Source organism: Helianthus annuus, chromosome 13, assembly GCF_002127325.2.
Source record: "Helianthus annuus cultivar XRQ/B chromosome 13, HanXRQr2.0-SUNRISE, whole genome shotgun sequence".
NCBI classification, from domain to species: Eukaryota; Viridiplantae; Streptophyta; class Magnoliopsida; order Asterales; family Asteraceae; genus Helianthus; species Helianthus annuus.
In genome coordinates, this window is record NC_035445.2 from 44,668,378 (window position 1) to 44,740,466 (window position 72,089).

The 72,089-nt window shown below is 38.0% G+C and overlaps 2 protein-coding genes and 2 long non-coding RNA genes across 4 annotated transcripts in view; 2 read left to right on the plus strand and 2 right to left on the minus strand.

The window, feature by feature from the left end:
• Nucleotides 1–15,695: 15,695 nt before the first annotated feature.
• Nucleotides 15,696–17,507, plus strand: LOC110897706 (probable membrane-associated kinase regulator 6). Its single transcript, XM_022144436.2, has 2 exons — nt 15,696–16,452; nt 17,054–17,507. The coding sequence occupies exons 1-2, from the start codon at nt 15,765–15,767 to the stop codon at nt 17,062–17,064; spliced, it is 699 nt and encodes a 232-aa protein (XP_022000128.1). The 5' UTR covers nt 15,696–15,764; the 3' UTR covers nt 17,065–17,507.
• Nucleotides 17,508–22,620: 5,113 nt separating this feature from the next.
• Nucleotides 22,621–23,439, minus strand: LOC118485448. Its single transcript, XR_004876148.1, has 3 exons — nt 23,333–23,439; nt 23,065–23,198; nt 22,621–22,996 (listed from the first exon to the last, which is right to left on the minus strand). It is a non-coding gene; the product is annotated as an uncharacterized LOC118485448 (long non-coding RNA).
• A 4,745-nt stretch (nt 23,440–28,184) lies between these two features.
• LOC110902577 lies at nt 28,185–29,327 on the plus strand. Its single transcript, XR_002571226.2, has 2 exons — nt 28,185–28,588; nt 29,105–29,327. It is a non-coding gene; the product is annotated as an uncharacterized LOC110902577 (long non-coding RNA).
• A 40,441-nt stretch (nt 29,328–69,768) lies between these two features.
• Nucleotides 69,769–72,089, minus strand: part of LOC110900718 — a 3,061-nt gene continuing 740 nt past the window's right edge. Inside the window, exons 3-4 of the mRNA XM_022147588.1 lie at nt 70,887–72,073; nt 69,769–69,781 (exon numbers count right to left, since the gene is read on the minus strand). Coding sequence (XP_022003280.1) covers nt 69,769–69,781; nt 70,887–72,073 — 1,200 coding nt within the window. The remainder of the gene's footprint in view (nt 69,782–70,886; nt 72,074–72,089) is intronic.

Genomic DNA, 72,089 nt, shown 5'->3' on the forward strand with positions numbered 1-72,089 from the left:
ATTCTCCACACAAGGATTCCAAGAAGGATAGTCCCCTGAAAAGCCAAGGGATCATTAAGGATTCTCCTTCGGAGAGATGTTGCTTTACCGATGCTCATGTAGATAGGATTCGTCATTGCTTTCCGGCGGATGCCGTTTTCAAATCCTTCACATCCACTGCCTTGAGTGATTTTACTTCAGATACCTGGGTGATCTTTCCTGCAACTCCATTTATCATAGGATATTCGTATCCTTTTCCGGCCTTCACCCAATCTTTCTTTTCTCTGACCGGCATATCTTATATCCAAGCTATGCCGATGATCTGGAGGGTTTTGTATACCTTCGAGAGGATCATCGAGCAGGAGGGGATTGATTTAGGGATGGCAGAGCTGGCCGCACTTTATGATCTTACCACATTTGGTTCTCATCGATATTTGTTGAAACGGAAGGCCGGGGAGGATCATCCTGTTTTGAAAGTTACCAAAAATGACACAAATTGGAAGCGTCGTTTTTTCTTTGTTAAGAGGGATTCCATCCCGGATGGGAAGGATCTGCCCAAGGAATGGGCCACACATGGTAGGGTAGAGGATCCTCGAAGGATCACTGTCAGTCCTATCTCATATGATGAGGATCACTAATGTCTTTTTTCTTTGTCTTTTATGCAGCTATTTCCGTTGCTCATCTCAAGTTAACCCCTGCTGCAAGAGAAAGAGTTTTAGCTTTTAAAAGGCTAAACCCTGAGGCCAGAAGTTTTCGAGTCACCATCCGAGATTCACAAGAAGTATCTTCCGCGTCTGTCACAATGTCAAGTAAGTATCCTTACAAAAAAGTAAGATATTAAATTAGTTAGGAGACTTATCTTATTTTGATTGTGTAGGTGCTGGGAAATCCGCTAAGTCTGCCAAATCTGCCTCCTTGTTTGGGATTGATGATCTTGCCAAGGTCACGTCTTCGAAGAAGAAGACTTCGGTTGCTAGTCCTTCTGCTTCAGCCCCCAAATTACCCATTAGGGGTAAAGGAAAGAAGAGGAAAGTTTCTGAGGACCTTCAAGGATTCCCCCTTCTCCGTCAGCAATTTCTTGATTCTGTCAACGAGGTCAGGATCACTGCCCCTGTTGGTTATCCTGATGGTTTTTGAGGATCACCCATGTCTGACGTTATATCCTGTTGTTTTTGCAGAAACTTACTGAAATAGAATCTTATGTCAGCCACGTTGAAGATCAGGATCGCCGGATTGCCGACCTTCATCAAATGGGTGTGCTGAAGGATCTCAAGATCACTGATCTTGAGAAGAAGATCCGGGCTGTTAAGGATGAGGCTGTCAAAGCATTGATCAAGTTCGATTATGAGAAGCATGACATTACTCAGGACGCTAAAGTCTCTGCCGCGATAGCTATGTACAAGATACAACTGCAGATGGCCACGGAGGCTCAGGATCCTTCCTTTGATAAGAGCACATGGGATATTGAAGGCTGGAAGGCAAGGCTAGCAGAGTTGGAGGACGACGATGATGTTGAGGATATCCCTATGCTTGAAGGTGGAGATGCTGGTAAGGATCAGGGTGAAGCGAGTGGAGCTGGTGGTGATGGTGCGGCGAAGGTTTGAGCTGCAAGATTGGGCAATGATGGAAACTTCTAGACATAGCCGGAGCCCAATTTTTTTAAATTTTGATAGTAGTTTGTGGTGTTTGAAACAATTATGGTCTGTAATCTTCGAACAATAGTTTCTTAGGGTTAAGGATCCTGGATCCTTTGAACAATAGGCAGGATTACAAAAGGTGGAGGGATCCTCTGTTTGGGGGATGAAGCCTTTGTGATCCTGCCGCCTTTATTTCCTGCAAAATGCTAAGACCGCATAGACAATGGACACCCTTTGCCAACCCATGTGGACGGGCCACGTTTTGCTGGTAGAAATGTGGGTTGGCAATTTTGACAACTTTTTGAAAGGGTTAATGATCCTTTTGTTTAATAATATAACTTAACTTTTCTGGCTTATCTTGTGTTGTTATCCTTCAATAATCCTCTTATTTCTCAATTGCTATATTTGTTAAAATAACAAGAGTTGACAAAGTGTTTAATAAACTTAGGATATGATCCTGGATCAAATATCCTTATATTGAAAGTTCTCAAAGTGTTTTAGTTCAAGGATCATAGGTTAGGTTGTCAAAGTATAAGGGTTGGTTAGGATAAAGAGTATAATCAAAAATAGTCAAGGATCATACCTGAGGATCCACGTTAGGATCCTAACCTTCAATCAAGACAATCATAGATAAGACTTTGATAGTTAATAAGGATTAAGGACCCTTATATGTTTAGACTTCCAAAACCTGAAAAGTGAGATATAACTTGGGACTAAGCCAATGTAAAAGATAAATTAGTAACTGGGGACATGCCCAAAGTATGACTGAGAATGATCCCAGAGGATCACTGGGGACAAGCCCATAGGATAACTGGGGACAAGCCCAAAGGATAACTGAGAATGATCCCAGAGGATCACTGGGGACAAGCCCATAGGATAACTGGGGACAAGCCCAAAGGATCGTATGTAAACTGGAGTATGGCCCTTTCTGGCAACTATCCAAACTTAGTGACATGAAAATGTCAAAACCTTAGCTAACGTGAAAACGTTAGAAACCTTAGGAACGGATGTATGGTGCGTCCACCATTATACGTAGGATCCTAAATATAGCCAGTACGATGAGGTTGTCAGCCCCGAAAGTGGGTACTGGTCCCAAAGACGTGAACTATACCAGGATCATCGTGCGCTGCTGGCGGAAACTGGGGATAATCCCAAGGATAACTGGGGTTGTACCCAAGGATCTGTGGTGCTTTTGGAGATCTTTGACGATTTGCTGAAGATACCTGAACTATCATAACTCAAATGGTTTGTGAGTAGAGGATGAAGGATACATGATCCTTATCCTTAGGCAAAAAGTAAGAAAATGCAATAGTTTTAGGATAAGCATATTACCAGAATAAGGATCACCGATATCTCCAGGATCCTTCAAGGATACTTCAATGTAAGGATCACATGCAGGAAGGATCATGTTCACATGAAATATTTCTTTAAGTGAACAGCATTCCAGGCTCTTGGTAACAAGTTTCCTTCCATGGTTAGCAACCTGTATGCCCCCTTTCCTGCTTCAGCTTCAATCAAGTAGGGACCTTCCCATTTTGGTGCTAGCTTCCCGTCAGCAGGATTGATAGTATTTTGAAATGCTTTTCTCAACACCATATCTCCGACTTGGAACTTCCTTATCCTGACATTCTTGTTGTAGGCACCAGCCATCCTTTGTTGGTAGCTTGCCATCCTTATCCTAGCTAGATCCCTGTTTTCCTCAATAGTATCCAAATCCTGAGCTAGGATTGTAGCATTTTCTTCAGGATCACGAGCACTTGTTCTAGCAGTTGGGATCACCATCTCTGTTGGGATCACTGCTTCTGCCCCAAATACTAAAGAGAAGGGTGTTTGACCGGTGGCATTCTTGGGAGTTGTCCTATCAGCCCATAGCACATAAGGTAACTCTTCTGCCCATTTCCCTTTCTTGGATCCTAGCTTCTTCTTCAGATTGTTGATGATGATCTTGTTGGATGATTCTGCTTGACCATTGGCTTGTGGGTGAACTGGTGTTGATGTGATCATCTTGATTCCCCAACTGTCACAAAAGTTAGTGGTTCTGCTTCCAATGAATTGGGAGCCATTATCACATACAATTTCAGAGGGAATGCCAAATCTAGTTATAATGTTTCTTTTAATGAAGGATATGACTTCCTTTTCTCTGACTTGAGCGAAGGCTTCAGCTTCTATCCACTTGGAAAAATAGTCAGTCATGGCAAGCATAAATACTTTTCCACCAGGTGCTTTAGGGAGCTTGCCAACTATATCCATTCCCCATCTCATGAATGGCCAAGAGGATGGTATGGGGTGTAGTAATTCAGCTGGTTGGTGAAGGATATTGCTATGTCTTTGGCAAGGATCACATTTCTTAGCATACTCTATAGCATCCCTTTTCATGGTTGGCCAGTAGTATCCTGTTCTAAGGATCCTTGAGAATAATGCCCTGCCCCCAGTGTGGTTTCCACAATCTCCTTCATGGAAGTCTCTCAACACTTCTTCAATTTCAGGATCCTCAATACATCTTAAATATGGTCCTGCAAGGGATCGTTTATATAGCATATTATTTAAGATTGTAAATTGAGATACCTTGATCCTGAAAGCTCTAGGATTTTCTCCCATTGGGATCTCTCCGTTTTGCAAGTATTTCATGATTGGTGGGATCCATGATCCTGAATAAGATCGAGCTTCTTCACTAGGGATTACTGCAGTATCCTCTTCTATTTCCATGGCTACTTGATTTTCAATAGCAGGAGCCAGGATATGGATGATAGGGATACTTATATCTTCTGGAATTTTTAAGGATGATCCTAGGTTGGCCAATGCATCAGCTTCCGTGTTATCCTCCCTTGGTACCTGTGTTAAGCTAAAAGAAACAAAAGAGAGTGCCAATTCTTTGACTATCTCTAAATATTTGGTTAGTTTTTCACCTTTAACAGCATAGGATCCATTAAAGTGATTGGTGATCAATAATGAATCTACATATACTTCGAGATATCTTACCCCCATATCCTTAGCAATCTGTAAGCCAGCAATTAAGGCTTCATATTCAGCCTCATTGTTAGTTGCTTGGAACTCACAGGCTATGGAGTGGGGTATTATGTCCCCCTGTGGCGATTTTAGTAGGATCCCTAGCCCTGTGCCTTTGATATTTGAGGATCCGTCAGTGTGTAGGATCCAAGGATCCTTGGTCTCATCCAGCTGCTGGACCTCCAATTCTGCTTCCTTTTGTAGATCACTACTGAAATCAGCCACAAAGTCAGCTAATGCTTGAGATTTAATGGCTGTTCTTGGTTCGTATCTTATATCATGGGCACTAAGCTTTACTGCCCACTTAGCCATTCTCCCTGACATATCTGGTTTCCTGAGGACATTCTTAATTGGAAAATTAGTTTTAACAATAATAGTATGGGTTTCAAAATAATGCCTTAACTTAGTGGATGCCATGATTAATGCAAGGATAAGTTTTTCGAGGTGTGAGTACCTGGATTCGGCATCAAGTAAACTTTTACTTACATAGTAGATAGGATATTGTGTACCTTCATGATCCTTGACAAGGACTGCACTTACAGCGGTTGAGGATACCGCTAGGTATAAGGATAACACATCTCCTTTTTCCGGTTTTGCTAATGCTGGTGCTGAGGACATATACTCTTTTAGGGCTTGTAAAGCATTCTCATGTTTCTCAGTCCATTCAAACTTCTTGTTCTTCCTTAGGATATCGTAGAATTCTTTGCATTTTTCTGAGGATTTCGATATGAACCTGTTCAAAGCTGCTATCCTGCCTGTCAGTCTTTGGACATCCTTGGCATTGGCAGGAGATTTGATATTTATCAATGCTTTGATTTGTTCCGGACTTGCTTCAATGCCCCTCTGGGTTACCATGTATCCTAAGAACTTTCCTGCCTTAACACCAAAATGGCATTTTGAAGGATTAAGTTTCATGTTATAATTATCAAGGATATCGAATGCCTCTTCCAAGTCCCTTAGGTGATCCTCAGCTTTCTTTGACTTGACCACCATATCATCTATGTACACCTCCATAGTTTTTCCAATTTGATCCTTGAACATCATATTTACCAGCCTTTGATATGTTGCACCTGCATTTCTTAGTCCAAAAGGCATGGCAATATAACAATATAAACCGGTTGGGGTCATAAAGGCTGTATCCTCTTGGTCAGATGGTTCCATCTGGATTTGTTGGAATCCAGATGATGCATCCATAAAAGTTAACAGTTCATGCCCCGCTGTTGCATCCACCATGGAGTCAATGTGGGGTAATGGGAAAGGATCCTTGGGACATGCCTTATTCAAATCAGTGAAATCGACACATACCCTCCACTTTCCGTTTTTCTTTTGGACAACAACCACATTGGCTAACCATTTAGGATACTTTACCTCTCTGATCATACCTGCTCGAAGTAGTCTCTCTACTTCTTCTTGGATAATGGCATTCCTTTCTGGTGCAAACTTCCTCCTTTTTTGATGGATTGGCTTGATAGACCTGTCAATGCCAAGTTTGTGAGTAATAATATCCTTAGATATACCTGTCATATCTTCATGCTTCCAAGCAAAGGTAGATTTTCTTCTTTTGAGGAAGGATATCATATCTTCTTTCATCTTGCCAAGGATCCCTGATCCGATATAGATTTTTGATTCAGGATCACTAGGATCCAAGAGGATTTCATCTACATCTTGTTCCCTTGCCTCCAAGACGTTCCTCGGAGGATACTGTAATTGCTATTGCTCCCTTGGCTTCGAGGTTGGCTTCATGGATGAGGTATAGCAATCCTTAGCCTCTTGCTGGTCACTGTCGATCTTGATTATCCCCCATGGGCTAGGGAGCTTCACACATTGATGGTAGGTAGATGGAACTGCTTTCATGTCATGTATCCAAGGCCTGCCAAGGATAACGTTGCAACAAGATAAACAGTCAATTACACAAAATTTTTGGTAATTATGTAATCCTTCCACGTAGATTGGGAGTTTGATGTCCCCCAGAGTTTTCTTCGTTTCTCCACTGAATCCTACAAGCACGGAGGATCTTGGTATGATGTCTGATTCTGGGATTCCCATCTTCTTCAAGACATCAAGCTGGATAATGTTCACTGAGCTCCCTCCGTCAATAAGGATCCTGCGGACAAAATGGTTAGAGATAAAGAGAGTGATAACTAAGCTATCATGGTGAGGATCCTGAACATTAACGCGATCATCCTCATCAAATGTTATCATCTTCCCTTCTGAGACGCTTGAGGTTCTAATAGGCCTTTCTCCATTGTCCATTTTTGATTCTTTTGCATGTCTTTTGGCCGCTGAGAAGGATGTACCACAAATGTCTGATCCTCCGGATATGAAGTTAATCACTTGTGCGTTTGCCGGAGGTGCTGGAGCCTTTTCAGGGATCCTTTCAGGATCCTGGGTCCTTTGCTTTTTTCTCCCCAATAATTCTTTTAGATGCCCCTTGCTTAGCAGGTATCCAATTTCTTTTCTTAAGGCTATGCAATCTTCAGTTAGATGCCCGAAATCCTCATGGTATGCACACCATTTGGACTTGTCTTTAGTCCCGGATGGTTTATCATTCTTCCTGGGCCACCTAGCCTTTTCACCTAGATTCTGCATTGCAAGGATTAGTTCATGATTATCAACGGAAAAACAATATTCTGAGATTGGAGGATATTCTTCATCATCCTCTTCTTGGTCGACAGCATGCACATTCTTGTTCTCGTTTCTATGGTAGGATTTGAACTTGTTGTTTTTGAAGGAGGATCCTTGCTTATCTTGTTTTGAGGATCCTACTTGTCTCTCCTGGATCCTCTTGTCATCCTCTAGCCGGATAAACCTGAGTGCTCGAGTTCTTACTTCATCTAAATTCCTGCAAGGTGTCATGACAAGATCATCATAGAATAATGAATCCTTAAGAAGTCCCATTTTGAAGGCTTCAACAGCCGTAGCCATATCCAAGTTGGGAATATCCAAGGATTCTTTACTAAATTTAGTTATATAATCCCTTAATGATTCATTATTATTTTGAGTTATCCTGTACAAATCACTAGTTAATTTTTCAAATTTTCTACTACAAGAGAATTGGTTATTGAATAAATTAACTAAATTAGCAAATGAAGTAATAGAGTAAGGGGGAAGACTTAGCAGCCACTTAAGAGCTGATCCAGTTAGAGTGGATCCAAATCCTTTACATAGGCATGCTTCCTTCAACTTTTCTGGGATAGGATTGATTTCCATCCTTTCCCTGTATTGTGCTATATGCTCCTCTGGATCCGTTGTGCCATCATACAGCTTCATGGTAGGGATATGGAACCTTTTGGGCACCTCTGCATCACAAATTGGTGGTGCAAAGCGAGACACCTTGTGGCTTCCATCTGCAATCTCTGGGATAGGCTTGACTACCCCTGGAACACTTGAGATCATGTCCTTTAGTTTCTGTAATTCCCTGGCCATAGCGTGATTGGTACCTGTATCCTGCATGAATCCATGGTTAGTGGTAGGATAATTATTTAAAGTGTTACCTCCCATTGGGTTCAAGTTAGGGAATCCATATTGCTGGGATTCTGGAACAACGGAGGGACCATTGGAAGCAATGGTCTGCATTGGAATGAAGTCCCCTTGATGGACATCTAGACTCCCTGTTTGCAAACTTTTTAGGGATCCTGGCATCTGTAAGGATCCTGGTATCTGGGATGATCCTGGAACGAAGGAGGATCCTTGAACCTGGGATGATCCTGGAACAAAGGAGGATCCTTGGCCCTGGAATGATCCTGGAACAAAGTAGGATCCTTGAAACTGCTGTGCCCCGGATAGGCTCCCGGATTCATGAAGGATCCCATGTACTGAGGATAGGATCCTATTGGCTGAAAATGTGAATCTGATGTCTGAGTCATTGCTGCCGAGTTGAGATGTGATCCTCTTGACTCCCCTATGATTTGCACGTCCGGGATCCCTGATGGCTGGGAAGTGATTATTGGAGTATCGAAGCTCAAGGATTTGGGCATCAGTGGAGAATGATCCTCTGCCGCTTTCTTTTGTCTTTTGAGATCTCCAATTTCCCTGAGGATCCTTTCGTTAGTTTCATCTTGCCGCTGCATACGATCCTTCATCTGCAAAATTAAAGCAAATACATCACTAGTACTGGGAATAGAAGAATTCATAGCAGAAGAAGATAGAGGTTTAGAGGAAGTGGGAGTTGATCTCTTCTCAGTGTTTTTCTGAGATCCTGCCGGTGGAGGAGGCAAGGTGATCTGTGATGAGGTGACTGTAGACATCGCCGTGGACGTGTTCTTCAATGATGAAGCCATGTAACTCTTTGAAATGATTTCGGACAAAAGATTTTCTTATGAATGAAGCACCAATTGCCCCACGGTGGGCGCCAAACTGTTTTGGTCAAAAATCACACAAGGATAATGCAACCAAACTTTAAGTAAACGGGGTATGATGCTTGGTTTGTAGAAAAAGTAAAGGATCACTTCAATGTGAAATATGCAAAGACACGATGATTTATACGAGGAAAAAGCCCTTGATCAATGTATGATCTCCGGCATAAAAAACCTCGGGTGATGGCAACTACCGATCACCAACTTCAATATAATAAAAATGTAGTTACAACTTCGGATAGTAATGAGCTGAGTACAAGGATCACTGAGTGTCTAAGTGTTTGAGAGTTGTGTCGTATGTCGTGTGTGTTCTTCCGAATGAGGAAGATGGGTATTTATGCATGTGTGGGTGACTTATTTTAGGTAAAATGACTAAATATCAGCTCATTACCCCTTTAGAAATAAAGACAATCTAGCCTAAATTGCTGCCCATAAATCAAGCCTAGTTTCCATATCCTGTGCAACGTCTTTCTTCGATTAAGCTCTTGCCATATTTGTGAAGACGCGTTCCTGGATCATGATGTCTAGAGCATATCCTGCTAGATGTTCCTGCAAAACAATATTGTATTGAGTGGAAGTAGCCGTTAGTATGAGGATCACCATAATGTCCCATGATCCTGATCCTGAAGTTCTGCTAAGGATCACTGTCTGCCAAAGAAAGAAGGATCACTGGTTAGGATCATGTGTAAGGATCACCTACAGTAAAATCCAGCCCTAACAATCATCATCATCATCATCATCATCATCATCATCATCATCATCATCATCATCATCATCATCATCATCATCATCATCATCATCATCATCATCATCATCATCATCATCATCATCATCATCATCATCATCATCATCATCATCATCATCATCATCATCATCATCATCATCATCATCATCATCATCATCATCATCATCATCATCATCATCATCATCATCATCATCATCATCATCATCATCATCATCATCATCATCATCATCATCATCATCATCATCATCATCATCATCATCATCATCATCATCATCATCATCATCATCATCATCATCATCATCATCATCATCATCATCATCATCATCATCATCATCATCATCATCATCATCATCATCATCATCATCATCATCATCATCATCATCATCATCATCATCATCATCATCATCATCATCATCATCATCATCATCATCATCATCATCATCATCATCATCATCATCATCATCATCATCATCATCATCATCATCATCATCATCATCATCATCATCATCATCATCATCATCATCATCATCATCATCATCATCATCATCATCATCATCATCATCATCATCATCATCATCATCATCATCATCATCATCATCATCATCATCATCATCATCATCATCATCATCATCATCATCATCATCATCATCATCATCATCATCATCATCATCATCATCATCATCATCATCATCATCATCATCATCATCATCATCATCATCATCATCATCATCATCATCATCATCATCATCATCATCATCATCATCATCATCATCATCATCGTACACAGTAAATCCTACCAATAGCAAAGCTAAGTTAGGGTCAAAGGAAGATAAGATGTAAATAGCCTTACCTCTACCCGTTAGGAATAGAGATGTTGCTTCTAGTGAAACCCCCGGCTCGATAGTAGTTCTACATCAAGCCTTGGACATAAGGCACAAAACACTTAGCAATTAAGACAAAGGCTATCAATGCCACCTCATGATGAGTGGCGGATCCAGGAATTTTTTCCACCGAGTTCATTTTTCTAAATGCTCCAATTTCATATGACCAAACATAATAAATTTCGGGTCAGTTCTACAGTTCGGATTGGGTAAGGCTCGTCACATAATAAAAGTACGATACAATAATAATAAAAAGAACATCGTCATTAGAAATTTAGAAACACACAATATAAAATACAGTGGTCTTTACAAATAAAAAAACTACCTAAAGTTGATCCCTACGAGTTTTTATCTTTTGAAAACGTTGCATTACTCTCTACGATCCCTACGAGTTTTCATCTTTTGAAAACGTTGCATACTCTCTACAGAAACTTGTAAGAACTCCTTTTTTACTAGGGTGATAAGATGAAATTGGTTTCCTTTCGACAGGATCCCATGGAAGGTCATCCAAGTCTATTTTCAAGGGTTTACTAGTTGAAGATATGATGATTCAAGGTTAGATGAAAAAAACTTGAAATATTCTTCTGCACACTACCTAAATACCAAATTCAAGTTTCAATATGTTACAATTTAACATCACTAATCAGGAATTCAAGCTAATTAAAACACAATGCTTTAAATTTTACATCCCTAAATGGCTAAATTCTAAACTTCCACAAAACAACTTAAAATATCAAATGGCAAAATTAAGATTAAAACATCAAACAAGTTAAAATTAACACTAAAACATCAATAAAAGTAAAAGTTGACATTAACACACCTTAGAGAAAATAAGGATGCGTCAAATTTGAAGGATGCTGGAATGGTGGAAACCAGAAGCGGTGGTCGGAGGAGGACAACTGGAGGTGGAGCGTAGGAGGACGGCCGAAGACGGAGACGAAGAGGGACGAGGTTGAGAGTGGAGGCTGAGAGAAATTATGTGCGATGTATTGCGTCTATAACTCGTTCTGTTCTGTTTGACTGTCTAACCCAAATATGGGTTCCATTAAATTAAAAAAAATAAAAAGAAAAATACAAAAAGGGGAAAATCGAAAAAAACCCGCAAGGAAATGGCTGATGCAGGATTCAAACCCGAGGTATCAAGGTAAAGAGGTGCGCAATTAACCGGTGGAACACTAGAACATTTATGTTATGAGTTCCCCAATATTTTACTTATGAGTTCCTTTTCCGTTTGTCTTATACATTTACGCTAAAAATTAAAAACCGAATGGGTTCCTGGGAACCCGATGTTCATACATAAGTCCGCCCCTACACATGATGCATGATTAACTATCCCCATCTTTTAACGTTATTTTCACGAAATTAGTAAAATAACGTTAAAATTAGTGCACTTTCACTTTTGCCCCCCGAGCACCCACACATATATACATTATATGCGCATACCACCAGCGAGACGTTTTAAAATTTATTTATGTGATGACGTAAATCCTAAGAGCTCATGTAGAACAAGGCTACTATCGTCTATTCATGGCCATGAGACTTTGGTTATGCCACGAAGAGTCATATGCTAAGAGTATTTACATCTGCATGAACTATATTGGTTTTTGTAACTTCTTTGAATTTGAATTCTATTACATTAACTATATACGTTCTATTGTAATTTGTGTCATACACATAGTATCGCTTTGTTTCACATAAAGTAAAGTAATTGTCCTTATTTAATTTATAAATGAAAAACTACAAGAATTTTTTTTCAAAATATCTATGTTGTTTGTATGTTGTGACCATCAGTATTCCTCAATGTTTAATTTACTTTTTTTATTGCACAACTTATAATGGCCTATTGCTCTTTCTTGGAGCACGTACTACACTTTTATCTACAAAATTCCATACCCTACTTATGAACATATATGAGTCTATAATTATTCATACACACATACATACACACACAAAAATATATACACACACAAAAGAAACTCCGTTAAATTGTGAAAACTGTAAGAATTTCGGTGGAAATTCTACTTTCATGCGAGTTTTTCAATCAAAATTTTCCACAAACGTAGATGAATTAACTATGTCATCTGTAAAAAAGAATTGCCGGACCTGCATTTATTCATCATTTACACTATTGTAAATTGTTTTTATAAAAGCCAAAAAAATCCACATTTTGCACGGGTTACACTTAAGTAATTTGTTTTACAATAATGTAAATTTATGCACACGATTTTTTATTGTTATTTTCTAAAAGTTACATACTTAAAACATTTTTTTAAAATTCTCACGGTTTTCACAACTTAAAAAAGTTTTCATTTTGTTCCATCCCCGTTTTATTAAAAATTGTATTTATAAGTGGAGCCATTATGGCCGGCCCCACTCTTGTGTTTGTGTCCTACAACGCAAACGAAAGCCTTTTTGTCCACGAAGGACAGAGGCAATGCGGCATTCGTGTTGACAAATGACATGTTTGTCCTTCATAGGATGCTAGTTTAACGGGTAAAACCTATCATGATGGATGCTTTTTTATGATCAAAACGGCATACGTTATGGGATATACCTAACTTGCAAATATTCTAGAGAAAGACTGTTTGCAAAAGAAGAGCCTCCGGATATGGTCTTTTCCAGAATCAATATTTAATTAGACGCACAAGTTGGGAGATAAAATAATGGATTTCTTAAGACTAGTTTATGGAATCTTTGTCACCCTTGTTATTTTAATATGAGCATGCATGTTTCTTTATATTATTCAAGTTCATGTGACAAGTTAGACTGTTTCATGCAATTTTTGTTGAGTTGTCCCCTAGACTTTAAACTTTTTAATACTTGTTTTATATTAGGAGTCCGATTAATACAACTGTTACACAGCAACGCTCCATAATTTGGGCCCTGAGATCCTTTTGTTTCTTGATATTATACTCAATATTAAAATAGACTAATATTATACTTTCGTGCTTCTCAGTAGCGAAACTTGAGATTTCCGACTGTGGGAGCGGAAATCACCGGACCTAAAAATTTCTATAAAACAGGGGGTCGAAAACGTATATATCCAAAAATTCTATACGAAAACTACATACTTTCCACTGCTGAGCGAAAAGTTTGGGGGGTCGACCGCCCCCTCCCGCCCCTTAAAAGCTTCGCGCATGGTGCTTCTTGAAGCTAAATCATCTCTTTACGCGCGCAAAACAACTTTTTAATTTAAATTTGTTCATGTATACCCTTTGAGGTAATGAATGAGTAAATTATATCAAAAGGATGTGGATAATTATACGATGAACCAAGGCTACATATATAATTGTGGGAATATCATAAAGGGAACTTTATGTTATCTTTTTTGTTTGTTTGTTATGATTTTAGTGTTATCAAGATATCTTAGGTAATTTGATTTACTTGGAAATCAAATGAGAAATCATAATAAGTATTGATACAAGTTAATTAGAACATGGGGAGTACACACTCGTTCAACATGTTTGTTTGTTATGATTTTAGTGTTATCAAGATATCTTAGGTAATTTGATTTACTTGGAAATCAAATGAGAAATCATAATAAGTATTGATATATACAAGTTAATTAGAACGTGGGGAGTACACACTCGTTCAACATTATTATGACTTTGGTATTTTGAACCTCAAAGGTTTTTATGGGCAACGAGCATGGATTGGATCGCGCTGCTTGATTTCTGAAAATCGGTAGCGAGGTGTGATTGCTCGGTAGCAAGCTGCTATTCTTAGTAGCTAAATGTAGGTAGCAATTGAGATGCAGTAGCAACTTTGGACTTTGGTAGCAAGGTGGCTACTAATAGTGTTGGATTTCCTACAGCCTGCAACAATTACATCCTAATTGCCACATCTGTTTACCAAAGGTAGTGACATTTCACCCCTATCATTCCATATATGGGGATGTATCTTTTCTAATTCAATAATCGAAAAAAAAAACTAATATTTAGAATCTCATAGAGAATAACTTCTTGTTTTCAAAGAAAACTTCTAAATTATCCGATTATCGATTCGTGTACAAGCGGTAAATATATATATATATATATATTTTTTTTTTCGAACGGCAAATTTGGATCATAGACGGATCACTTGAGTATCATCGTGCCACCAGCGGAACCACCTGATCATATCCATTCCACTAGGCATAATGCCTATACACCAATTCAGGAGGAAACCAATAAATCTGGGAAAAAACCCCCCTTGTGGGAATCGAACCCAGGACCTCATGGTCCCTAATCCTTATCCCACCCTCAAGATGTCACTAGCAAGCGGTATATGTTAAACTAATATGTGATATCTATACATGATTTGGAAAACATCTAAGACCAAAGAATTCGAAAAAACCTAAAAGCGTTGGTGGCAATCGTTACCCATTCTTCAAAAGAATCTGAAGAACGGGTTGACTTGGGTATAAATAAATTGTATTTGTGTTTATTTGGATCACCTCAAATTAGTAAACTTACGGGTCAATTAGAGTTTATTCAAATTAGTCAAAGGGTTAAATGGGAGACAACGTTAAAGTTTTTAACTTAAAGACGCTTCACAGCACCATCCATCCTTTTTAGTCTCCACTAGCTACTCCATGTCGCCTACGCCGTTACCGCCACCTCCACATTCGTCACTCCCCCCTACACCAACGTGCCCAACACCATCGCCGCCTTGTCCATCACAACCAGTGCCATCATTGACAGGCTCACTACTGCCACCCAGACACAACCTCATGACTAACCCCACCTCCATGTCACCACTACCCACCATAAAAAAGTATAGCTAGTTAACCTATATTGGTACTTTTTACTAAAACGACTCATCACAACCCGTCTCCATTTTTTACTATAACCAATTTTAACGCGTCATCCCAACCCGCGGTTTGTCACTCTTAGAATTGAACTTACCATATAATATCAATACCCTTTTTTTATTAAAAAGTAGCATGCAACATTACATCATGTGGGGTCCACATTCCTGTCTCATATATGATCGTTTTCTTCCCTTATTTTACTGATAATTATATGTTATCTATAGTGTGAAGGACCACAAGAAAGATGTCCTTACATACACATGTATATTTTATCCCTCTATATATACATATATGTATACACACCACAAGCAAATTGATAAACATTTCCCTTGGATCTCAAATCTTTCACACTCTAGCTAGTTATCCAACATGGAAACTTCAGAATCACTTTCAATTGAGAGCTTCTCATACAGTTGGTTAGTGAACCGAAAACCATCTTTTGAAAGCCCAAAAGGTTCCTTTAGAGACTCTTTGGATGCATTTGATGAATCTAATTTCATTGAAATGGACCCAAAACTTTCTGCCTCCAAAAGATTTCTTGTTTTTCATCAAGATTTCAACTTTGATCTACCAACACTGCAGCCTCTTGTTCATGCCGATGAACTCATCTCTAACGGGATTCTTGTTCCTCTTTTTTTGAAGCCATTGGATATTGGAATTTATGATTCCAATTCCAATTCCCGTAATCCAGCCTCGTCCGCCCTTGAGAAACCATGTTCCTATCCGAGAAGTCAGTCTTTATCTTTTAGAAGGTATAAAAGATTGCCAAAGAGAGTGATCCAAAAGTATTTGCGGTTGCTTAGATTGATTTGGCTCAAAATGAGAAGAGGAAGATGTGATACGGGTGAAGTAAAGAGAGCCGAGAACTGGGAATTTTCAAGCGCTCTGGAGTCGTATGGTTCAGATAATTGGTCAAGATCATGGGTGTTTGAGAGTGCCCAAAACGGCACGTTGTCTCCTAGGACAAGTGAAGCATGTGGTGTGGATAACTGGAGACGATCTTGTGATTCTGAGAGCTCAATTTATGAGGCAGTTCTTCACTGCAAGAAAACCATTGGTAAGAAAGAACTCATTAATCTTGCTTTGTGTCTTTCTAAAGAAAAGTGATAAAATTGGTAGATTGGGTCGCGAGTAATAAAACGAATTTAGGTGGAAAGAATTGTACAAAACGTATCCCCTCTCATTTTAGTTGTTACGCCTCGTCATTCAACTTGTTACATCAGTAATTTTCCTCTCCGTTATACTAAAAGACAAAAAAAAATAAACCGTTGATGTCTCTAGGAGAGGAGATGTCTTCAAGAGGGAAATACGATGAAATTTAGGGGGGTGGGGTAGGCTGGCTAGCTAGGATAGGTGAGCGTTTTTGTCCAAATATATCTAAAAATAATAATAAGTTGTCCTGAAAACAAAATTAACTTTATTTTAAAAAATGTTTATTCCTGTAAATAAAGATTGTTTGAGGTTTTATACATTAGGATAGTAGTTTTCTTTCTTTTATGCTAACCATTTTTTTATTCATGTGACATTTAGAGAAAATACAAACCAAACTGATGTATTTATAAATCGAAATTGCTGGCCACATCTATATTTAGTTTTATATTTCTCAAAAGTAGAATTAAAAAAAATGAAGTATTCACATAAAGTTGGTCATTTTTCAGGCTGCAAATAAAGGTGTGACAAGAAGACAGAAGATGCCAAGATGTGTACAATTTGTAGAAAATTAAACTGATAATTACTTCCTTATGGGATATGATTCCCCAGAAGGAAATATTACTCAGTCTAAGGTTTTAATTCGTAGTCGTTACATTCATCATGTCATTAACAGTCCAAATTATGTTCTAAGGGATTCATAATCCGTGTCTTAAAACAATATTTGGATGATTTCTTTTCAAGTTTTATTAAGGGTTACTGATATTAGCCGGTTCTTTGGATATTAAAGAATCCGAGCTAGATTGTTTTGTTTTGTCAAGTATAAGAGGACTCCGTTTGCTACAAAAGGCTTGTTCTACCCTACCAATAAGTATAGTTGTATCATGTATGTGTAATCACAAGCGTTGGGCGGATATCTACCCGACAATTCGATCATTCAATAACAACCCCATGTTTTTACGAGCGGATCTGATGAACAAAGATCTTTTGTTAACCTCTTCCAAAAACTAGGGTTGTACCATTTTGCAATTGTCCTTTTGTATCGTTTTGTAATTATTATTTTAATTAAATATCTAGAGTACTATTTAATAGTAAGTTTATTGTTCTAAAACATGCTCTAACATTATTTTGAAGATAGGGATGATAGAAAAATGATAAATAAATCTGAACATATAATAATTGAATGTGTTGTAAGATATGTCGTAAATTGAAGATAACCAAGTGACAAATTAAAGGTTTCTTTAATAAATACAAAACTATGGAATTTAATGTGCCAAAAACTAATCAGACTAACATGCAAAAGTAGCTACAATACAAACTATACAAAAAAAAAAAAAAAAAAAAAAGCTCTTATATTTATTCTTAAACAAGTCCATTATAAATATCATTATACTTACACCAATAATTTAGGAATTGGAAGTTTTGAGAAAAAAGTGATACATTACAAAAACGTCTCTCAAGCTTTCTTTGCTGAACCCGTCTCTGCTAGCATTAGTTTTGAGACTACATAATAAGTCTCAACAACCCGATTTTGTATCGCTACCATTCCTACTTATGTTGTCAGACCTTGCAAAGTGGTGTATATTCCCTTACCAAGTGGTTGTTGGTTCAAATCCTCCAAAGGACAGGCAAGGCGGGCCCAAATGAAGGGCAGGGTGGGTGACCCCCAAGGCCCGTTCTCCTCGGGGGCCTGAAACGTTATTTTTTAGTTCGAATAATATATGTATATTAAGTATATAGATATATTTTGTTTCGAAACCATTGAACAAAGCATTAGTTGTCTTCATGATTTCCACTTTTCGTTAAAAAAAGTTGCAAAAGTTAGACATACGTTCAATTCCTGAACAAACTACTCCAGGTCGATTCCTTATGCTACCACTTTTTTATGAACGACAAAGAATCTTACGTGCAAACCCATTTTGCTCGGGGCTATGTCGAAGGTTGACTTCTCGACCACCATGAGGCTGTACTGTACCCCAGGTGCACAGGAACCAGATGGAATCCGTAAACTCTCGCCCTATTAGATTGGTCCATGACTTAACTAATTCAACAACTAATTGCTAAAAAGTAGAAAACTATCCAACCGCCATTCAAAAAAAAAAAAAAAAAAAAAAAAACTATCAAACTGCATATTGACTAGTTAAGCGGTGAGTTAAAGGTTATTTTAGTCTTTGTGGTTTGTGACATTTTGCCAGTTTAATCCGAATGTTTCATTTTTCTTCCGTGGGTTCAAAATGGTTTCACCGTTGCCATTTTAGTCCACTGGGTTAACTTCATCCATTATTTTTGTTAACGAGAAGGGCAATTCGGTCATTTATATGTAATTCTGTTAACTAGAAGAGCAATTTGGTCATATAAATGACTGAATTGCCCTTCTCATTAACAGAAATAATGGATGAAGTTAACCCAGTGGACTAAAATGGCAACGGTGAAACTTTTTTGGACCCACAGGCAAAAAATGAAATCTTTGGACTAAACTGTCAAAATGACCCAAACCACAAGGACTAAAATGACATAATAATTAATTTTTTTTAGTGACCCAATTTTACACCACCTAAATGACGGCCCTGGCCAAGATTTGCCAGACTAATATCTTGAATCAATAAGATCTCTCTTGTTACGTGAAGAATAATAGTTTAGGGGTATTTTACTAATAATTAGTAGTTTAGGGAGTCTAATGTAATTGTTTGGGTTATTTACTTATTTATGTACGTAATATGAAGGAAGGAAATCAGATTTGAAGTTTGAAATTCTCCTATCTTCTCCAAATATTCTTCTAGTTCTTCTCTTTTAGGGTTTAACCCTATCAAGGGTATCAGAGCCGTTCCGATCTCCGGTCGGAATTACTTTCGATTACCATGACTAACACTTGCAATCAAGAAATTGATAGCACTCTCAAGGAACATGGCAAGGCAATCTCAAATCTCCAAGAAACCCTAGCCGCCATGTTGAAACAACAAGAACGGTCGATGAAACAACAAGAAGAGATCTTACGAGCACTCAAGGAGCATTCAAGCGGTGGCACTTTTAGCGGCGGCGGAGGCGGCTTCAGTGGCGGCGGAGGCGGCCCTGATAAAGGGCTGTTTAGCGATGATTCGCGGACGGGTACTTGGAAGACAGAAGACATAATTGTTGTTGATGAAAATATTAACAATGATAATTCCACTGTTACACTACATGAGACAGTGAAAAAGCTCCAGCCCTTCAATGAAGACACCGTTCTTCATAAAGGAAGAAAACATAGAGACACACTTTGCATAATCCTTGCTAATGGCGCTTGCGAAGAACCCAAAACTAGACTATACAATGTTGTTAAGGCTGGCCTACTGGTTCCGAACAGTGATGCGGTTCCTGTTCGTCAAGGTCTTCATGTCAAATATGGTAGGAAGTTTGATACCCTTCCAGATGATGATATAATTGACATTGTTAACAACAATCTTTTTGGTGCCTGTTTAAAGGCAAAGGCGAGTTCCGTAAATGATTGGCGCCCACCATGGCGCATCGTTAGGATTTCTCCGATTGCAATCGGAAGGACCGAATGGCGTCCACCCTGGAATGAGTCGACCCAAAAGAACTCATGGATGCTGCATTTTTTTTTCTCTATTTTGTGATTCTTGAGGTCAAGAATCTTTTAAGGGGGAAGACTAGTCTGGTGGGTGAGAGAGCACATTTGGTATATAAACCCCACATCAGTTGCCCATACAACGGATGTGGGACAAGTCCCATACCTTACAATGGTATTAGTCCATAATTCAAATCTAAGCAAAGAAACTTGTGAAAAAATTTCTTTAAGAAGTTAAGATGCATATATATCCGTTAGTAGTGTCGCAATAAAATATGTTAAAAGAAAGAGGATCAAGCTTTCGCCAATCAATTGTTTACATATATTCGGATAAATATATCTAAAGATATAAATCTGTGTGATGCATGTGAATAATTTCAAGTGGTGGTCGATATTTGAGTCGACAAAAACAAAATGTGATGGGAAGAAATGCCAAAAAGATAAGTTGACAATGTAACACAGTAAGGTATGCCTTATTTTTCTTTGTCTTGTAACCCAAACACATTAATTATGGGGTTAACTTTTAGCATTTTTTAGTATTTTTGTCTACAAACATCAACCACAATTCGTATAATCGGGGACGGGGATAGGTACCCAGGACCGTTTGTCGTTGATATTGATTTGCGGGTCACAGTACATGTGAGGATGTTCTCCAGCTAACGCTCAAAAAGTCGAATTTGCTCGACAATTTTCGTTGCTCATGTAGCATACTTGAACTATACTACTTATACACTCCATTTCACGTTATATATAGTTCATGTTGTATTATCTTGTTAAACTTCATACTATAACGTTAACATCACATAATTATTGAGACTTTTGTCACTAGGACTTGTAGGTTGAAGTTTATAAACTTCAATTAATATGTTAGGTTAATCCATTAACCTCAAAGTTTCAATCATTTTTCATTTCAACAATTTAATTTTTTCGTACTTTTAGTTTTGTTTACTTCATCCGCAAATTCGAATTAGGGTTCTTGGTCACATTCTCTGGTTTTTTATGAATGCTCATACACACACATACTATTGTTCAATTTCTCGAATTCAGAGTTGTATTCGATTGAATTATTCAGTAGAACCACCAAAATAATTTGATCTAAGAGTGATTCCACCCCTCTCTGATTATTCGTTGAGATTTCTAGATTCCCCAACATGATATCCAAACCCTATACCTTTGTTTGCTTCGACATGTTTACGACCATCAACATGTAGGGGTGTTTAAAAACCATTAAAGCCAAACCCAAGTAAGTCGTTTGTAAGCCCCATTGGTTAAGGATCATATAGGATTGTACTGCTTTCTCAATAATAGTATATGTTTTTCAAATACCAATCTAGTTCTACATTGTTATATATATCTTATAGTTTATTGGTATCAATAGTGTTCCATTGGTCAAAAAAAAGGAAAAATGTCTAAGTTAGGTTCTATTTACCATCAATGAACTGGATGCACATCAAGGGTTCACATCTCATTTTTTTATTAAAACCCATACTATACCACCATATAAAAGCCATAAAGTTATGAATGCTACTTCATTTTGCTCATATTTTCATCAATCTTCTTTTGTTTTTCTTACTTCATTTTGTTCATAAAAGCTATAAAGTTATAAAAGCCTTAACAGTTTGTAAGTCCGACATTAGTTAAGGAGAAGAAGGAAGTCTTCCTTATAAGAGTGGGGGGCTTCTCTATCAAGATGCGTTTTGTCTGGGAGAGAAATTCATGAGGTGAAAACAAAACCATATGTTTCTGGATGAGCAACCATTGGGGGGCGAAACGAACAAAATCATTGCACGGTTTATTTGGGATGTTACACCGTTAATTTGACCTTTTTGAAATTCGGAACATAATTTGTAAATCTGAAATAGACCATACCAATTCTAACTGACACCTATCCCTTCTCTTATAGTCATCAATATTGTCATTCTCTATCAGACCTCCACTTAAAACACATTTCAAACTAGAAACCCCATATCTAAAAGATCCTGCACTTTATCTCCGTCATCGATTTAGATTGATACCCTTACTAAAACGCCCAATGAACCAGTGCTAAAGGCATTGTTTGTAACTACAAATTAAAACGCAGATATGTCCCTCCTAATATAGTCCACTTGTTTGGAAAAAATATATAATATTACATTTTTGCTCGGTTAAGATAGAAATGTGCTCTAATTAAGAACTAGTGGGAAACCCGCGCGTTGCGGCGGAGTCAACACTTTGCAATAGAATTTATAAAAAAGTTGTCGGTAGAAACCGCTAGATGCTTTCAAGTTTCAAATTATCATTGATTCAACACATACCGTAATAGCCAACACTCCTTTAACCAATTTTAAAGTACATAATGTTCAAACAAAGAACAGAAGCTATCAACGGTTGATTTCGTTACATAGGAGCAACTGTTTTTTTATATAAAGGGATGATCCTAAAGACTCAACCGTCCCCCACTCTTTGCTATATAATATAAATTACAAAATTAGGTTAGTATAAAAGAACAGGAATATGTTTGATAGACTGGTTTTTTTTATTTAAACTGAAGTGCAGCTCCATCCTGGTAATGATCAATCCATAAGTTAATTTTTTAACCAATCTCATAATCAAGTGACATAAATCAGCACAAAAATCAAGTTTTTGCGTCTGTTGAACCTGTTTCCACTGTGAAAACAAAACTCTAATGCAGCCAAGTCACAACCGTCTTCCGCTAACTTCCGCCCGTCAGCATCAACCAATCTTTAACGCCAAATGTGTTTCGTCTCGTTTCGTCATGAGGTTATGCTTACCCACATTGAACTTTCCGGCTTTTAATTCTTTATTATTGTTATATTTTTTAGTGTGGCCATGACGCCATCAACATTTCCTCCTTAACCCACGGTTGCCTTTTGCTCTTAATTCAGCACCACTGCACCGTTACCGTCTTTAAACAAAGGTATAAATATATATTCTAAAGAAAAAAATTAACATATTTACCTCAGTGAGTGTACGGAACCCGGTTGACCAGACTTGACTTGGTTTTGTCAACTGTTCAGTTTGACACTTCCATGGAACCGGATAGTCTGAGCCGAGCCACTTGCTCACTGCGACCTCGCTGGCGGTTTCCATTTCTGCACCAGATATAAATTTGAAAGCTCCAATACAAAATGAGCTACAATTATTAAACCAAACAAAAGGAACTCTACTTTTAAAACCACACAAAACTTTCCATTTCAGCAATCGAAAAAGGAAAAGAAAGATTTACCTGCTGTTGATCATTTTCCTGTATTTAAGCCTTTGGCAGCCGGCTCCAATAGCTTCTGAGGTAACTAAAATGATTTTAAAGCCTCGAGAGTTCAACTTTTCAAGCTGCAAAAAAAATTTGGTACATAAGTTAAACAATAGCCTGCATCTTATCTGGGAGTTTCAGTATGTATAAAACTCGCTGGAAATGAAAATCTTTATTATTGCTTCCTAATATTTGTGTATGTTAGTAATGAAGGGAAAGGAAAATATTTTTGGAGCTACTCTAAAATCTGAAAGCTGAAGGGAATTTAATGTAAATTTACTTGAAAATACAGTATTAAATATCCTAAATTATATAAAAAAGACGCCGCACAATAATTAGCACGTTGACTAAATACGAAACGTTTCTACTTTTAAAACTTATGCCCGTGGTTTAAAAAAGCGCACCTAGGCGCAAGGCGCAACAAGGCTCAAGCCCTTTGCGCTTTTAGGAGCATAAGGCACGCTTTTATCAAAAAGCCCACGTGAGGCGATTTCTTGGCAACAAATTGACCCTGAGGCATGCGCCTCATGTATTTCCTATATGTTTGTGCAGCAGGTTGTTGTACAATATGCTTTTCAGGTTGTACATGTATGTAATTTCCATATTAAAACATATATAAATCTTACTTGTCTCTAAATATTGGGTAAATGCTGCTAAAAACCTTTAGGAAATATATAAAATTTATATAATTATTTGCGACTCATGTACGAAAAGTGGTGCATTTTTGGACTTGGCGCTTCGCGCCTTGGGTTACCTTGTCACTTTTGTGTCCTTCTCGCTTTTTAAAACCAAGCTTCCGCGTGAGTTAAATTAGGTTGGATTGAACCACAATACTACTTGTTTAAAAGATTTGGACTTTGTGTGTTGGGTATGATTAAAAAAAATTATTATGTCAATAGTTACTTAAACCGTCCATGATTGCCAAAATAAGTTTGAGGACGCGGGGGATCGAGACGAGACCTGCAATCTGCCACACAACCAAAGCGTCCGTTCTCATACTCGCCCTTGTTTCCTTCAATAAGAACAAATGATCTGTCAATGCAACTCCATACATAGACGCAAATTACTCAAATTATGATCCTATAATCACACAAATATGACCTCCAAAACCTAACTTCTTAACATTTTAGCAAAAAAAAAAAAAAAAAAAAAAAACACTTGGATGATATAAAAACAGACTATAACCTAAAGCCAATTGATGAAACGTGCGACCAAAAGCTTACTGTAAATAAATAGGAATTAGAGTAACTCACTGGAAACAAGAACAGAGGCAAATTCTGATCAGGAATTAGAGGATTGCTTCAACCACCAATCTGATGTGGGTGGGTTGGTGAACTGAAGAAGAAAATAAATACGCAAGTGAAGAGGTTAATAGTGGTTTAATGAGGCAAATTTAATACACTAATGAGATGACCGTCTGTTTCTCATAACGCTTCGTCGGGATGTCTGTTGGGTTTTCTTTGAGGGCAGGTATGGAAATGATTTTGTGTGTGTGAGTATGGTGGATAGGTTAATTTACTCTTATAGCCTCCTAGTGTCTTAAAAATTTATGCTCTTCACAATTTTACCCTCACAAAACAAGCATTGTTTAATTGTACATATTGCATAAAATGATGGACGCCATGTAAAATTACATGTGTGTACATCACTTCTCCTTTTTATAGTATTATAGATAGATAAAACAATGTATATAATCAAAGAAACCGGTTCGGAGTTTCTTCGGCACTAAACATAGTTCAGTTAATTACATAATATAGGATTGTACTGCTTTCTCGATAATAATGTAAGAAAAATACAAAATTGTCATTCACATAATTTCACCGTCTTTAGATCTATCGTTAGACTTCCGCTGATCATCAGCATAGTCAACTTATCTATGATCTATCCTTGTATATCTATGGACGTCAAAGAAGAAGTGTGTACTCATGGTTACTTATTATTTTTAATAAAAAAACGTAAAACTGTCATTTCACAGGAGTAATACAATCATTTTAATTAGCATTAAATCGGTGTTAAGGAGCAAATGTACTACAATGTTGCATATGATTATGCTAAATCTATAAATTTAATTCAAAATATGATATGACACTCCAGTGGACTAACTAAAAAATGAAAAAGTTATTTTCACGCAAATAGTTAAAGCAATAGCTAGATGGAGTGATTTAAGAAAACTTTAATCATTTCCTAATTATTATTTTAACTTATTTTTCATTTAAATATACTTTTAAGTTAAAAAGAATAATTTAATTAAAAAACACAAAAAAAAAAAAAAACTTAAATTAAATTAGAAAGTTGAAAAGTAAATCTAAATTAAAAAACTTTATAATTATTCATTGTCACCTCGTCATCACTTTCATCACGACGATTTATCAATTGATGTCCTGTCAGGTATGCTCGAAGATTAGCATGCAGCTCCCGATAGCATAATTTCATTGTAATAACTAGTCTATGTTCAACGTTTTATGTGATGTCGGAAGTTGCATTGCGCCTTCATCATAGTATTGACAAATCGCTTTCCCCGAATCTGGTGGAGAGTCGGATGACAAATCCATTTCTTTTAGAAATACCTGAAATAAAATTGGATAGAATTATATAAGTTTGGGGGAGAAGAATAAGACATGGTTTAAAATTTATAAAGGTACATGAGATACATGGTGTGTTTAAATTTAAAATATATATATATATATATATATATATATATATATATATAGAAAAAGTGTAATGTACAATTAGGGCTTATCGTACACTCGTACGATATTGTGAAATCGCATGTTATAAAAAAACATGTTGGAAATCGCATGTTGATTTTTTTTTAGTAAATTCGCATGTTGGTTTTTCAGCACAAATCACATGTTCAAGAGTGAATTCGCACCAGATCGTACGGCTGAGATGATCACGTACATATTGTACGATAAGAGTCATTGTATGTTAACTTTATATATATATATATATATATATATATATATATATATATATATATATATATATATATATAGGGATGGATCATGAGAAAACTAGTTTAAATGAGAAAACCAAAAAACTAACTAAAAAAACCTAAAAAAATACCAATTTTTTTTTTTACAATTTTTTAAAGAAAAATCGCTACTTTTTATGTATGGAAAAAAAATTTAAAAAAAAAACAAAATTGTTGTACTGCACATGTGCACTATACGGAAAGCCTAAACCACTTAACCCACCCCCACCCCCCAAAAACCTAAATTCACCCTCCCACCAAAAGCCTAACCCCCCCACCCCCAAAAACCTAAACCCCCCACCCCCACCCCCAAAAAACCTAAAACTAAACCCTAAACATAAACCTGAAAAAAACCTAAACCCCCCACCCCACCCCCCACCAAAAAAAACCTAAACCCCCCTCCCCCCACCCCCAAAAACCTAAACCCCCCCCCACCCAAAAAAAAACCTAAAACTAAACCCTAAACATAAACCCGAAAAAAACCTAAACCCCCCACCCCACCCCCCCCCCCAAAAAAAAAAAACCTAAACCCCCCCCCCCCCCCACACCCAAAAACCTAATCCTAATCCTAAACCTCCAAAAAAACTAACCCTAAAAGCTAAACTAGACTCAAAAAGCTAATTTTAAGCATGTAATGCAATTATACTACATGTTATATTGCACAAGTGCACTACTATAATAATAGTGTTGAAAACAAGACGACACCATAAATCTTTTTTTATGTCATAAAATTATGCTCGAATATACTTGAATGAAAGATAAGAAAATTTGTGATCTTATGGTGCCATTTTTGTTTTAAAATGATAACGTATGGAGAAATGGGAAATGTTTGAAAAGTTATATATTTTTTTTTTCCAATTTTACCCCTCCTTCATTAAAAGTCCACCCTCCTTCATTAAAAGTCTCCCTCCCCCTCCTTTTTAGTGGATTTTAGTTAGTTTTCTAGTTTTCTCATTTATATTTAGTTTTCTCATGATCCTCTCCCTATATATATATATATATATATATATATATATATATATATATATATATATATATATATATATATATGTAGGGTAGGGTCCACATGAGAACCAACATTATTTCGAGAACCGCGAAAACCAATGTGAACACAAAAAAAAAAAACCCACTACACCACAAAAAACCTAAAAAAACCTAACCCCCCACCCCCACCCACAAAAAAAACCTATCCCCCCTACCCAAGCTAAATGCTAAAAACTAACCCCCCCCCACCCAAGCTAAATGCTAAAAACTAAACCCCCAAAAAATCTTAAAAAATAACAAACGCACCAAAAAAATGTTTTTTTTTAATATTTTTTTAGTTAAATCGCTACTTTTAGAAGCCAAAATTTTATTATAAAAAAAAATTAATAATGAAAACTAGTGATTTTTACATAAAAAATATTAAAAAATTGTGTGCTTTTTAGATTCTTTTAGGTATTTTTAGTTGTGTTCACATTGTTTCTCGCAATAGATGGTGGTTCCTAAATGATCATTCTCCTATATATATATATATATATATATATAGGCTAATTATAATGAGAAAACTCAATCCAGTTGACTAAACCTTGAAAACTCTAACATGTGGCTAGGATTGATCCACGTTTAAATTGTTATTTGAAAGAAGCAAGGGCATGATAGTCATTTTCTATGTTACATTTTTGACATGTAGTGATGGGTTGGTGATGTCTGCACACGCAGACTTTCTCATCCCTTTACAACCTTCCTTCTTGTCATCTTTTTTAATTAATGCTTGTAGTACTTGTTAGACTTTCTTCTTCTCTCACATCTTAAATCTCACCAAACCTTTTCAAAACTCACCAGATCATTTTCTCCATCATCTCTCTTCTCTAGCACACTTCCCCCCCCCCCTCTCTCTCTCTCTCTCTTGTTCCATTATAGAGAAAACAAGAACAAAAATGAAATCGGAGAAACTGATGAGCATTAGATCGATGTAGACGCCATCTAGATCTAGATCTGTACCGTCATCTAGACCTGGATCCATCATGTTTCTTTTAAACCCGTCAAGATCTAGATCTGGATCCATCATGTTTCTTTTCAAACCCCATGAAGACGGATCCTCTTTGGTTTATTTTGAAGAAAATCATACACGAAGAAGATAATGAATCAGATATTGAAGAGAAGGCTGAAGTTTTTGTTCAAAACCAGGGAAAGATCCGGTGAAATTACACATTTTTTTACGTTTTTGAGGAGGCTGAAAGGGTTTGTTCGAAAATCTTGTTCAAGAAGGTGAATAAGTATGTTTTTTTCAGCTTTGTTTGCAAGTCTACACTTTTTTAGTTTGCATTTTTGTTGTTGTTTATGGATCTACTATTTTTTTTTGTTCAAGAAAATGGAGGTTTTTAAGTTCTTGTTTTATGAGTTTGTTGTTTTTATTATTGATTGCATCAATTTTTTGTGTAAAATTTGTTTCAGATCTTGTTCAAGAAGGTGAACAAGTATGGTTTTTTTCATCTTTGTTTGCAAATCTACACTTTTTTAGTTTGCATTTTTGTTGTGTTTTGTGGATCTGCAATTTTTGATTATTAAAAAAATGCATGTTACATTTTTTCTTGTTACATAAATAATGCACGTTACTGAAAATAAAGTGTGTTGTGTTTCTGGCATAAATTGATAATTAAAAAATGCATGTTACATTTTTTCGTGTTACATAAATAATGCACGTTACTGAAAATAAAGTGTGTTGCTACACTTTTTTAGACTCTTGTTTTTATTATTGATTGCATCAATTTTTTGTGTAAAATTTGTTTCAGATCTTGTTCAAGAAGGTGAATAAGTATGTTTTTTTTCCAGCATTTTTGCAAATCTACACTTTGAAGAAGATGTTTCAGATGTTGAAGATGATTCAAAAGACGTTTGCATGTTACATTTTTTCCCCTGAGATTTATGTAGACTTTTTGCTGTGTTGAATCTGAGAATTTTATATGTTATGGATTTTTTGGTTTTGTTTTTACCATGTTACATTTTATTTTTGCCTCAGGTTTTTGTACATTTTTGCTGTATCCGTGTTACATTTTTTTTTTCACTGAGATTTTTGTAATTTTTGCTCTATGTGTGTTTGATCATGTGCTTTTGTTGATGGTTGCTTGAATATCTTTTTTTTATGACAATGTTGTATATTAATTAAGAAAATTAGTATATAGAAAAATAATTCACCATTTTGACGAGCATTTTCGGAAAGTTTCTTTATACCAACAAATTAATAACAATAAATGACTGTTATTAATGACAATAAATGTGGTGATTGTAGTTAGCAAGATTGAGTTAATAAAAAATAATCACAACATAAAAAGAATTTTGAGAGATGAAGATCTCCAGCGTTCATCGATTTTGTCTGGTGATTTTGGGGGTATATTTGAGAGGGGTTGATGAAGATTATGAGAGGGAGAGAGAGAGTTATTTTGTGGTTTTTGAAATTTTAAAGACTGATGTAGTGATGTAAAGTCTCTTACACATGCAGAGTTTTGTCTCTTTGTAATTTCCCATATTGCCCTCTAGTACATCAAATATATTAAAAATAGAGATAGAGATAAAGGGATTGAAAATCAAATAATGGCCCAAAATGAATCTCAGCCATCCATCATGGTTAGTCAATGGTTATTAATGGGTTTTCAGGGTTTAGTCAACTGGAGTGGGTTTTCGATTTATCCTTCCCCTATATATATATATAGGGTAGGGATAGTGTACAAAGTGTCTAAAGTGTGAGAAGTGTAAGAAGTGTTTTAAACCATTAGATCTTTGATCTAATGGTTGAGATCAATAGAGACAAATTATAAATTGTGTTTTAATTATATGGACTAATTTGAAAATTGTATAGGTAATAGTGTCTTTGTATATGTTTCAAATTAGGTAACCTCTCCTAAATTCTAGGGATTCACTCCAAAATTCTAGCGATTCAAATTTAATTGCTAAATTCTATCAATCCTAAATTCTAAAAATACAGAAATATGTAACTGCTACAAGAAATGTATAACACTATACATCCATCATTTAACAGTATATAACACTATATAACACCATATAACACTATGTAACACCATATAACACCATATAACACTATGTAAGACTATATAACACTATATAACAATATATAACACTATACATCCATCATAGACATGCTACCAGAAAAATATAACACTATATAAACCAAAGAACACTATATAACACCATATAACAGTATGTAACACTACATAAAAATATATAACACTATACAGTTCTGAATGGTGGTTGCACTACAGAATTAATAATTGATGGTGTTATATAGTGTTTTTTGGTGGTTGCACTACGGAATTATATAACACTACAGAATTATATAACACCAAAAACCATTATATAACACCATATAACACCATGTAACGCTGTATAACACTATATAAAAATATATAATACTATACAGTTCTAAATGCTGGTTGCACTACAGAATTAATAACCGGTGAACGAGATGACACAAATTCGTAAATTAATTCATAAATTCGAATTCCTATAATAAAGGGTGGTGGTTATTTTGGGCAGTTATCTTTTAATCAATTAATCGAAAGAAATATAGAAAATTACTAATTCACCCTTTTGAATTAATTTAGATATAGGACACTTGTCATCACTACATTATTTCTCACCCTTCTCACAATATTAGATTAATGTACAGGATCCTCTACCTATAGGAGATTGATCCGTTAGGAACCACCCTTTATTGCGAGAACCGCGAGAACCAATGTGACACAACCAAAAATACCTAAAAATAGCTAAAAAACACACAAATTTTTTTTAATATTTTTTTATAAAAAAATCACTACTTTTAGTAGCCAATTTTTTTTTTTGTTTTTTAATGTAAAAATATTTAAAAAGTAAAAAAAATTGTGTGTTTTTTTTTTATTTTTTTAGGTTTTTTGGGGGTTTAGTTTTTAGCATTTTAGCTTGGGGGGTGGGGGGTTTAGGTTTTTGGGCGGTGGGGGAGGGGGGTTTAGGTTTTTTTTTTGGGGGGGGGGTGGGGGGTTTAGGTTTTTTGGGGGGTGGGGTGGGGGTTAGGTTTTTTTACGTTTTTTTAGCTATTTTAGGTTGTGTTCACATTGGTTCTCGCAATAAAGGTGGTTCTCGCATGAACCTTACCCTATATATATATATATATAGAGAGAGAGAGAGAGAGAGAGTTAGTATCCTGTAAAAAGGCCCAAAGTGTGAGAAAGGTAAGAAAGAATCTCAACCATTAGATATTTTGATCTAATGGTTGAGATCAATAGGGACCAAAATGTAAAATATTTTTCTTAATTTGGACTGAATTGAAAATTATAGGGGTAATAAAGTCTTTATATCCATTCAAAATAGGAAACTGTAAATCAAAATTCCTATAATTCCGATCTCTCTCTCCAATTGATCGTACAGTTTCTCTCTCTCTCTCTACAATTTCAAAACCCTAATGCCGCTAAACCTCCATATCTCGACTTCTTGTGCCCCGATCAATCACGCACATGATTCTTTGTTCCTTCATGATTTCCAACTAGCCTAAGAGATGTTCGGTTCCCATTTCGTTTTGATCTCAGATTAAAGCATCTCAACCAAACGAACCAGGGTTCGTGTTCTTGGTCTCCAAACTTGATTCAGGGTTCGTCTATCTCTATAATCGATCGAACAGCGGCGACGACGAGCGGCAGCGGCGATGGCGAGCGACAAGCGGCGACGGTGAGCGGCAGCGGCAGCGGCGACAGCGAGCGGGCAGCGGCAATGGTTGTGCGGATCGGCAGCGGTGGTGCAGCAGTGGTGGTGCCGGAAGTGCCAGTGCTGGTGCCGGAAGTGGAGAAGATGATACAGAGGTGTTATTTTTTTCTTTACTGAATGGTGTTATATCTTGTACTGAATGGTATTATTTTTGTATTGAATGGTGTTATTTTTGTACTGAATGGTGTTTTTTTTATTTACTGCTGAATGGTGTTATTTTTGTGCTGAATGGTGTTATATTTGTACTGAATGGTGTTATTTTTGTAATGAATGGTTTTTTTATCTACTGCTGAATGGTGTTATTTTTGTGCTGAATGGTGTTATTTTTGTGCTGAATGGTGTTATTTTTGTACTGAATGGTGTTTTTTTTTATTTACTGCTGAATGGTGTTATTTTTGTGCTGAATTGTGTTATTTTTGTACTGAATGGTGTTATATTCTTGTACTGAATGGTGTTTTTTTTATTTACTGCTGAATGGTGTTATTTTTGTGCTGAATGGTGTTATTTTTGTGTTGAATGGTGTTATTTTTGTGCTGAATGGTGTTATATTTTCTGAATTGTGTTATATTTAAAACACCGTGTATGAACATGCTCTGAATGATGTTATATTTATGGACGGTTATAAGTCCTAAAATCCAGGTTTTTCTCTCTCCAAATCATTAAATCAAGGATTACCATATTTGAATTTGTTAATGCATTTACAATTATACCCTTTTCAATTAATTTAGATCTAATGGTTGAGATTCTTTCTTACCTTTCTCACACTTTGGTCTTTTTTACAATAACTTCACCCTATATATATATATATATATATATATATATATATATATATATATTTGTGTTCACATTGGTTTTCACGGTTCTCGCAATAAAGGTGGTTCTCGCATGAACCTTACCCTATATATATATATATATATATATATATATATATATATATATATATATATATATATATATATATATATATATATATATATATATATATATAGAGGAAGGTTAACGTACATTACGGCTTAACGTACATCACGTACGACAGGTAATTGCGCACATTCATTTTAAAATCACGCACGTTATAACTCAAAATTCCAAAATCACGCATGTTGAAACACAATAATCACGCATACTGAAAACATTAATCACGTATGTTATAGAACAAATCACGCACGTTGTCGTACGTGAAGTACGTTAAGCCGTATTGTACGATATACTTTATATATATATATATATATATATATATATATATATATATATATATATATATCTTTTTATTTACACAACCCAAGTTCCTAACCAGGGGCGGACCCACATGGTACGGGTCGGGGTCCACGGACCCCAATCTTTTTTCTAGAAAATAGTAGAACCGGCATGTTAAGTTTTTTAAGGACCACATAAAATAAATTAATTAGACCCCATAGTATTAAAAGCAAAGATGATGTAGTGGTAAATCCCCTTGTGTTCCAACAAATAGATCCCAAGTTCAAGTCTTGTGGCGCCCACTTTTCACATTCGATAAATAATATAAACATCATACAAATTTTAACAAAATTTGGGCATGACCCATTCGTAATATAAACGATTCCCTGCTTTTAACAACAACATTCGAAATATGTTCTAAAAACACTTTTCAAAAGATGCAAAATTATGACCATACAAATTTCATCAAAAGCATTTTGTTCCACTACCCAAAGTAAAATTTAAGACTTCAAACTACTACGACCATCCTAGATATAAGTTTAACATTTACATTATAAAAATGATTTTGACCCATTACAAAAGATAACTTAAACCGGAAGCGCATAAGGGCAATATAGTGAGTTCGGTCCGAGCTCACCAACATCAAGCATGAGTTTTACCTACCATACATAACACCAAAACATTAGTTAGTTCAATTACTAAATAAAATTCAAGGCTTCCATTCACTTATCATTATTCGACCCATTATCATTTTACCAACATCCTTGTTGTAGTCACTTTTCCCTTACTAGCGTAAGTTTTTCTTTATACCATTCATCCTTACGTTCGTAAGCATTCAAAATATAGAATTTTCGACCCATCCGTAATTGAGTCATTACATACCATACATTCTTTTAACACACGTTCATCATACGACCCGTTATCAACAAGTCTTTACTTTGACATTTCAACATCATGCTTTTCAAACATTACGACCCACTTGAAGCGGGTCATTACACATTCAATACCAGTGCATTTCCTATCCATCTTTCAATACTCAACATATCACAAATCTACCATGAACATCATTACTACCTTACACTAGGATTCAAATACCAAAGTTAACATACGTAAATCTACTTTAAGAGTAAATAAAGTTCATATAAACTTACCGTGATCTTGCGATGCTTGCGACTTCAAGTGACTCGTGCCTTCTTCTTTCTTTTTGCCTATACATCATAACTTCATATTTTTAGCTTTCATAAACATTACTTCACATATGCATTTGATTTATTCATCGTAACTTAACATAATTACACATACATCTATTTTCATTTACATCACCATTAAATCGAGAATTCATGTCAAATTTCAACTAAATCATTCTTAGGCATTTCATCGAACACATTGCGTGCGTACTACTTACAAGGCATAATGTACAAGTAGTTATAGCATATTCATTCTTAATTCATTCATGAATTAACCTAACCTTTCACATTTCATGATCATAACAATACTACAATTATTTTATATCAAATCACCCATATAAAAACTTTCTATAGCTTAATTCAATACTACCATAACACAATTTATTCATAAACTTTACTAGCGTTTCATTTTCTTGAAGTCACAAGTAGGTTTTACCTCTTATCATCAATACAATCAAAATTACACACATTACAAACTTCTATATTTTCATAACATCTAGCATTCATGTTTGATTTCATATAAAACCATAGATTTCACATAAACCACTAATTCAAACATTGCCAAATCATGAAATTAAACTTACTTGATGACAAGAACATTTAAGGGATCATCATTCCTAGTTCATGCATTCAACTAGCCTTCAATTTCCTTCTTAATTTGATGGATTTATGATGTTAAGGTTTTGAGGGGAAGGTCTCCCTTGGTCTCTACTCACGATCGCACACACACACACCCTTGAAACACTGGGCATTTTTTTTAAGTGTTTTAATTGCACATTTTCATTTTTAACCCCTCATCCTTTCATAACATGTCACTTTTCCCCTTTCTACATACTAACCTAGTAAAACTTCATGCATACATAAGAATTTTAGATTTACTATAATTTATAAAACTTTAATAATGGTAAAAATCTATGTTTACCATTTCTTTTCGCCAAAATATTGCGGCTAAAACATTATTATATGTCATACGAAATTTGGGGTGTTACAAGTCTTCCATGCCTTGTTTTTTTAGTTTATTTTTTTCCATCAAAATTAAACTTGTGTTTTAAACCAGCACAACCACACATTGACCCTCTAATTTGCTTCTTTAAAATGATAAATTGAATGTCGATTTTATTTAACACTTGATTACCAAATAAAACTTCCAACATATAATGTAGTGGTTTCATGTCCACTAAATGCTTCTACATTATTTCCTAGCCCCGACCTGACTACAATGACCGACCCGAAAATTTTAATGTTAGGTTGTGAAAAATCCTTATACAAAAGATGGACCCCAATGAAAAAAAAATCATGGGTCCGCCACTGTTCCCAATAGCTACTTCCCTTGATCCACGAGATTCCCCAATGTTCACAATGGTTCACGCGTATTAAACCTTTGGTGATGTGCCTCTTCGACTAAGTGGAGTGATGTTTAGTATTGTCATCGGGTGACGTGGATGCTTTAACACCTCCATTACACTCGGTCTGATACTACATGGCTCATCATGTAATTAAGTTTTTATATTCTTTTTATACCATTTCAAATATATATGTCTTTTCAAAACATAAAACTCTATACTCATCAAGCATCATAGTATCTATCTAAATACTCTTGATATATTCGTATCATTTCAAATATACAAAACTTTGTATCTAATCAGTCATTTCAACTGCTTTACCGGTTACTTTCTAAAGAATCACCTTTATACGTGGTTAACTTTTTTTTCTTTTTTTTTATAAAATTTATATATTATTTAGTATGAAAATTTTATTTCTAGTTAAGCAATATAAATAAAGATATACCAAGCTCAAAAAGTATATTATAATTAACAAAACTTAGTATGTAATGAAATTTATATGAAAATACAAAAAAAAAAACTAGAAAACAGTCTGTTTATATTTAAATCCAATATTACAAATTATTAAAAAATGGCATGTTAGAGAAATAAATTTATCATTGTTGCTGCCGCCAAATCATCACTAAAGAAACAGCGATACAATAAATAAAAACAACGATCAGCACTAGCACTGATGCAAACGATCGCATAAGAAAACATAAACAATAATTATCAAACAATCGCATAGGAAGACATTGTCGTAGATACTTTTAAAATTGCAGGCAGAGAATGATGAAGTTAAACGAAGAAGAAAGACGCTTAAAAGGAAGTTAAAGAAACAAATAAAGAAAAAAAATGTGTAATCAAAAGAACCTACGTAAGTGTCAGCTGAAATCTATAGGACCAAACATGCAAAATTAAATAAAGAAAGGGCCAAAACCGGTAGATGTGATAAGTGACAACTGAAACTTAGAGGAACCAAAAATGTAGATTACAAAGTAGAAGGGCCAAAGTCGGAAGGTGCTTTCACCACCGACTTTAGTTTTTAGTATATAGGGTAATAGATGTGTTTAGTGTAGAACCTATTTTAATCATAGCACAATACTTAATTACCAAAAAATTTATGTTCTTTAATAAAAGTTACTTGCTTTTAGAAGAAAATTATAAATAACTAGAATTAAGCACCCGTGCGTTGCGGCGGGGGCGTAAAAGCATGTCAAATAACACCAATGCCACATAACCGTTAGCAACCATCAACGCTGAAGTTGTGGCATGTTAAAACGAAGCGATAGACTGAAATGTAGAACATTTAAAAAAAAATAACTAAGTCGATCTAGGACCCATGTGTTGCGATGAACCTGTCAAATGGGAAAAAATAGACGTAAAAACACTGAACAACACATGGGCATTGCGTCGTATTAACTCGCAAAATTATGAACAAAACGTATAAAGGTTGAATCACACACGCATGTGGCGCTGTGTTAACTCGCATAATTTAGTACGAAACATGTAACACCCCGAAAACGGGTTTGATATTTTAAACCTGGTAAATATAAGGGAACGGGTAAAATGCCATTAATGGTAAAAACTAGCCTGTAAACAAAAATAACTAGGAATATATTTACCTAGTTATTAACATGTAAATAAGTAATAAAAATATGGGATTGTAGTCTTAAACAATTAAAATTAAACTTGAGGGACCAAAGTGGGAAAAACTTGGAAGTTTAATTATTAAAAGAAAATTTAAAACAAAATACACACACCAAGTGTGTGTTCTGGATCGAACACCAGGAGACAAAAAGGGATGAAAACCCTAACTCAACCAAATCTTCAAATTGAAGGATCAATCGAAGGCCAAATTCGGATTTGAATACATATAAACGATCACCTAGTCAAGGGGATCGTAAGGTATGTCGAAATTTATATTTTGGTGATATTTTGAAATTTTGATAATCATGCATGAACGAAATTCTTGTATGAAAGTTGAATGTTTTAGTGAAATTGATGTGAGTTTAAGTCTAGAAACAAAACCCTAGGTGCAAACTTGTTGAATTTGTGCCATAAACTAGCGATTAGTCAACTAATCAAGTATGAGCTAAGTAGGTTTTTGTAATATGATGATGTTAGTGCCTAACTAGTGATTAGAATCATCATAATTGATAGTAAAGGCAAGGTACTTAAACAAATTTTAAGTTTAAGTACTTGACAAACATGATTCGAAATGGGTCTTGAATGTTGTAATGAAGTTAGTAATTTTGAATATGGATGATTGAAATCATTATATCTACTAGTTGACATGTAGAACTCGATTATATTAGGTGTTCGGATGAATGCTAATGATCTGACGAAACGGGTTTCACTAATAGATGAGGACCCTTAGTTCTTGTGAAATGAATAAATAAGTTAGCTTTTATAATCGCTTGAACTAGTTGAAGTGTTGGAAATATAATGAACCGGTTTAAAAGATTAGTTGAAATGGTGGCTTAAAAGAACGCCTACGGGGTAAATTGTGAATGCCTAAACTAGTTAAAGAACTTGAATGTGCATTTTATATACTAATGGGCATTTGACTTTTAAAAAAAAAGTCAAACTGACCTAGAATACGATGAATGATAATTTTTGGATATAAAGCGTGTAAGGTGGAATAATCGTATTAAATTATGATTAAACTAACCCCCTTATAAACGATGATGATAGTTTGACGCTTAACAAGCTAGGTGGAAGCTTGGAGGAGGAAGCAGGTCAAACGAATCAAGAAGGTTAAGAAAAGCGAAATTTGGATGCGAGGTAAGTAAAGCTTACGCCCCTTTATATTATTTACAAAATACTTATTTGAAAGTATCTATATGAATTCTATTAAGTGATTGGAATATGATGTTCCGGCACGATTTAATGCGAGTCGGAACAAGGGAGAATGGTAAGAAACCATGAATTATGGTAAAAAGGGTGAAATGGTAAATTAGTCATGTGATGATGAACAAATAAGAAATTTTGAAACCTTACATTATGATGTAAACCATGACGGGTAAAAGTGGTAAAATAGTAGTCCGGACATGAGTGGGCGGATGGGAAAAGAGATTCAAATAGACACCATATGGCGTAAGTCATAATGGGTCAAACAAACAAGAAACAGTTTTTAAGTAAAATGAGTTCAAGGAGAAAACCGAGATAGGTTTAAGGGGTGAAATGGTAATTAAATACCATCTCATCTGGATGAATGGTCATTTAGACTAAATGGGTCAAATGGTGTTATTAACACCATTTGACAATAACATCTGATAATCGCTTGTTGAGTTTTGTGTTCACAGGAATTAACATAAGGTTCACGTTACTATTAACTAGTGATTAATAGTGAAAGGTATTGAAACGGGTCAATATTATGACCCGAGACAGGTACACATGAATAAGTTATAGTTAAAAGTGCGATTTTGCTCAAATAATTAGTGAAAGCCCTTCGTCGTAAAATGAGGGACTTAAATTGACCAAAAATCCCTTGATGGGTAAACCGGGCAAACGACCCTTATGGGTTGTTAAGAAAATTGTATTATGAAATCCTTAGACACGTATAAAAGTAATAGGCATAAACTTTCGTGGGTCAAATGCCGAAGAATGGGTCATTGCGTAAAATGACCAATCGAAGGGTAAAAATTCGGGATAAGGGGTTCATTATGTTAAATCCACCACAAAAAATAGTTGTGGTGGAATATAAGTAGTTATTTAAATATGGGAATGCGAAGTGCGAAAAGAGAATAGCGAGTCGATGCTTAAATGCATAAAAGATCCTCTAAACGGGTCAAAACGAATTATGTGCAAAACTTGGATATTGGCCACGTAATTCACAAAAGTTATGAATCCAAGATAAATATTTTGTGTTAAATACATTGGTGTATGATTTATGATTAACTAGAAACAAGTTCGTGATTTTTAAACACAAACGGGTCAAATGCGTAGAAGTAAATATAAAGCCGAGGGCTTAGAATCCAGAAAATTTTAAATATGGATGTCGGATTTTAACTCCATGTGATGGAGGATCAAATTACGATCGCGTAGAAAAAAGAATCGCGTAAAACGGATCAATAACGAATAAGTTATGGTCGTTTCCGTAAAAACTAGTGTAGCTGGCAAAGTGCAGGTTCCTGAAACGGACCTGCTGGAAAAGGGTCTCCCTCGCGCCACGCGAGGGAGCAAGGTGGTTCTGGTACGTGGCATGACGGAGCCAAGTTTTGAAAATTGTTTTTTTTAATTATTTTGCCTCGCGAACTCGTTTAAACACGTTTTAAACTACGTATGACTAATTCAATTTATGTTTTATGAATTGTAGGTATAATTTATAGTACCGAAGGACGATCAAACTCAACAAAGAACCGAACACGATCAAGTTACAAGCTTCTGCACATTGTTACGTCGTCATTTTAGATGACGAACTCATTTACATTATGTTGTATAGTTTTAAATTTTGAGAAAAATTTAAGTAAACCCGTATTTTCATAAGTATGTGTAATTATTAATACACATTTTTAGATGCAAATTATACGAAAACCGTTAAATATTACTAAGGGTCTTACAAAACATAAACGAAAATTTGGGATGATGAAAAGTATAGGAGACCAAAGTTGAAAGTAAAAACGTTATGAGGTTCAATTACAAAAGATAAAAAATCATTTTTGTGAGGTTAAAATTGCAAGAAACTGAAATTTAGAACATATAAAAAAATAACAAAGTCGATCAATGACTCACGCGTTGCGACAAACCTATGAAATGAAAAACAATAGACGTAAAACCTTGAACTACAAATGGACGTTGCGCCGTGTTAACTCGCAAAATTACGAACGAAACGTAAAAACGTTGAACCACACACACGTTGCTCCGTGGTAACTCACAAAATTTAGTACGAAACCTAAAACGAAAATTTGCGAAAGATGAAAAGTATAAGAGACCAAAGTTGAATGTAAAAAAGTTGTGAAATTAAATTGTAAAATAAGAAAGATTCTATTTTTAAGTAAAAGGTTACAATTTTGTAAAGTTAAAATTGTAAAAGATTCAAAGATTTAGGTTAAAAGTAAAATTTCAACTTTTTTTTTGAAAAGTACCCAAAGCATATTGTACAACATTATATGCATACAAAAGTTACTTATTTATAGTATATAAATAAGAATATGCATAGATAGTTATAGCCTTGGGTATAACTTTTCAACAAGGATTTTTACTGCTAAGACTTATGTATCATTTTTCATTTGTTAGTTTACTGAATACGTTGTTCAACCATATTCTTTATTTCTACAGGTATGTAGGGTTCTTGGGGTGACACCAAATAATGCAAATCATTACAGCAACAGGAGAAGGAAGGCGGATAATCAAGATATATACAAGACTTTAGTAACTACAAGTAACAACTTTGAAAATTATAGAATTTGAATCATGTTATCTTTGTAAAACCCTATTTGAGATCACTAAAAGATTGATTGGGACCTTTATTGATTTAGTGCTATATAAATGTAAATGTTATGAATATGAAAACTGAACTTGTATATATTGAAGGTATGTCATAAAACAAAAAGAAACCCTCTATATATAGGGAGGAAGAGGGACCGAAAAGAAATAACTAATTACATGTGGGTACACCTATAATTGCATGCAAGGACATCTAGAATTGCATGCAAGGACTCTATAATTACATGTAGGAACCTCTAGTTAACAACTAGGCCCCTCTACTATTTACAACTAACACTCCTCCTCAAGTTGGAGCATAGATATTAATCATGCCCAACTTGTTACATATGAAGTCATTTTTGTGCCTTCCAGTTTGTGAAGATATCCGCTAGTTGGAATTCCGTCCTAACATGGATTGGCTGAATCGTTGGAGGATCCTTTTGAGTGCCGACTATCCGATCTCTGATTAGGTGACAATCAACCTCAATGTGTTTCATTCTCTCATGGAATACTTGATTTTTGGCTATATGTATTGCAGACTGATTATCACAGAACAATCGCATCAAGTCTTCAGAGTTAACCCTAAGTTCTTTGAGAAGACGATGAACCCATATCACCTCTGATGTAACATCTACCATAGCTTTGGACTCTGATTTGGCACTTCATATGGATATGGTGTGTTGTTTCTTACTCTTCCAGGACACAAGGTTTCCTCTAACGAAAACACAATACCCAATGGTGGAACAACGGGAAATAGGACAACCTGCCCAATCTGCGTCTGAGAATCCAGATATACGTGCATCTCCATATCTTCTGTGAAAACAGTAAAGCACCCACACGACAATGACCCTGATCAGAATATAAGATCCCTAGGCCTAGTGTGGTCTTGAGATATCTTAAAACACAGATATGGTGACACTTAAGTAGTTAAGTTTTCCAACAGATCGTTTGTATCGCTCAGGAACTTTCTTTGGAAATCCGTCCTCTAGAAGGAGCTTCCTCGTAGGAAGCATAGGACTGTCAACTGGTTTGCAACCAAGTAAGCGACATTCAGTTAGCATATCAAGGACATACTTTCGTTGACAGAGAAATATTCCTTGTGGGGAACGAGATACTACTATGCCGAGGAAGTACCGAAGTCGACCCAAGTCGCTAATCTGAAACTAAGACTAAAGGAATTATTTGAGCTTGGAAATTCCTTCTTCATCATCCCCTGTAACTATGATATCATCCACATAAACAACTAAGATCATCCTTCGTCCCTGATGATGTCTGAAGAATACGGAGTGATCATATGTACTATGAACCATTCCAAATTCTCGCATAACACTATAAAACCGACCAAACCATGCTCTGGGAGATTGTTTAAGGCCATGCTAGTGACTATGCAGTTGGAGTTGTATTAGGTCAGAGAAAGAATAAATATTTTCACCCAATCTATTATGCTAGCAAAACTCTTAATCATACTCAAGAAAATTATATGACCACATAAAAGAGCTATTAACCATGGTATTTGATGTGTGTAAAATGCAACATATAAATTACATCAAATGAAACATAAAATTAACCCTTTTTTAGTACTAATGTTGGAAAAAGTGTGCTTTTATCTTCCTTTTGTATTTTCAGGATTAAATGAGCGTAAATGAACAAAAGGAGCAAATATGCAGCAAAATATAACATAATTACAAGAAAAGGAATAAACGTGGCATGCCCGATCCTTCGACAACATCTTCCCAAGCAAAAACAAGAGAACAGAAAGCTGACCACGGCCCCGTGCCCAGTGGACACGGGGGCGTGGCCAGTTGTCTGCAGAAAGGACAAAGCTATAGAAGCTTCTATTCCCGACACGGGGGTGTGCCCAGCTCGACACGGGCCGTGGTCAATGCTAAGATTCGCAGAATCCAAGCAAATCTTGATAGTACAGCTACGCTTCTTCACACGGGGCCGTGCCCAGCGGACACGGGGGCGTGTGGAGCTAATGCAGACAAATTGCAATTAATGATGAAAGAGAAAGAGGATGGACATGGGGCCGTGCCCAATGGACACGGAGCCGTGTCTGGGCTTCTGTGCAGGCTATAAATAGAGGTGCTTGGTTCACTTCAAAGGCATCCCTTGGCAAACCACCTCTCTCCCACTTCACCCGCACTCCACCACCACTACAACCCACATCCACCACCATCATCCGTGATCCATCATAGAGTGTGTGTAGTAGTCTCGGGATCCAAGATTGATAGTAAGAGTTCTTGACAATCAAAGGCCATGTTTGCCTAAGTCTCTTACATCACTTAGTGAAGACAAGCATTTAGTGTAATACTTTTGATTTTGAATCTTTTCGCACTTTTATTTGGTTTTGTATTAATGACTCTAATAACTAGTTTCTTATGTCGAAGGTGAAACTTTCTTATCATGTGTCCGTGGTGTCTTGACATTATTTTACTGTCTATATAAAATAAAAGATTTACACCATTCATATCTCTACGGTCTATATAGAGATATGTTGGCTACCAGGTCGGGGGTTAAGGGAATGGTTTGGTAAGGTTCTTGCCTTGTTCAGTGTATAGATCCTGCAAGGACTTGGGTCAAGCTTTCTAGGACCTCCTTCAATACCCACTGGTATTGGATGGCGGGGGTGCGAATGGCTTGGTCCCCTCATATGTAAACTACTATTAATACATTAACCCGGGTACTTGGGATTGTATCCCTGCTGACTCAAACCACTTAGCCGAGGGTAACGTCACCTTCAAAAGAGGGGCCTACCACATTACGCATTAATAACTTAATTAATTATCTTTCAATATTCCGACCCTTTAGGATTGTATCATTGCTGACTCAAACTACTGGGTTGAGGGTAACGTCACCTTCAAAAGAGGGGCCTACTACTATAACTAAGTTAATCTCTTAAAAAGTGCAAAAGTGCGGAAATCATCAAAGGTTACACTAAAGGCGAGTCGGATCCAATTGATTCATCTTGTCTATCTGTTTTTATTTTTATTTTTATTTTCAGCATTTTTAGTTTTTAATTTTTATGTTTAAAACCTTTTCTAAACTTTTGATTTGATTAGACGTTGAGAACAAACCGGTATTAAAACCTCTTGTGTCCTTGGACGACCTTGGTATCTTACCAACGCTATACTACGTTCACGATGGGTGCACTTGCCCATATGTGTGTTTAGTGTTAGTAGAATATCGTGTTTTATAAATTTAAAACTTGACTAAAGTGTTAAAAAGGGCTTAAAATATAACTAAAAATATATTCACACCGACACACATCAAGTTTTTGGCGCCGTTGCCGGGGACACAAGGATTTTAAGAAAGTTAGGAATCAACGGCCTAATCGTTTTTCTAATTTTTCTGTTTTTCTAGGATTTTTCTTAATTTTTCAGTTTCTACAGAGCTCAGCACGGCGCCGTGCCTGGTCGGACACGAGCCGTGCCCAGCATCGTTACTGGCAGTTTTATTTTCCGAGTTACAGAGAGTTGAGCACGGGCCGTGTTGGTGCAGCACGGGGCCGTCTTGAACTCCCCAGTAACAGGGATCCGGAAAATATAACTATAACTCCGACCACGGGGCCGTGTTCAGCTGAGCACGGGGCCGTGGTGAAACTTCTGACCAACAATCTTTTTGTTTTTATCGCAGGACTTGGAACCCAGGCGCCGCACCTGAACTTCCTACGCAGTGCATGAGCTCCAGTTCCAATAAAGACATAAAAGAACCTCTAGATGAACCCGAACGCTTTCTAAGAAAAAGACTTAAAGCTAAAAACCAAGAGAAAGTTTCGGGGGACCCACTTCCAATGGCGGATCAACGTACCCTAATGGATTACCTACAGCCTACGGTAGGTAATATCGGCGCCGTTATCAATGCACCGAATGTCGATGCCAACAACTTCGAACTTTGACCGCATTTGATACAAATGCTCCAAAACTCCACAACTTTCCACGGGCTTGCGGACGAAGATCCCAATTTACATATTATCAACTTTTTGGAAATATGTGATACTTTTCGGATCAACGGAGCATCCAATGACGCCATCCACCTCTGAATGTTCCCATTTTCACTAAAAGACCGAGCTAAGGCTTGGCTTAACACCCTCCCAGTTGGATCGGTAAACACCTGGGATGAACTAACCCAAAACTTTTTGTATAAGTATTTCCCTCCTTCTAAAACGGCTAAATTAATGACTGGAATTATCCTTATATGAAACTTGGGAAAGGTTCAGGGAGCTACTAAGAAAGTGTCCTCATCATGGTCTTGCGGTATGGCAACAAGTATCCACTTTCTATAATGGGTTGTTACCACACACAAGACAAACACTTGACTCTAGCTCCGGGGGACTTCTAGGTAATCATCGCCCAAATGAAATTTATAATCAAATTGAGGAAATTGCTCAAAACAATTTTCAGTGGCACACTCCCTGAGGCACAAAATCTATTGCCTCGGGCGCCCATAAGGTTGATGAAAGCACCTCTTTGCAAGCCCAAATCGAGGCCCTCTCTTCAAAAATCAAAAAGTTAGAAATGGCAAAAACGGCCTCGGTCATGGCTTGTGAAGGGTGTGGTGGACCACATGAAAATTGGAGTTGTATGAAAGAAATGGATAATCAAACAAAAACGGTAAGCTACATTGATAATAGACCTAGGTGTGACACCTGTGCTTGTAATCATTTTAAACAGTTCAGTTATCAATAAAGTAACGTTATTTGATCCCAATGTTTGTTTGTTTATGTTTGACATTTTTTATGTTTTGATTTTTTGTTCAATTTCAAACTCTATATCGCTTTCTAGAGAGTAATACGCAAACCGATGCGTAAACGTAATCAGTTTAACACGACAAACACTCTGGAACATCAATTTATACTTAACATACCTTAAATAACCTTTACATAACTTAGAAATAAGTTTTGAAGGCTTTTGTATGGCAAAATCAAGTTTATTCACTTACAGGGACTAAATTCGACAAACTGAAAAAGTATGCCGATTCGTACTGTAACAGACATTCTGGAATTTGATCATAAGTTAACCATACCCTAAATATCCTTCACATAGCTTAGAAATAGGCTTTGAGGGGTTCGGTATGCTAAAATAAACTTTTTGGTCATCCGGGGACTAAAAGTGTCAAAAAGTGCATAAGTTTGCATTTTCGCGCATATCTTGCGTTCTGAATACATCCGGACATTCAAAAATTTATGTAATCATTAAAATATTTTATTTTAGTGATTGGTTTGATAAAATTCCATTCGTCGCGTAATTTGGATCGTTTTTTGCGTTCATTCGTGTTTCATCATAATTAACCAAATAACGTGATCGTATGGCCAAATGAACCGACATCCGACATATTTTTTAGCATGTTTAATGTCCCCTATACTTAGACATCATTGTAGAGCCTTAAAAATGGCTTAACGGGCCTGAAACGCATCGAAAATGGCCTTAAAAGCATGCAGGGACCAAAACTGCAAATATTGAAACTTGTTGCTGAACTGTGGAGTCCAGGCGGGGCGCGTAAGCACAGGGGCTTACCTTACACGGCCTGTGTGAACATGTCAGACCTGCAAAAATCAATTTCCAGCTATTTACAGCCTGTTCCAGCTGTTTTAGGGTCTTGCAAATTGTATTTCAAGCAATCTATGGGCTATTTTGGGTGCCCATGGTATTCCAAAACCATGGGTGCATGTGTACGGCTGAGATCAAAGCACGTTTCTCGATAAACGATCTTAACGGTTACCCGAAATCTATAAATACCCAACCCCATTTGCTTCAAACCCACACCTTGATCTGATTTGTTCTCTAAGTTGGAGTTCTAACACTCCATACCTGAGAATAATTAGATCAAACTTCCATTTCTTGGACCTTTTGTAAGTATTCTTTCGTTCTTTTACGCGTTTTAAGCACGAAAGTCAAACTAGCTTTGACCAGTTTATGGTCAACATGAAGTTCGTTTGAACTTCATAACGTGAGCGTAATCACAATGGTTTTAGTCTCTTGTGACTATACCTACTGATTACCACGTTATTTAGGCATAGTGACGAGTTATAGTTTCGGTCAAAATGCGTATTCTTGCGTATTTTGCAACCAGAATATTCTTGGGTATCAAAACCGTTTGTTTTGATACCAAACCTATTTCCAAACTTCGTTAAACATGTTTTAACATGTTTAAATTGTCACTTTAGGTTTAGTGCTTATATAGGGTCGTAAGGTAGGCGATCTAAACATTCGCTTAGACTTTCGAACCCGGCCCGTTTGGTCGATCAATAGGATCTGACCAAACACATTTTGTGACCATAGTTGCATAAGGAATAACCTTCCGAGGTTATACTTTATGGTCACTTAGTCTACGTAGTTGTATGATAGGAAATTATATGCCCTAGGAAAAATGACCAAAATGCCCTTTTGCGCCAAAATTCATTTTAAGCATATGTAACATAAATTTTGACATCTAACCTGATTAGGCAACATTATTAGACATGTTAAGGCATATTTTACTTGTCATAGGACTAGTTAGGCGGTCCAAACGCGTTTTACGCGAACGACGCGTTAAAGTAGCGTAAGCTACCTAAACGGGTCGTAATGGGTCGTAAGCACTTAGGATATGTTCCGTTTTAGAATGTAGGCTTTGTTAAACCATATTACATGAGTTCCCATACTCATTGGGTTTACAAAACCACATTTTATCCGATCTTCTGATTTAGGTCCGGTTTATTAACGTAGTTACCTATATTAGGTGCCGTTTGATTCCGTGATCTTTCTAGCATTGCTTGGTGGTTATCTAAAGACTATTGAGCAATCCCAAGTGAGTACATAGTCCCCTCTTTTACTGTTTTTCAAACATTTTGGGGTGAAATACATGTGCCTACTTGTTACTTTCGTGCTTTCCATGTTTTCATATCATATGCTTGTTATGTTCATTAGTACACATATAGTACATGATTTCATTATGTTTTTGATATGTATGCCCATTTAGTGCATACCTTGTACATCGTTTTACATTACATTTTATGCTATGTATGTCCATTTGTTGCATACTTAGTACATTTGTTTTACATCACATGCTATGTATGTTCATTTATTGCATACTTAGTACATTTGTTTTACATCACATGCTATGTATCTTCATTGTTGCAGACTCAGTACATTATTTTCATAAAACATTCTTACATTTTGGTATGACATTTGGTTTGTTTAAATGGGACAAAAATACATTCATTAACATTGGCCATGCCGTTCGTTAGTAGGTAGTGGTACCATAGGAATTGACAACTCCCGTTCTTGAAATCCTAGGTATGTTTGGATGGAAGGAATGACCGAATTCGATACACATAATTAAGATAAACCTTTAATTTGTTTAAGGGTTTGTCGCCACAGTCTCAAGGCTTGAATGTATGCTTTTTTTACAATACCGCATAGATGTTTGAATCAGTAGAGCATGCATTTATTAAAAATTTCTTTAAACTCAAGTCATGAATCCTATTTTCACAATACCAATGTATCACAGACATTTTTATGCTGACGTACCTATTTTCACATGTGTTTTCAGGAGCTGGTGCATAGGTTTGATTCAGGATACACTAGGGTGGACTCGGGCCTTAGTGACATAAAAGAAGCAAGATTAGTTTAAATAATGTTATGTACTCCTGTTTCTTTTGTTTAAGACAATATAACTCTCTTGTTTGATAAATAAAACATAACTTTAATTACCATGGTTGTGAAACAATAATTCTGTTACAACACTCCCTGATGTTTCCGCCACGATTTCGTTGTTTTACGCGGTCGGGGTGTGACAGAAGAGTTGGTATCAGAGCCAATGGTTATAGGGAATTAGGTTATTAATAATGCTTTGACCTAGACTATAACCTTTCTAGGACCCCAACACAAGCTATCTTGTTTTTAGATATTAAAACATGCACTTCACCTATCCTTAGGTGATTGCCAAGAACAAGAACCCAATTTTCCGAAACGGTTTTTGAAAATCAATCATCTGTTTTTTTAAATGATTTGTTATAAGGTTTTGAACCCTTCGATTTTCAGAATGATTTTGAAAATTTAATCATCTGTTTTTGAATGATTCTTTTGGCCTTGTGCCTTCCAAGTTTTCAAAATCTCGTCAAAGTTTTGGGTTCTAAATAGTGTGAACACGTGCAAACTGGAAGGGTGAATGCCTGTACCCTGAGTTTTCTGTCTAAGGCTAGAGTGTTCGTACAAATCCACATAATCGGACCAATCACTCTTACCTGGGAACTCTTGGGGTGAGTGTTCACTTATAGGCAAGCATGTCTTCGCGATACATTATTTTTGGCCCATTTACTTTGATTAGTCACTGTGTGTCATTTGTTTGCTTTGTGGTAACAAATGAATGACCACCATCTTTGCTTTTGTCGATTTTTGTATCATCTCGCTTTTCATCTAATCATCTCACTCGTTTTCTCTCATGTTTCCTCTTTTAGAATGCCTCCTCGACGCGAAAATACGCTACCTAATGCTGAAATGGCAGCTATCATGGCGCAGCATATGGCTGCTGTACTCCCAGACATTATTGCACAAGTGAACCAAGCCAATAATAACCAACATGCTCCATACAATTTCAAGAGTTTCAATTCGGCTAAACCACTCAAGTTTAGTGATTCTGAGGGAGCAACTGGGCTCCTACAGTGGTTCGAGAGCATTGAGAGTACGTTTCGTCATGTTTAGTGTCCTGAAAATCACAAAGTCAAGTTTGCTTCCAGTGTGTTTCAGAAGAGGGCTCTTACTTGGTGGAACGGGGTTATGAAAGACCGTGGTGCTGAGGTTGCGTTAGCACAGACTTGGGCCGAGCTTAGGGCTCTTATGATGAGGGAATTCTGTCCTCGTCATGAATTGAGGGCCTTAGAAAGGGAGTTTGATGACTTGAAGCAGGATAGTGGTGAGCACCGGGCTTACACTGATAGGTATGAAGAGTTGAGTTTACTTTGCCCTACAATGGTTACCCCACTCGAGAAGGCTATTCAGAGGTATATTGATGGCTTGCCTGACTCCGTGCAAGACATCGTCACTGGTAGTAACCCTACCACAGTTCGTCAGGCAATCGAGTTAGCTGCGACATTGACTGAGTCGCAGGTCCGAAAGGGTAAGCTACACAGGAAGGGCGACAAGGGTAAGAAACAGTCGTCTGATAAGGGTGAAAGTAAGAAGGCTAAGAACAAGAAGGGCGAGGAATCTGGTTCTTCGAAAGGGTCTAGGAAGCGCAAGGCTTCCCAGAATTTCGCTGTCACGGCCCAAGTCAACCAGGCAGCTCCCAACCAACCCGCACAACCGCCAGCGAAGAAACGGTATGCGGGGAATGCACCGTTGTGCAATAGATGCAATAGCCACCATCTACCGCAAGTTCCGTGTCGTTTCTGTACTAACTGTGGCAAGTCGGGTCATCTTTCTGATGTTTGTCGCTTTGCTCCCAATCAAGCAGATCGCAACCCAGCTCAGCTGGCTGCTCAACCACCTGTTCCACAACAGGCTCAGGCTGCACGACCTCATTTTCCTCCTGGTTCGTGCTACAATTGTGAGGACCTGACTCATTATCGAAACCAGTGTCCAAGGCTGGTTAACGCGAATCAGAATCAGGCTCAGGCTCGAGGTCGAGTTTTCAACATGAATGCTAATGAGGCTCGAGCAGACAACGAGGTGGTGAACGGTACGTTCTTTGTTAACAATCAGTCTGCTTTTGTTCTTTTTGATTCGGGTGCCGATAAGAGTTTTGTGTCATTGTCTTTTGAGCCTTTGCTTCGCATGTCTAGAACAAAACTAGGTAAGACTTTGATAGTAGAAGTTGCTAGTGGTGATCCCGTTGTTCTTGATTATGTTCTTCGTAACTACCAGCTGAACCTTAATAACCATCTTTTTCCTATCGACCTCACGCCAATGCAACTTGGGAGTTTCGACGTTATAGTGGGTATGGATTGGTTAGCCAAGTATCACGCAGAGGTAGTTTGTTTCGAGAAGATTGTTCGTGTTCCGCTCTCGACAGGTGAGATCCTACAGGTTCGTGGTGAGAAACCTGCTAGTAGTCTCAAGCTCATGTCTTGTACTTAGGCTTGGAAGTATCTGCGAAAGAACTATGTGGCCTTCTTGGCACATGTTGTAGCAGATAAAGGCAAAGGTAAGTCTATTCAAGATATCCCTGTTGTTCGGGATTATCCTGAGTTGTTTCCTGAAGAGTTACCTAGTTTACCCACAGCGCGCCAAGTCGAGTTCCGTATTGATCTTGTACCTGGTGCAAATCCTATTGCCAGATCTCCATATCGTCTTGCACCGTCCGAGATGCAAGAGTTGTCTAAGCTTTAGGAGCTTTCTGACAAAGGTTTTATTCGTCCTAGCTTTTCACCTTGGGGTGCTCCCATTCTTTTTGTCAAGAAGAAGGATGGATCTTTCAGGATGTGTATCAATTATTGTGAGCTTAACAAGCTTACCATCAAGAATCGATATCCCCTACCTCGCATTGATGATCTCTTTGATCAGTTACAGGGAGCTACTTGTTTTTCTGATGTGCTGAAAACGGGTTAATTAAAAACAACAAAAATTACCCTAATTCTAGACTCCCTAAGCTTTAAATTTATAAAACTAAGACTCAATCTAAACCCTAAACCACACAACCGGCAAGTGAACCGATCAATGTAGTAAAGCTAAAGCAAGTCCGAGTATCGAACCCACGAGACTCTACTGATTATGCTACGACTCTATCTAGACTAAGACTGACACGACATACTAAATTGTTTATTAATTGGGGGGGGGTTTCTAAATATCCTAAAATTATAATTAAAATTCAACTAAATTAGCTAGACGAACTAGACACAAACTATCACGAAGGCTGAACTCAAGGATGATGAAGGAACTACCTAGACAGGAATCCTGATTGCTTTTAGTTATGATTATAATTGGAAGTTGTCTGCTATGGAACCGGGATCTTGGGATTCTCACCCCTCGGGAAATCTAAGGACCCCTAATCCTTCTCAAGAGCACGCTAAGATCCCCTAAAGGTTGTTAATTTACCGGTTATTAGACTCTTTTACAAGACATCTAATGAATTTATAAAAGTATCCTACGAGGCTCACTCCCTTACGAGACCTAAACCTAGGATAGGCTTGTTTTCTCAGCTAGACTTGCTAGACAGCAGCCAAAAGGTTAACTTCCTAAGAAGGACCCACCTTGCGGTTTAATCACTTAGACCTAGCAATAATCTCGCACCTTACAGCTATTGACGATTAGTAGAACACTTGATTTTATAAAATTACCAATTATTACTTCTAAGGTTTAGCGGCCGATTTAACCCTAAAGATTCTAGATTTATTACGTGATATAGACAGTCACCAAAACCTAAAACCTAGCATGACTCTATTATGTGATAAAGACCGTCACCAAGATTCATGCGAAGCAATAATTAATAATTAAACAACATCAAGCATGCAAACACATCTAACTAATAGAACAAACCGTTTACAATTTATAAACTATCCATAGCATTCAAAAATCCAAGAATAATCAAAACCTAAGCAATCATTCGACCATGTCTAGGTAGTAACAAAAACTTAGCCGCTAAACATGTTCAAAAACATAATCAAAGACATTATAAATTCTGAATTCATAGCGTAACAAAGTTTAACAAACGAAAATGACAAGATAAGGATGATGAAACCCGGATCTTCACTCCCGAATGCTCCAAGATGTTACCCGAATGATTCCTAGCAACCGAGAGCTTCAATCCTCTTCAAACAGCAGCCAACAGTCGCCCAAAGATGTCCAAGTTCGTAGATAATCCGCTGTAGACGTATGAGGATCAATATATAACCCAAAACCCTAAATTTTCATGCACGCAACTTCTGTTGCCGACATAGGGTATTCATGCGGCCCGCTTCAGGTATCAAGACAAGTCAACGCGGGCCGCTTGGATGCTCAAAACCGGACTCACTTCAACAACTCTCGCGCGGCCCGCCTGGAGATGTGGGCTAAGTTGATGCGGGCCGCGAGAGCTTGAATAATTCTGAATGTTCTTATTAAGTTAATGCGGCCCGCCTGGAAGCTCCTTATAAGCTTACGCGGCCCGCCTGGAAGCTCCAAAACTGCAATTTCCGCTTCGTTTCAGCTCCCAACGCCTCGATTTCCGTTCCAACCTTCCGCCTTTCCAGATTTTGACTCGTTTTCGCTCCTTTTGGCTGTAAAGACCTGGAAACACAATTTAATCAAAAGTATGTATAATCTATCTACAAACGACACTAAAAACGAATAACTAACGACTAAACCGACGCGAATACCGATGTATTTTACTAAAACCGTCCCCGAAAAAGAATTATGCAAACGGAATCATAGTCAAGATAGTCGAACGGGACAAAAGCTTAAGTTATTTTATTAAATCGATACTCGTGTTAGCCGCGATTGCAAGTATAATGATCCTCTTAAACCCAACCCGGTTCCAAGCCCTTATCATGCAATTTAGGTTCAAGTTCGGTCAATCCACCTAGGGTCTCACGCTAAGAATTGCAAGTCCACCTACTCCCCCCTCAAGCTTATAGGACAAAAGGAACCACCACTGGGTTATTTCCTAACCGCCTTATACCAAGATCAAGAGAGTTTAAAAATCAAATCTATTCTTCCCCCTTTTTTTAAGCACTTTCACGAGCGTAGACGTTGCTTTCCCTAATCCCAGAGGTATTCCGGCTGTAGAGTCACTATCCCCAACCACAGATTACATAGGCCTCGGTACTTTTTATTTATTTTTGCAAGGTCGATTTCACACATTCTAGCGGTAATCCGGCTGTAGAGTCGCTATCCCCAACCACAGACTACACAGAATGACTACTTTCATTTAGTTTCTAGCTCGCTAATTTATTTATTTATTATTTTTTTTTCATTCTTTCTCCACGAGATAATGACCAAAAACTCTAACAATCTTAGCTTATAACAGCATCCCTTATACTATTTTTGGCGGTTTCAATTTCCCCACTTTCCCTAGATGAGAACCCACTAGTAGACCGACAATTAGGTATAATTAATATCAAAGGAACCCGAAACCGAATCAAGCCTACCCGCGCATCCAAAACTAGACACAAGCACGATTAAATTATCTCATATTATTATATTTGCACCCGAACAAAAACTCGACTTTTCTATCATTTTCCGTTTTTATTTTTGCAAACTTCTTATTTCAAAAGCCATTTTCTAATTTTTTTCAATTTTTTTTTTTGATTTTTGAATTTTTTTTTGACTCAAGACACTAACTAAACGACTCACGACTCAAATGTCCCATCCCCACACTTAAATATTGCATTGTCCCTAATGCAAGGATGAAAACATGACTCCTAAAACCTAAAAACAAAATAAATAAATAAATATACAAGTGTACAAGTGGAACGACTTAGCTGAATCATATGTGAGACTGTCAGTATGCCAGTCGATACCACAATGCCCTCCAATCCAAAACGCGCTCAGCAAACTGTATATACTCGGACACGCGAACGGAAGCGGCACCAAAATCAACCTAACACTCAAAACATACCAAACCAAAATAATATATACCATCAAAGTATCAACAAACCATGTATCAACCAACCTATAACCCTACCAACCAATATATCATATCAGTAAAAACCAACTATGAGGATCAAAAACAGCATAAAATAAAACAAAAGATATAAATGCTCCATAGCACTGCTACACATCCTCACGCTCCACCTGCTCCATCCTGCTGTCCACCGGCTGCACTCTCCTGCTGTGGCTGCCATAATGGCGGTGGCTGCATATGAAAGTGATCATAAATAACCTGGAAACCCTCACGCATCTCCTGCCTCACCTGCTCCACCCTATCATACAAACCCTCCAATGTCAACGGCTCTGGCCGCGGCTGCCTGACAGGGCGCTCACGTGCAGGTAACTGATGCCTCTGCAATGGCGCCCGAATACGCTGTGGGATCGCACCCTGCATCGCCTCTGCGGCGGCTGAATCTAGTGGAGGTGGCACCTGCTGCCCCTCAGTCACGGCCTCCCATGCCGGTGGCGTAGCCACTGTCACTATCCTTGCCAACTGTAAACTCTTCAGCTCCATGAGTGATGGAGCTGGTCCTACACGCATCAGATCAGGCGGAAAATCAGCAAACACACCTAAATTGGCCGCTAACATCGTAATGTATGGCCCACCATATAACCTCGCGTTTTTACCTCCCTTCTTCGGCCTTGCTAACGACCACGCCAAAATACTCGCTAGATTCGCTGGCCTCCCCTCAACCATACACATCAGACAGAACAGGCTATGCTGGTTCACTTTATCCCCCTCGTACCTACCAATCAATGTTGCCGCTAATATCTTGTGTACAAACCTATAAAGCGGATCTCGAATATCAGATGCTACCATATTGCCTGAATATGGTGTGGTAGCAATATTCGCCCAAAACCTCTGCAAATCTCCCGCCATCACACAAAACTCCTTTTCCTCCTTTGCTACATACCTCAACAAACTCCTAAACTCATCCGACTCCACCTCCTGACGCGAATAAAATCCAGTTGCCTCAGCAAATTGCGGCAGTGTCATATTGAATATCCTCTTGCCCAGCGAAAACGAAACCACATCCGGCTCATCAAATCCCCCTGGATGTCTATAATAAAACGTGGAGTGAAACTCCAAGGTGAGCTGGTAATACTGTGGCGCGTCACATTCTACCGCCATCCTAAACTTAGAACCCAACAGCTGCTCTAACCTTTCAACCTGCCCCAGCTGCCTCACTAAATCCCAGTCAATCCTTCGAAACTCTAACAGATTCAACTTCTTAATCGGATCATACTTCAAATACTCTGCCGACCCAAACGTAAACCGTAGTAACGGGCTATCCCCCAACCTATTGGTCTGACCGTGGGACGTCCCGGCGTCCCTATACGTGATCTCCCTAAGTACCGGAGCACCCGACTACTCCTGAACTGCCGCCTGGACCCTAGTATTGCGCCTCTTGCGCTTCACCCCTGAAGACGACCCTTCACCTGACATCCTGTTCACAACAATTCAATAAACATGCAAAACAGGTGAACAGTTAGTAAACACAAGCTATTTTTGGTATTTTTGAATTTTTTGATTTTTTTTGATTTTTTTCGAATTTTTAAGAATTTTTCTGATTTTTTTTATATAAAAATAATAATATAATAATATACAATCGGACGACAGCCGTATAGCATTTCATTCGCGGCCGTTGTTCGATACAAGTGAGGAATCGCAAATAAACTTGAAAACAAACCGAACTTCTCCCGAATGGAGATTGAGTACGAGCGAAGCGGTTTAATAAACAAGCGATGCGATAATATGCGCAAAACGACACTCACAAGACTCACTATGACTCGAAACGACACGAAACACACTAAACGACCCTAGATGACGCAAAGACTAGACTTTTGACGCAAAAGACGACACTACGACCAACTAGACGCAATTTACACAAAATTTACACTTTTACCCCCTCCCGGCACCTTGCTCGCCCTCGAGCAATCCTAAGTGCCGAGAAATAATCAAATCCCAAAGCGTGGAAGCAACGGATAACGACGCGCGTTTATGTGAAAAATGTACTTTATGTCAAAAATCGCGCAACCGTATCCCCACACTTGTTTTCAGCAACGCCCAAAACAAATTTTCGCAATATCTCATTCGAAATAAAACACCCAAAAATTTACTTTGCGTTCAAAATCGCCCCACTTTATTTTCTCTATCACAACCCCGACCTCACATCGCTCAAAACAATAATCCAATCAAACCAACCCCACCTGCTAGTCGTAAAGCTGACCCAATAAATAACTCAATACCACGGTGAACAATTCAAGACCAACCCAATCCAGCCGCACCCATCTAAACAACACAATTCTGAGCTTATTACATTATCGATCCAACCCACTTTAAAATGCAATCCATTCAATCTGACCCGAAACTTGACTGACAGACTCGACACAACTAACACTCGACGTAACGAAACACTGACTCGACTCGAACAAAAAGAACATAGACAGATAGAACTACAAGTGTTTGCAAGAAACATACCTTACAGGTGACGACTCGAACAAAATGTGAAGACTGTGAGCAACAAGGTGAAGTGAGGGTGTAAGTAAATGGCCTGTGACGAAGTGGACAGTGGTGGTGATCGGGTAAGCAGTGGTGGTGGGTGAACAGTCAATGAAGTGTTGGTGTTTGGCGTGGTTAGCGGCGGTGAGTGATGACCGGTGGTGGTATAGCGGTGGACGGTGGTGGTGATCGGCAATGAAGTGGTGGAATGGCGGTGGAGATGGTGGATGCTTTGAAATCGCCGGTCGTCAAGAAATGGGATTAGGGTTTCCAGGTCGAAATGATTTGGGGCTTTATCCATCAGTTGTCGACATACAAAGCCCAAACGGCCCGCGTAAGTGGTAAAGTCAAGTTTAAGCGGGCCGCGAGCCACTATTTTTTTCAAAAGAATCTTAAATCCAAGCTGGCCGCGTAATAATGAACAATTAGTTCACGCGGGCCGCCTGGACAGCACAGAACAGCAAACTGTTTGGCAGTAACAGCAGTGTTTCAGCAAAACCAATTTTATTTAATTCCCACAGTACCCCTGCCCCTTATTTCTTCGTTTTTTACGTTAAACGTACCTTTGAGGCTGCTCGGAAGTCGACTTCGGCCACGTGAGATATGATGTACCTGCAAAACACTTGACAAAACACGAAACGGACACAAATACGACACGACGATGAATGACGCAAAAACACCTAAAACACTAACTAAAGACACGACACGGACAACGACTCAATGTACAAACTCTACACTTGAGTTTTCACCCAAGAACCTACATGGTGGTATCCGGAAGATCTTCGAGAGGAATTTCCTCCTTCTCGACGTTGTCAATAGGCCCTCCTAAGTAATGCTTCAAGCGGTGGCCATTCACTTTCCACGACTCGTCACTCTCCTTATTGTAAAGCTCGATCGCACCATGCGGAAACACTTCCCTCACTACATACGGTCCCGTCCACTTCGACTTCAACTTCCCGGGAAACAATTTAAACCTCGAATTGTAAAGGAGTACCTTATCGCCAACCTTGAACTCCTTCAACCCCTTAAGCTTCCGATCATGCAACACCTTCGTTTTCTCCTTAATACTCCACGAACGCTCATACGCCGCATCCCTAAGGGCTTCCAATTCATGAATTTGCAAGTATCTTCTCCTAGCGGCCTCGGTCAAATCTAAATTCACCGTTTTGAGTGCCCAAAGAGCCCGATGCTCTAACTCGACCGGTAAATGGCACGCTTTCCCATAAACAACCATAAACGGCGTCGTACCTAGCGGTGTTTTGTAGGCGGTGCGGAATGCCCATAACGCATCATCCAACTTGTCGGACCAATCTTTCCGACTCTTCCCGGCCGTTTTCTCTAAAATCCTCTTCACTCCTTGATTCGCGTTCTCCACTTGACCGCTCGTCTGCGGATGATACGCGGTAGACAAGCGGTGCGTAACTCCATATCTCTCCAACGCCTTCTCCATCACCGCATTGCAAAAATGCGTACCGCGATCACTAATAATCGCTCTAGGAGTACCAAATCGCGTGAACAACTTCTTCAAAAACCTCACCACCACTCATGCATCGTTCGTGGGCAAAGCTTGAGCTTCCACCCACTTCGAAACGTAGTCAATCGCAACGAGGATGTACCTATTCCCACTCGAAGGAGGGAAAGGTCCCATGAAATCAATGCCCCACACATCAAAAATTTCCAACACTTGAATGGGGTTTTGGGGCATCTCATTCCTGAATGAGATATTGCCTGTACGCTGGCATGCATCACAAGCCCTAACAAAATCCTGAGCATCCTCGAACACCGTAGGCCAAAAGAAACCGCAGTCGAAGACTTTTTGCGCGGTCGTGTGTGCTCCATGATGACCTCCTGTCAAACCCTCATGCACGTGCCTCAGGATCTCGACACCTTCTTCCCTACTAACACACCTCCTAAGTATACGGTCACCTCCAATCCTAAAAAGGTAAGGGTCATCCCATATGTACTTCCTAGCGTCCCTCATCAGCTTCCGCTTTTGCTGCGCACTCAAATTCTCCATCACAAACCCGTCAGCCAAATAATTGGCTATATCGCTATACCACGGAAGATCCACGGCTCCTGTCGTGACAGCATCAATAGACTCGTGAGGAAATCTATCCCCTATCGCCTCCTCACGAATCTCCTCTCTCTTCGGATCCTCTAGGCGGAACAAGTGGTCCGCCTCCACATTCTCTGCCCCTTTCTTATCCTTAATTTCAATGTCGAACTCGGAAAGAAGCAGAATCCATCGTATAAGGCGCGGCTTCGCGTCCTTCTTCTGAAACAAGTGACGCAGAGCAGAATGATCAGTAAACACGACGGTTTTCGACAGAACGAGATACGACCGAAACTTGTCGAACGCAAACACCACCGCCAACAACTCCTTCTCCGTGGTGGTGTAATTCTCCTGGGCATCATTCAACGTTTTACTCGCGTAGTAAATCGGGTGAAAATGCTTCTCCCGTCTCTGCCCTAACACTGCACCAACTGCGTAGTCGCTCGCATCGCACATCAACTCGAATGGTAAGCTCCAATCAGGCGACACGAGGATCGGTGCACTCACTAACTTCTCCTTCAGAAACTCAAACGCTCGAAGGCACTCCTCGTCAAAGATGAAAGGAACGTCCTTCTCCAACAATCGCGTCATGGGGCGAGTGATTTTGGAAAAATCCCTAATAAAGCGCCTATAAAATCCCGCATGACCGAGAAAACTACGAACCGACTTCACACTAGTCGGCGGAGGGAGCTGGCTGATCGTGTCTATCTTCGCCCTATCAACCTCAATACCAGCCCTCGAAATCTTGTGCCCTAGCACAATCCCCTCAGTCACCATGAAGTGACACTTCTCCCAGTTCAGCATCAACTTCGTCTCTACACATCTCTTCAACATCCTCTCCAGATTCATCAAACACTGATCGAAAGAACTACCATACACTGAGAAGTCGTCCATAAACACCTCCATCGAACTCTCGACCATATCCTGAAAGATCGCGATCATACAACGCTGGAATGTAGCAGGAGCGTTACAAAGCCCAAATGGCATGCATCGGTACGCGTAGGTGCCGTATGGACATGTAAAAGTGGTTTTCTCCTGACCCTCTGGTGCAATAGGAATCTGGAAATAACCCGAAAACCCGTCGAGAAAGCAATAGAACAGCTGACCCGCGAGACGCTCAAGCATCTGATCAATGAATGGGAGCGGAAAATGATCCTTACGAGTGGCGTCATTTAACTTTTGATAGTCAATGCACACACGCCAACCCGTAACAGTACGAGACGGAATAAGCTCATTCTTCGAGTTCAGAACAACTGTCATCCCCCCTTTCTTCGGGACGACCTGTGTGGGACTCACCCAAGCTGAATCAGAAATAGGATATTGATCAAACCAGACTCTAACAGCTTCATCACCTCCTTCTTCATTACCTCCTGCATATTCGGATTCAAGCGACGCTGCGGCTGCACTACAGGCTTATAAACATCCTCCATCAGAATGCGCTGCGTGCAAAAAGTAGGGCTGATGCCCTTGATATCGGATAGCCTCCAGGCAATCGCATCACTGTGCTCTCTAAGCACCTCAATCAACCTCGCCTTCTCCTCCTCTGTCAACTTCGAAGATATGATGACAGGCATATTCGGCTTCTCTCCTAGAAATGCGTACTCGAGATGGGATGGAAGAATGTCACGGCCCCCGACCCGGTTTGACCCGTTTCAGGAGCCGCGGGACAGAAATCCCGTGATATTTATTTAATTGAGTTTAACAGCGGAAGTTTATCATCAGGATCGTTTTAAAGCTAAAAACTTTTCCCGATTATTTTATTTCACAATTCGGGATAAAACCCTGATAATTTACAAAAACAAGATTTTACTGAGAAATCTTTATTTTTACAAAACATATTTCTTTATTTTATAATGAGCCACTTTCTTAAGCTTGAAATGCTCCCCAGCACTTTTCCTGAATTACAATAGATCACCTGAAACATGTTTGAAAAAGGATTTGTCAGCGGGAAATACTGAGTGAATCATTCAGTTTACTAAAATGACTCGTTTATTATAATTTACAGTATTAAGAGTTTTTACATATGTTTCTGATATCTACCAACTACCCACAGTATTTGTCACTCGACCGGATCTGTGACTGTGGTCATATCACCATTGGCTGCCCCAATGAATGACGTATATCACTTAATTTTAGGTTCGCTCACCTAATGTGATTAAAACAGTAGTAATGTGCACAATACCCCACATACCGGCTGTAATTTGGTGATTACATAAACTTAATCACTGTAATTTATAATTCTGAAAATAATTTGGAGTATTGTAAAACATTTGATAAAAAGAGAATGGCTCACATTGCAGATTTAACACGAACAGAATATGGATTAGCCTTGTTAACCTAATTTAAATAATAATGCACACAAAACCGGGTTAGTGATCAATACAGCAGTTACGATAACTCACGAGATCAAATTCTCACAACGAACGACAAAGTGCGATACTTAAACATCCATCGATTTAACAACGAACAACAAAGTATCACCCTAATGTGGGCGGCACTTAAACATCCATTGGATATATTGATCAGTCGGAAAATGAATCGTAATAGCGATCGAGTGATTACCCTGTTTTGCGGCAGCACTTCGTGATCAGTGTGTGTTTTTGTAGTAAACAGTGTCTAACTTTGTATACGTAAGGAATTTCAATGTCGAACTGAAGCCAGGAATCAAGTCCCAAGCCCCTGTATTTATACCCTAAATTTGCACCTCCCGCGTGTCACGGAAGATGTCCCTGGTCCTGTCGCGACTCGCCTGAGATGTCAAAGTAGACTAGGCATGCTTCGTTACCTATCTACCACCAAAGTCAATTACACATGCTCGGAGCATGTCTTCTAGAGTTTGGATCGTCCTTTCACTTTGTCCGTCTGTTTGTGGATGATATGCAGTACTTATATTGAGTCGGGTTCCCATTGCTTCTTGGAAGCTTGTCCAGAAACGGGAAGTGAAACGACTATCTCTATCTGATACAATGGAGAGTGGGACTCCATGTAAGGATACTACTTCATCCACATACAACTTGGCTAACCTTTCCATGCTAAAGGTTTCTTTCATAGGTAGAAAATGAGCAGATTTGGTTAATCGATCCACAATTACCCAAATCGCATCGTTATCTTTTCTGGTTTTGGGTAACTTAGTAACAAAGTCCATTGTCATGAGTTCCCATTTCCATACAGACATTTCTAACTGTTGTGGTAGTCCTGAAGGTTTCTGATGTTCGGCTTTAACTTGTGAACAAATTAGACATTTAGATACGTATTCGGCTATATCCTTTTTCATTCCTATCCACCAGAAATTCTTTCTTAAATCTTGGTACATCTTATTGTTTCCTGGATGTACAGTATACCTAGATTTATGAGCTTCCTCTAAAATCTTTGATCTTAAATTTCTCTGTTTAGGTACCCAATTTCTGCTTTTGTGGAATTTCCAAATTCCATCATTTCCTTGTTCCAATTATTTTAGGTAACCTTTCATTCCTTCGGCATCGTCCTTGATTGCCGTTTCCTGAATTTCCTTTAATTGTCCCAATAAATCTACTTGTAGATTTATTCTAAGAGCACGGACTCGCCTTTGCTTCTCATGATCCTTACGACTTAAGGCATCTGCGACTACGTTTGCCTTTCCTTCGTGATATTGAATATCACAGTCGTAATCACTTAGGATTTCCATCCATCTTCTTTGCCTCATGTTTAACTCTTTTTGCCCAAATATATATCTTAAACTTTTATGATCTGTATAAACAGTAAACTTACTTCCATACAGATAATGTCTCCATATCTTAAGGGCAAAAACTATAGCTCCTAATTCTAAGTCATGAGTCGTATAGTTTTCCTCGTGCTTTTTCAATTGTCTGGTAGCATACGCAATTACCTTCTTGCGTTGCATTAACACACATCCGAATCCTAATTTTGAAGCATCACAATATACTTCAAAATCTTCTGTTCCTTCTGGTAAGGCTAGGATTGGAGCATTGGTTAATTTCTGCTTCAAGATTCTAAAGGCTTCTTCTTGTTTAGGTCCCCATTCAAACTTAATGGCTTTACAGGTTAGCTTAGTTAATGGTGCAGCTATCTTGGAAAAATCCTTAATAAACCGTCTATAATATCCGGCTAAACCTATAAAACTTCTAATTTCCATTGCGGTTTGTGGAACCTTCCAATTGGTAATTGCTTCTATCTTAGCAGGATCTACATGAATACCTTCATGATTCACCATGTGTCCTAAGAATTGCACTTCTTGTAGCCAAAATTCACACTTCGAAAATTTGGCATACAATTTTTCTTTTCTTAACAAAGTTAAGAGTGCATGCAAGTGTTGACAATGTTCGTCCTGACTTTTTGAATAAATAAGTATATCGTCTATGAAAACAATTACAAATTTATCCAAATATGGTTTACAGATTCTGTTCATCATGTCCATGAATGCTACAGGTGCATTAGTTAACCCAAAGGGCATAACTGTAAACTCATAATGTCCATACCTAGTTCTAAAAGCAGTTTTAGGTATGTCTTCTTCTTGAACCTTTAATTGATGATATCCGGAGCGCAAGTCTATCTTAGAAAAGTATCTAGTGCCTTGTAATTGATCAAAAAGATCATCAATCCTAGGTAATGGGTATCGATTCTTAATTGTAACCTTATTTAACTTTCTATAATCGTTACACATTCTCATTGATCCATCTTTCTTTTTCACAAACAACACTGGTGCACCCCAAGGGGATGAACTAGGTTGTATAAATCCTTTGCTTAGTAATTCATCTAATTGTTTCTTCAATTCTAGCATTTCGGTAGGAGTTAATCGATAGGGTGCCTTGGCTATCGGTGTAGTTCCTGGAATTAGATGAATCCTAAATTCTACCTCCCTATCTGGTGGTAACCCAGGTAAATCTTCCGGGAATATATCTGGTTATTCTGAGACTACAGGAATTTCCTTAAGTTCTTTACCTTTAGTACTAATTATTACTGAAATCATATATACTATTCCTTGTTTTCGTTCATAATTAGCAACTTTCATTACTGATATGAACTTCAGTGGCTTTCGAGGTTTATCTCCTGTAATCATGATTACTTCTCCAGTAGGTGATTGAATTTCTATGGAGTTTTTATCACAAATGATTTGAGCATGGTTGGCTATTAACCAATCCATTCCTAACACAACATCAAATTCAGCTAATTTCATAGGTAACAGGTTTGCGGCGAATTTATGACCTGAAAGTTCTATTTCTACTTTTTGCAAAACCTGATTGATTTTTACTGAATTCCCATCTGCGGTTTCGACTGTAAAAATCTGCCTAATGGTAGTTAAGGGTAACTTAAGAGCTTGGCAGAATGAAGTATTTATAAAACTTTGGTTTGCACCAGAGTCAAACAATACTTTTGCATAAACGTCGTGAACTAAAAATGTACCGGCTATCACATCCGGGATGAGCTCTGCTTCTTGAGTGGTTAGCTGGAATGCTCTGGCATTCTTCTTAGTAGCTCCTTCGGTCGCCTTGGTTTTGTTGTCCACTGGTTTGACTAACTTAGGACATTCTGTTTTGAAATGTCCGGCTTCTCCACAATTGCAACAAATTATGGATTTCTTTCTGCAGTTCTCTTCACGATGTCCTATCGTTTTGCAAAAATTGCAAAGTTTGTTACATTTTCCAAAATGTTTCTTTCTGCAAATTTTGCAGAATGGCAAAGTTGAAGATTGCCCTGCACCTCTTTTCTTGAAACTACTATTACCCACCCTATATCCTTGGGTAATTTTCTGAGCTAGTTCCTTCTTCCTGTCTTCATCTCTTGTGCGTATCAATTCATCAGTCAGGGTGTTAGCTAATTCTACAGCATCGTCAATAGTGCGAGGTCTTGCAGCCTTAACGATATTGCGAATTTCGCTAATTAATCCCCAAATATAGCGAGAAATGAGTACCGGTTCTGGCGAAGCCAGTGTTGGTACCACTCTAGCATATTCAAAGAATGTCGAAGTATAACCTCGACAATCCACACCTATCATCCGATGAGTTAGGAACTTATTTGCCATTTGTTCCTTTTCATACTCAGGATAGAATTTTCTTTATACAAGATTCTTAAATTCTTCCCAAGTCATAGCATAAGCCCTATTTCTTCCTTTAGCTTGTAACACAGTGTTCCACCATTCGAGTGCTCCTTCTTTAAATAGATTTGATGCGTACATGACCTGATCATCTTTGGCACACTTACTGATTGCAATTACTGCTTCGGTTTTTTTCTAACCAACGCAGTGATGCAGTTGCCCCTTCATTGCCTGCAAATTCAGTGGGTTTACAAGCAAGGAATTCTTTGAAAGTGCAACCAGGTGTTGCAGCTTTCAGTTTCTTAGGGAGCGGCGTGTGCTGGGATTCATTATCATGATTAACATGATTATTTCCTCCGTTTATACTATTACTGAAGTTATCTTTAGAAGTACGTTTACTAGGAACGATATGTTGCGGTTCGATTGGACTTTTTACAGCAGCAACGAATGCTGGAATAGCATTGGCTATCCCTTGAGCAACAATATTTTCAATATCTTGTCTAGTCATATATTGATCCCCTGGATGTTGCTCCGACTGATTAACCTCAGTTACCGGTTCATTACCACTATTTGCCATCTGATAATATATATATAATTTTTATTAGTATTTGATAAATAGCAATTATACACAAACAATCAGACAATTTACAATACACGTATAGTCAAAATTATCGATTTCTCGATTTCATTTTATATCGGTTATAGTATGCATCAACACACACCAAAATTTTACAAAGTTTTATTCGTAGTTATGTTACAGACTGATTTTACTATTTCTTTTACTATTACACAACTATAGTTTTACCACCCTCCTATCTCTCGCCACTTGTCGTTCTAAAAACGAAGTTCCCTTTCATCATACTTCCAAGCAATTTGTCCCCCTATCTCCCTGATTCTATTTCCTGCATCCATCAATTCCTCACCATAATGGCGAAGTTCAGCCATATTTTCGTTACTCATTGGTGGATTAGGTAGGGGTTCTGGATCGAATTGTGGAAGAAAGGAATAAGGGTCGTTGACAATATTTTGAAATTGCCAATCGTTCGTCCACCATTCGTCCATTCCTACAGGTTGAGAGTGGACTATTGGTTCTGGGATTGCTGGTTCAAAATTCATAGGGAGTGGATTTTCACTAGGATAGGTAAAAACATTAGTATTGACAGGCTGAATAGTTTCACAGCTTGCCAATAGAAAATCTATTTCATCCTGAAAAGTTATTCCCTGGTTTTGGTTTGAGCTCTCTCCAATTTCTATCTGAGTTAGTCTAGAACCTTGTCCTACTTCCATTTCTATATCTTTAGAATATTCCTCAAACTGTTTTTCCATTTGCCTAGAATCTTTCTTGACTTCAGTTTCCATCTCTTGCTGTTTAGAACTTTCTTTGAGTACAATTTCTTTTCCTTTTTCTAAAGGGTTGTTTATTTTAGGAAGTTTTGTGGCTGGCTTTTTCCTACGGATACGACTACCCCATACATAATTCTTTCTTTTCTTTCGTTTTGGCTTTGTCAAAGGTGGAGCATTGAATTCTACAGGTTGTTCCACATCAGCAAAGTATCCAGTGAAATCTTTGGAAACTTCTACATTCACCGGGTAAAGATCGAGGTTCTGAAAGGCTTCAGATATCTCATTCATGCTGTGTAGCATATATGCAAAATGCACAAAAATACTAAGTTAAAACTTTGGAACAAAGTTTAACAAATAAACATTGAAGTTTTATTGCACACTATTTGTACAAAATAACAGGAAAGAACACACTCGGATTTATTTATTTATTTACTGGGAAGTGCTATTACTAGACTTAGGGTTTTTAAAGATCTGCATGTTCTGCTACTGTGGCTAACATATATAAATTTGCCCATTTCTCATCTAGCTTGTCTTCCCAAGGTGATTTATTGATTAATTCCTGGGTTTCCTTTTTAATCCTCTTTTCTCGGATTTGCTCTTTACTTTTCTTAATAATCATACTCCTTTTTCTAGGAGAAAGCGGTTTCTCTTATTGTGCTTTTCGCACAAATATTCCTTCTTCAGGAATTGTAGGGAGTTTTGAAGATTTGTTTTGGGATGAACTTCCCTCTTCGTAGACTGACCTATCTAATTTAAGATAGATATTTTGCAGCTTTTGCTTACCCATACTGTAACTAACAAATAATCAGTTTAATAAAACACATAATCACATAATAGTAATTAGGAAAAAAATTAAGTATCTTTAAATACTTAATTAGCTTAACTCAGTGGCTCTGATACCACCTCATTTCTGTCACGGCCCCCGACCCGGTTTGACCCGTTTCAGGAGCCGCGGGACAGAAATCCCGTGATATTTATTTAATTGAGTTTAACAGCGGAAGTTTATCATCAGGATCGTTTTAAAGCTAAAAACTTTTCCCGATTATTTTATTTCACAATTCGGGATAAAACCCCGATAATTTACAAAAACAAGATTTTACTGAGAAATCTTTATTTTTAGAAAACATATTTCTTTATTTTATAATGAGCCACTTTCTTAAGCTTGAAATGCTCCCCAGCACTTTTCCTGAATTACAATAGATCACCTGAAACATGTTTGAAAAAGGTTTTGTCAGCGGGAAATACTGAGTGAATCATTCAGTTTACTAAAATGACTCGTTTATTATAATTTACAGTATTAAGAGTTTTTACATATGTTTCTGATATCTACCAACTACCCACAGTATTTGTCACTCGACCGGATCTGTGACTGTGGTCATATCACCATTGGCTGCCCCAATGAATGACGTATATCACTTAATTTTAGGTTCGCTCACCTAATGTGATTAAAACAGTAGTAATGTGCACAATACCCCACATACCGGCTGTAATTTGGTGATTACATAAACTTAATCACTGTAATTTATAATTCTGAAAATAATTTGGAGTATTGTAAAACATTTGATAAAAAGAGAATGGCTCACATTGCAGATTTAACACGAACAGAATATGGATTAGCCTTGTTAACCTAATTTAAATAATAATGCACACAAAACCGGGTTAGTGATCAATACAGCAGTTACGATAACTCACGAGATCAAATTCTCACAACGAACGACAAAGTGCGATACTTAAACATCCATCGATTTAACAACGAACGACAAAGTATCACCCTAATGTGGGCGGCACTTAAACATCCATTGGATATATTGATCAGTCGGAAAATGAATCGTAATAGTGATCGAGTGATTACCCTGTTTTGCGGCAGCACTTCATGATCAGTGTGTGTTTTTGTAGTAAACAGTGTCTAACTTTGTATACGTAAGGAATTTCAACGTCGAACTGAAGCCAGGAATCAAGTCCCAAGCCCCTGTATTATACCCTAAATTTGCACCTCCCGCGTGTCGCGGAAGATGTCCCTGGTCCTGTCGCGACTCGCCTGAGATGTCAAAGTAGACTAGGCATGCTTCGTTACCTATCTAGCCCTGATGAGTCGACGTTGCATGCAATTTCATTTTTGACAGCGTTTTCTGTAGATAATTATCACTTAGGGTTTACCCCCCCTAGTTTTAGGGGCCCTGATCCTGATTCCAAATGTTCTGAAAATTTTAGGGTTTGTTCAGAATCACTTGGGTTTCTCAATTAGGGTTTCCTATTGGACAATTTATTTAAATAAATATAACTTTTTATGAGAGTTGTTACAAAGAACCTTAAGTTCTAAAGGCGGTGGGATCTCTACAAGAGTACTCTCATCACTAATTGCATCGAGCTCTAAAGGCTCAGCACTCAACTCATCATTCTCATCCAATTGCTCCTCCTCTGCCTCATCAACTTCCTCCTCAGAATGCTCGTCAACAACTCCCTCGCCTACTAGATCAGCTCCACTAATGTACTCAAGACACGTGTCGACGCAAGATATGAATGAATTGAGAAAGTAAACGGAATGACACGGCCCACTATCATCATCACGACCTCTAGGATGCTGCATCGCTCTATCAATCTCGAATGTGACAATCTCGTCACCCGCACGAAGAGAAATCTTACCGTCAAAGACGTCGATGATCGCCTTTGCGGTTCGAAGGAACGGACGGCCTAGAATAATAGGAACTCTCTCATCGGCCTCCATATCGAGCACAACGAAATCCACTGGGAACACTGTCACGGCCCCCGACCCGGTTTGACCCGGTTTAGGAACCGCGGGATAGGAATCCCGTGGTATTTAATTTAGGCGACAGCGGAACTCTTTTAACACAAGATCTTTTAATACGAAAAATTGCCCGTTTAATATATTATATAAAGTTTTAGGGATAAAATCCCATAATTTACAATAAGATGATTTCACAAGGAAATCTTTATTTCTCAAAACATGTTTCTTTATTTATTCACATTGAGCCACTTCTCTGAGCTTGTAGTGCTTCACGGTACTTTCCTTGGATCACAACAGATCACATGAAACATGTTTAGAAAAGGTTTCGTCAGCGGGGAAATACTGAGTGAATCATTCAGTTTTACTGAAAACATTACTTTTGTTATAATTCACAGTATTAAGAGCGATTACAATGTTTCTGATATCAATCCAACTACCCACAGTACTTGTCACTCGAACATCCATCGGTAGCCTCTTTGCCCGATGGTGTCTGTGACTATGGTCATATCACTCACTGGCTAACTCGTTGTCCAATAGTGACGGTTATCAAGTAATGTATACAAAACCCCACATACCGGCTGTAACTTGGTGATTACAAAGACTTAATCCCTGTAATTATAACTTTGAAAATAATTTGGAGTTTTGTAAAACAGTTGATAAAAAGAGAATGACTCACATTGCAGATTTAACGAGCAAGATATAAGCCTACTAATTAGCCTTGATTAACCTAGTTTAACAATAATGCACACACACAAACGGGTTAGTAACTAATACAGTAGTTACATCAATTCACGAGATTAAACCCTCACAACGATTTACGAGTGCAATACTTAATAATTCAATCGGATTCACAACGAATAACAGAGCATAGTCCGAATTCGAACAGCACTCAAATATTCAAGTCGAAATCACGACGAATAATCAAAGTACAAGCTCAATTTGAGCAGCACTCGGACAATCGTTGGATAGTTATAATCGATCGGACGTTGAATCGTAATAGCGATCGAGTTATTACCCTGATTGCGGCAGCACTTCGTGATCGTGTGTGTTTAATTGTACTGTAACAGCTCTAACTCGACGTACAGACAGAGTTGAGACGTCGTTTTCATTTCATTGTTCAAGTCCCAATGTCTGCTATTTATAGTGATTTTTGAGACTCGCTTACGGATCGTAAGCCGTTTCCCTTGCGGTCCGTAAGCTAAGCAGTCTAATTATAGGCTGCCTAGGCTCGGGACTAGCTTGGCTGAATCAACAAATTGGACAAATCAGATTGTCCCAACGTTTTATTTAGATAAAAGTCCAACTAGGGTTTGCCCCCCTTGAGTTTTAGGGGCCCTGATCCTGATTCCGATTGTTCTGAAAATTTTAGGGTTAATGCAAAATTACTTGGGTGTCTCAATTAGGGTTTTCTTATTATCTAATTATCATCCTACTTATTGATTTTTGTGAGAGTTGTTACAAACACAAACCTATCAACCTTCACCAACAAATTCTCTACTATCCCACGAGGATACTTGACTGGTCGGTCAGCCAAGGACAATGACATGCGCGTGGGTGTAAGCTCTCCTAGACCAAGTCGCTCATACAACGAAAATGGCATCAGATTGATGCTGGCCCCTAAATCGGCTAAGGCGTGAGCAGGGGTAACGGCTCCCCTAAAGAAACATGGAATCGTGAATGTGCCAGGGTCGGTCAACTTCTCTGGTAGCTTATTCAAGACTACCGCGGAACAACCTCCTGTCAACGGAATATTCGAAAGCTCGCCGATTCTCTCCTTACGCTTCAAAAGATCTTTAAGGAATTTCGCATACTTAGGCATAGACTGAAGCGCCTCGATGAACGGAAGATTGATCTTCAACTGAGTAAACATCTCGAGGAATTTCCCGTACTCCTGGGCATATTTCTGCTGCCTGGCACGGGCGGGGAATGGAAGGCGAGAATAATCAATCACCGGTGCCGGCCGAACCTTCGTCGGCTGCCTCTCTACTCTCTTCTCTACTGGCGACTCCTCGGCGTGTGCGGTATTTGCTGGGGCTAGCCTCGTGTGCACCTTGCCTGGAGCCTCCATCTCGATCTCCTTATCGACTTCATCCTCTCTCTCATCCTCAACTCCTTCTCTCACAACCTCTCCCAAACTCTTCCCACTACGGGTCGTAATCGCCTTCGCTGACTGGTTCGCGAGATTCGTGAAAGTGTTTCCCGAAAACTGACCCGGTGGATGCTCCTGTAACTGCTTAGCAAGCCCACCTACTGTTCTCTGGAGATCGAGAAGGGTGGCCTGCTGACTCTTGAGCTGAAGTTCGTGATTTTTGTTAGTCTGCTCCTGATTTTTCATGAACGCCGTGGTCCGTGTCATCATTTGGGCAAACATCTCCTCCAACCTGTTCGTACAAACCTCAGGAGCCTTTCCACTGCCTTGATTCTCTTGAATCGGTCCTCCACTCGCATACTGCCCACTCGAACCTGGCCCACTAAACTGCCCTGAACTAGAACTCGTGTAAATATCGGGCCCTCTACTCTGATACTGACCAGATGGAAATCCAGGAGGATTTCCAGACGAACGATAACCATTCGAATTGCCACTACCGCGCCAGCCGGAATTAGAATTATTGAACGGATTCGTGGGACCCCTAGACTGACCGGCTATGTACTCCACCTGCTCAAGTGTAATG

Bases quoted from the DNA above. Each gene is read 5' to 3' on its own strand.
- LOC110897706 (XM_022144436.2), top strand. From the start codon at position 15,765: ATGGAAACTTCAGAATCACTTTCAATTGAGAGCTTCTCATACAGTTGG.